The sequence below is a fragment of the Polyodon spathula genome, chromosome 15 (assembly GCF_017654505.1).
Source record: "Polyodon spathula isolate WHYD16114869_AA chromosome 15, ASM1765450v1, whole genome shotgun sequence".
Taxonomy (NCBI): domain Eukaryota; kingdom Metazoa; phylum Chordata; class Actinopteri; order Acipenseriformes; family Polyodontidae; genus Polyodon; species Polyodon spathula.
This window is the reverse complement of record NC_054548.1, coordinates 21,577,948-21,650,036: the sequence shown is the minus strand read 5'-3', so window position 1 is coordinate 21,650,036 and position 72,089 is coordinate 21,577,948. Positions and strand designations below refer to the sequence as shown.

At 35.2% G+C, this 72,089-nt stretch overlaps 1 protein-coding gene across 2 annotated transcripts; it reads left to right on the top strand.

Moving 5' to 3' along the window:
• The first annotated feature begins 33,189 nt into the window (after positions 1–33,189).
• LOC121327634 (cell surface glycoprotein CD200 receptor 1-like) lies at positions 33,190–49,190 on the top strand. 2 transcript variants are annotated; one of them, XM_041271764.1, is made up of 7 exons: positions 33,190–33,407; positions 42,216–42,293; positions 42,903–43,211; positions 43,431–43,706; positions 45,847–45,955; positions 46,287–46,338; positions 47,652–49,190. In XM_041271764.1, the coding sequence occupies exons 1-7, from the start codon at positions 33,338–33,340 to the stop codon at positions 47,739–47,741; spliced, it is 984 nt and encodes a 327-aa protein (XP_041127698.1). In that variant the 5' UTR covers positions 33,190–33,337; the 3' UTR covers positions 47,742–49,190. The 2 variants fall into 2 exon arrangements, with proteins under 2 accessions (XP_041127698.1, XP_041127699.1); XM_041271765.1 differs by lacking the exon at positions 42,216–42,293.
• Positions 49,191–72,089: the final 22,899 nt, after the last annotated feature.

Genomic DNA, 72,089 nt, shown 5'->3' with positions numbered 1-72,089 from the left:
CATAAGCCAGAGGTTTAGAATATAAATAGTTGTCTATAAATATCTTAATTGTGCACAATATTGCAATAATTTTGCACTATGTATACTATATGCTTTCCCTTTTATCTTGTGGGCTTGAAATTTCCATAATTTATTATGCTACTGTTAGCCCTGTCTGCAAGACTGTATTATTTAAAAATAAAACAATCAACTTAGATCCATTAACTCGGGATGTTGCACAAGGTAACTCATGCCAACCCAATCTTATGAAGTGCCCTTCCCAAGTAGCAATATCATTTTCTATCTACAGGTATGGCCAAAAGTTTGACATCGCCCAATAGAATTAACTGATTTTGCATCAAATAGTCGAGTGAAACCTGGTGAATAATGTTACGTTAATTACATACCGCTTTGTACTTTAGCTTTCAATATACTTAACTAAAAACTGAAAAAAAATGAAAAATCTAACATGAAATACTGTACTACTGTACTATTATGGCTTCTTATAGACGTTTGCAATATTGTTTACAAGATTTAAATTTCATATATATATATATATATATATATATATATATATATATATATATATATATATATATATATATATTATATATTATTATTATTATATTATTATTATTATTATTATTATTATTATTATTATTATTATTATGTCTCAATCCTAAAAATCGAGTTCACACTAAATCTTCGGCCATAGCTGTTGGAGGTATTTTCAAGGAGTGTACAAGGGTAAGATTGTGTGAATGGAACTCCCCAAACAAATGTTGCACCTTTAGTCATCATGTCATCATACTGCCTTATACAGAAACATAAATATTTAGGATGACATTGAATAAGAAATTACCCCTTTTAAATTTCCTAGACTATATATCCATGGCAAGCTATGGATCTCTTGTGGAACAGACATATATTTTTGAATAATGCACAATAAAATCAATGTTAACACCCCACCCTTCAAACCCTTAATATTTTGGGAAACACATGTCAGGGGAGATCAGAAGCGAACACACTTAGCTGGAAATAATGATAAAGTCATAAACACTCTGCTGGTTTTGTGAGAAATGTGAGAAATTCAGAATGAAAATTCAAAAGTTGCTTATTCACTTATACACATTCTACTGATAGCCACAGAAACTCAAAGAAAATATATTTACACATGCTAGAGACTCTGGTTGAATAATAGTACATTTAATGAGAAAGCCATTGACCACAAACGGTATTAGCTTCCAGAAACGACATATTCACTTTATGTTTGGTTCTTTGTAATTGCTTCAGATTAGATTAAATTATTAACAACAAATATACAACAAAAACTCCCCAACACTACCACACTAAACATGACTATACACCTAATGCCCAACCACAGGCCTCTTTTGAAATAGGGATTTAACATTTTTGTCTAAAAAGAATACATTCTGAGACCCACTTGCTGATAGACACCACGCATGCTGAGTTTCTCTTTTGTGCTGGTATTTATCTTTTTCAAATTTCAAATACTATATACATTACTCTCACACTTCCCTCCTCTCTGTTTTGCTTATCAGATGTATGTATGTATTTATTTATTATACTATGAGATGCTATTATTTAGTATGATTGTTAATTGCATTAGACTGTTTCTACTGCTTGCTTGTTCTGCATATACAGAACTAGGCCTTCTGTATGTCTGGAAGACGTGTTCAACAAAATCTCCTTTTCCTACCACAGATTTACACCATACCTGGTAAACATGTAACAGAGTAGTGTATTGGATAAGAGTGGTTTATAGATCATTGTATTTGTTTGAAATGAATGCTAAATGCGTTTTAATTCTGTTACATACTGTGACTGGGCAAAAGCCCTGCAATGTAAATAGAGTTATTTTTATGATTTATTGTGTTGGCCTATTTTGTAATGGTACTTATTTTCATTCCTCCCCATATTCTGCGTTGTAAATGTGTGTGTTGACTGGACCCAGTAAAGCGTCACTTTTGGGCCATGATGTGTAACACAATGTGGTTGGAACTGAAGAAACTGTGGACCTTGATTGGTTGTCTAATTAAATAATAATTACGTTTTACTAAATATTTGTTTAATGATGCTGGGGCTTAAGAAAGAGTGGCAGAGGGTTGCTGCCAAAAGCATCTAAAAACAATGATTGTATATTGTGATAATTTGTTTTTATGTATTTTAGTAAATAAATCTTGGTTGCCTACATGGAGTGTCGACCATAACCTCCAGCCTCTCTCTTATATATCAACGCATACTCGTGCCCCTATTACCCATATATTTTAATAGGGTTGTACCTAAGGTTTTTGAAACCCCAGTTAGCACTAATCTTGGACTACCTAATGTTACCTTGGGAAAGGTAATCTGGCATTAGGGCTAACCAGGCTCTGTGAAACAACCTCTTATAGTTTTGTTTTGCAGCAGTGTCACAAGTTAATGTTAAATTGCTTGTTGGTTATGCACAGAATGCAATTTCCTAATCAGTTACGAATCAGAATAATGAAGCACAGTCACCTCCAACAATCTCTGTTTTGTGAATTGATTTTGTATTGTAAGAAAAAAGCCCTTTCATTAGTGCGCAAGCAATCAAAGTGGCAATAGTCTATTATAGTAGTAATAAACATGATAGAGTATTATGCTACTCCTCGACTCTCCATAATCAAAGATTTCTGATTTATTTCCCAGCTACAATATGAAGTTTGTTGTGGTCGTCATCTATGCACTAATTGCAGGTGAGATCTTTTTTTACCAATTTTATGAACCAAATGTTTAAGAAGGAAACAGAAATTGTATGCAACAGATTTGAAATTTGAGATTTTCATATTCTATTATTGTTTGAAAATGCCAAAACAAATACTGTTCTAGCAAGTATAAAATCATTTTTTTGTTTCTGAGTAATAGATTAAATGGATATAATTTACAGCATATTTACTGTCTCTTAATTATACTAATTACCATGTAATAATCCAGTAATTACTGTATAAATAGTGGGTAATCTATATATATATATATATATATATATATATATATATATATATATATATATATTATATATATATAATATCTCTCTACTCTCTCTCTCTCCCTCTCTCTCTAGGCTCTCTCTCTCTCTCTCTCGCTATCGTCAATGTTACTATGATTTACAAATTTTACAAAATAAAAATAAAGATTAGGTACAGATAGTTGCTAAAGACTTGATGAAGATTACAATTTAATGTTTTTTTTTATTCTCAGGTGTTTCAGAAAGTATATTTTTATTTATTTATTTATTTAAACAATTTAAAACAGGGATTTCATCTGGATCATAAATAAATAGAGATTATACATCAAAATATATGTTGGTAGTAATACATAACTCACCAGTTCATGGGAAAACAACTGATAGTATGTTTTAAGATAGATTTCATACATGTTTAATGAAGATGAAAAGATGGTACCTAAGATGTTTCTATCAATAGGCTTAAAGCTTCGCTCCAAAACTTTAAGACTTTTACATCATATTTCTGTAATTTATAATAATAGTTTCTCTCATATTCTAAATATTCTCTTGAAGTCTGTCTCCAGAAGGCAAATGAAGGTGGACTGATATCCTTCCAGTTTATTAGGATACAGAGTTTAGCAGTGGTCAGTAAAAATAAAAGGATTCTTTTCTGAGATTTGGTTAAGTAAAGATGATAATTCCCCCAGAATAATTTGTTGAGGATCATTTCTTAAATGTAATCCCAGGATATTTGATATAGATTGTATTACTTTTGGCTAGAAACTTTGCAATGTTCTGCATTCCCAAAGCATATGTATTAATGTTCCATCTTCACATCTCCAACAGTTTGAGTTCTGTTTTAGGTTTGATCTGTATAGTTTATATGGTGTATAATGGCAGCGATTTACAATTTTGAATTGAATGGAGCGAAGCTTAGCATTGATGGAACAAATTTTAACATTAGAATTGATATGGTTCCAAGCTTCTTGAGAGATTTCAACCTGCATATCCTTCTCCCATTTATTTTTAATAGAGTCATTTTTTATGTTAGTATGAAGACATATAAATTCATAAAAACCTGAAACAAATTTCTGAGATGACTTAATATTAAGAAGGTAAGTTTCAGTTTGTGTTAATTTTGGTTCAATGAAACTTGGATCCATACACTGCAATTGCTTTAGAGCAAGTTTAAGTTTACTAAAAAAATTAATATTTTCTTGTGTTAACCCCAAATTATTTTTAAACATTCTATAACTTATAAATTTATTAAAAATAAATCACCGTAAGAATTAATTCCTGCTTTAGCCCATGACTCTTCATACAGCATTTTCTTATTATACTTTACTTTGTGGTTATACCATAAATCTGAATGGTTGTAGAATGGTTTTGAATCATTTAGCACACATGTTAAGATTGAGAACACATGATGCTCAATTTTGAATATATACATATGCTTAAGAAAAGGTGGAGGGCCATAAAATAAAATTGTCCTGAGAGAAACAGGAGTAGCCAATTGTTGCAAGATAGAAAGCCATAAAGGAGGGTTAGGAATGAAAGAAAACAGAAAGCATATTTATAAAGTATTCAATCAGAGGTTAATGACATGTTTTAGTTTAATTGAATTATTTGGACTTCACTTAAGAGTAGTTATTGTAATGTCGTCACATATCAACTTTCATTCATCTACTGTTCTATGGATATGAAACAATCAACCTCCAATGCCTTCATTGTGTCCTATTTCTGGAACTACTTGTAATGATTTCAGTGAATTTCAGTGTATGAAAATGTATTTAAGGCTTGGCTTGAATACAGCAGTCATTAACATGGTTAATGTTATATCACCACCTAGTGGCCATACATGTATTGATGCAAAGGTAATTCTCCCCCATTTAAACCTTACTTGCTGTTGAATATTCTCCTAACATGGGACCAATTTTAAAAGAAGTGTAAGTGCAAAGGAGAGGATAAAACAGCATATATAAAACAAGCAAAAAACATCTTGGTAGGAACAGTTCAATTATTGTTCGGGGTTGTTTCTTGCTAGCTTACTACTCTTAATAATTGTATTCCTATATGAAAAACGACCTTTACTCTTGTTTAAAATACGGCCCTTGAGGTTTCTTAAATAATAACCCCACATTAACTGGCTGGCTATTTCAGCCTTGGTATGTTTCTTCTGTCTTTGTAGTTTGCCATGGCATAGGCCTTTTGTGTTGAATCTAAAACCCTGATGCTGTGCTGTTGACTTAGAGAGACAGGACAGAAGGTTGTATCCTGCTGGCGCTAGTCTGTCAGGAAGAAAATCAGCAAGTCACATTACAGTGATAATTATATGCTTAGCTTCTGTGACACATAGCTCACACAATTCTGGCCTGTAATTTGCAGTAGTGATCAGAACTGCAAATTACAATGGATTGTCACTACTTATTGTATTGGTCTAACTATAATAATATGAAAAGTACAATTGGTACGTTCGGACAACCAGACAACATTATCTCATGGTCTGTAACGTCATTGGAACCTGTGTCGATGTGATCATGGACACGCAATTCACAGTCTGCTGTTACTTATTCAAAATACTGCAAGTGGGTGTATTTCAATGATTGGTTCAAACATAACAGAACTTCAGGAAGTTAATGACGCTTCTTATTAACATATGGCTGCCTGTATGTCATTGATGATTGAGATTGGGCAGTTTTGGTTACTCTTTTCTCAGCAGTCAGTCATGTTGCTGTTTATGTACCTGGGTAGTCACGTCTTTTGTTGGCGATTTTAATACACACATAAATATTCTATATTCGAATTTAAGACACAGGCCATAATGTTTTAAAAAGTGTGTCTTAAATTTGAAGGAATATGGAATATGGTTACAAACGTTTCCTGAGTACTTGTGAAATAACCAAACTCCAACACCAGTTTTATTTTTTCCTCTACTTCTGGATTACTAAGGAGCCATTACAATTAAACACAATTAATAAAACATACATAATAATAACAATATCTTGAACAAAATATATAGTGCTACTTTCTTTGGGAAGTAAAGAGGAAGTCTTTTGGAATGTTTAAACTGTGAAAAATGGTTGGTCCAAAAAACATCACAAAAAGGCAGCTCTTGTCTCTGACCAAATATATATTAAACAAAACATGTTAATTGTTCATTTGAATTCTAATAGGAGGTTGTGCTGCATACTAATCTCACTGTTCTCCTTGTCAAGGTGCTATAGAACATATACCTTGGACTTACAGCCAATCTCATATTTTCCGAGGTGTTGCAGCGATCACGTGATTGTTATTGTGGTGGTACTGTTGCTAAAGACGAAATGCCCATAGAAAGGTAATTTTATTAAACTTGATTAACATGCATATACAAATGACAAGGGTTTTCATGGCAAACCAACAGCAACTTAGATATACCAAACCAAACCACCAGATGCAACCAGTGTAAAGAACACTCTAAAGGGGTAGTTTCTGGTGATCTTTAATAAATCTGGCATAAAAAATACACCACAGGTATTAGCATCAGCCAAAATGAGCAGTATTATGAATTATTAACTTTGTGTCCATTACACAGATTGTGATAGTTCAGATTAAATTGTGTTCAGTTGTGATGCAGCAGTAGTGTTTATTTTATGAAGAATAATGGCAAGTTTTTAATATATCAGATTTTTTTTTTTTGAAGATGCTGTTCTTTCAAGAAACACTATCCTAAATATAATTAAAACGAGAAAGCTCTTACAGTAATGTGAACACTCATTGTGTCTTTTAGGAGTGAAAAGAAATGAAGGATGTGACTGTTTGCCTTATTACAGGGTGTCAAGTCCCTGAACAACAAGAGGATTAAATGCATCAGGACTCGATGGCATGCTGTGTTGACGGATGTATACACAGATATTGTGTCAGTCTTGAATAGAACACAGGATCATTCAGACAGTTCAAGGGGACTATAGATAGATGTTTGTAAGGATTAGGCATCAGGAAAGCTCTGGTTATAAGAATTTAAAAACGGGGGACATTTCAAAAATCTACTTTAAGCTAAGCAACATTGTGAGCTTAGTGTAAGAAAAATGAATACAGACTACAGTGTTTTCCTCTTTGTGTTTCCAAATGTAACTGACCATAGGGAGAACATGCAATGTTTACTTTACAATAGCTGCTTTGAATTGTCAGCAATGCTGCACTTTAATAGAAGAGACTTCAACTAACCAGGAGACAAGGGATACCTGGAAAACAAATAATTCTTAATATATGTAATGCAACAGCACCTCACTGAAAAGAATAAGCTGAAGTGTACTACTGAAATACTCTGGTACTTAAGATCAATTTAACTGTCAAAGTACTGTTCTGTAAATCTTGTAAAGTATTTTTAGTACTAACAGTATTTTTTTTTTTTACTTGCATGTGTACAGTACAATACATCAAATAGTTTTATTTAAAACAATATATTATATATCAAATATATATATATATATATATATATATATATATATATATATATATATATATATATATATTATATATTGGTACCTTTATTGAAAAACATTATGTCTACGAAGTAGATAGCTTTAAATAATATATTGTTTTGCTTTTTATTTATTTAAAACCCAAAGTGAGATTTTTAAGATTTTAATATATCTTGTGTGAAACGTTGTCCACTGTTAAGTAGCAATTAACCCTGAGACTAATATTTAACAGCAACGCTGACGAAGGGCACAGGCCGTAGCATAGTATACTATTGCTGGCCGTAAGTTTAATTCTCTATGATGCATATCTGTGAAGTGATCAAAGGTTTCATTATAATTTAGCTTTCATATGTCTCTTTTAACCTGTTTTTTGTGTCATTGTCTTCTAAGTTTTTGTAATGTTTTTATTATTATTATTATTATTATTATTTATTATTATTATTATTATTATTTTCAAGTGATTTTGAAACTGTGTATAGCCAAACTAACACTTTAAAGCCCTTTTGTGTTTTGATGTGAAAAATCATATTTTGCCACCTACAAAATATCAGTATTAGTAAACACAAGCCATCCCAGTTTAATTTATTGCCAAGGTTACCAGGTGATGTTGTACGGAATGTGGTATTAATTATAGTTATACCAAATATCCTAAGACTTATTGTGGTAGAGTGGCTGGGTGTCTATAGTGGTCAGGAGGCAGAAAGGAGACTAATGACTGAATAACTGCAAGTTTATTTTCTTAAGTCAAATTACAAATGAAAACACAGCTTGCAGAACCAAAATAAAAAGGTTAAACAAAACAAGTCATGAACACAAAATGAAACAGAAAATCTCTCACCCAAGTCTTGCACTATCAGGGCGAGTTTTTAAATAAAATATAGGCAAGTTTGTCTCTTTCCATAAGGCAGCAAACCTCCCTGTTCAATCACTAATGGAGCTTTGGACTCTCTTTTTAAAGGATATGGCTGTTCCTAATTAACACCAATTATTCCATTAGGAACAGCCACATGTTTTTGGCAAGGACGGGAATTAACTTCATCACTGCCAGCAACCACCAAACCACAAACAAACACCCACACTATTTACAGGCAGGGCTCTTGCTCTGCCACACTTGTATCAATTAATAGTTAGTTCATATGAATTTATTCATATTCATGACAAGTCTTGAACAATGATAAATGTTAATAATCAAATTACATTTTATTAAATGTTAATATCCATTAGTTATTGATAACATAAATAAATAAGCAATTATTGCAACATATATTTCTAGGTGAAATATGAGTCAACTAGATTTAAACAGCATACAGAGTATTTGGCTATATTTACCAGAAGCTGAGAGCACTCTTACAGGCAGGACAGGAGGATGTAGATGGTCTGAGGAACTAAAATACTTTGTACAAACTTCTTTATTTATATATGTATCTCAACAGTCAATGTTATGTCCTTATATGATATACAGCAGGGGTTCTCAAACTTGCTCCTGGGGACCCCCTGTGGCTGCTGGTTTTCATTCCAACTGAGCTCTCAGTTACTTAACTAGACCCTTAATTGAACTAATAATTTACTTAATTAGACCTTTTTACTTGTTTTCAGCTCGAACAGTTTTAGTTCAAGTTACTTCTCAAATGTTACAGCTAACTCGAAATATGCAACTGTTCAAGAGCTGAAAACAAGTAAAAAGGTCTAATTAAGCAAATTATCAGTTCAATTAACGGTCTAGTTAAGTAATTGAGAGCTCAGTTGGAATGAAAACCAGCAGCCACAGGGGGTCTCCAGGAGTGAGTTTGAGAAGCCCTGGTATACAGCAACTGAGTTACGCTACATCAGAGATTATTTGCTCTACCTTTTGTGGCCATGCCCTTAAACACAAAGTTTTATAACAGTCTAGTTCCTTATACAGTCACACCCAGTTCCTCTTATGTTCCACAATGTGATTAGATAAATAACACTTTATGAAATGTTCCAAAGAACAGACAGTTTTCATTTTATCTTAAACCACAGCTGTGCACCAGAGAACAGGAAGTTCTTATCCATATTCCCACAATCGTTCCATGACAACAGGACAGAGGACTCGTTGCCTTTTACACACACTATGATCTACTTGTTCTTTGTTGAGTTAACAGCAGTTGAATATAAGTTACAGTTCATAGTATAAAAACAATCTCATATACAGTCCAGTTGGTGTGCACAGTAACATTCATATGTTCTTACATTTTTTTTTCCCTTTCATTCTTTACATAAACCCTACTATACTTCCAACCTCACATGCAGCCTGAATGATTTAACATTAAAAAAAATGGATCGCTCGTGTGAGAAAAGGAAATAGACATAACCACCATCATATGGTTATTTATTCATGTATTGCTGGTGTTATTACTTAAGTCTGCCACTAAGTGTCACACTAGCACTTAAACATTAATGCTGTAACATTATTTCCACCAGCATATTATTTAAGATTGTCCACAGTAATTTAACAATGTAGTAATTTGATTGGATAACGCAGAGCCCCAAAAGCCTATGCATAATGCACAAGCCATACTGTCACCTTTAATGGACTAACCAAGGCTTTCAAATCAAATTCCATTGATAAGGTTACGAATTCTACAAAGATGAATCGTATTACAATTGGCAAGCTTATCGCTGGTCCCCTAATAAGTGTAATCGCCATAACTGTGAAATGCTATAAGTGGGTGTGATACATTGTAATTTCACCTCCAAAGCAAAAGGGGGCGCAAAAGATTCACTTGACTACGGAACTTCTGATTTGAAGGCAGAATTCCTCACACAAGTTATTTAATTGGATATAATGAGGATTGGATATTTTTTTTTTTTTGTAAATGTACTTAAACTTGGCATTCACATAGGCGCACAGACAGGTCCACCCGTGGCCACGCCTCTGCTTTTTAGAAATATATATTTTATTTAAAAAATAGATTTTGTACAATAAAACTTTGCAGAGAAAATGTTTGTTTTTTCCTCGGAAACATAAAGTTGCCTGCATATCTCCACAGACTTCTCTGGTGGGTTCCACACAAAGTGTTCAAAACTTAGCTTCCAAAGTTACTTTGTCTGCATATCTTTGTATTCTTCATTGTAGGTTTCTGCAAGTATCCTCTGGGTATATCCCCTCTGATAGATAAATGCACACATCTTCCAGAAAACAGGATCTTTAATTGACTTTAACATCATTAAATTTCAATGCAAAACTATTGAAAGTAGACACTTTGGCATACAAGATTCAAAGATGGTGAAAAAAAGAAACTAGACATGCACAAATGAATTTGCATGCACGCTGACTACAATTTATTTCCTCCATTTTTTTGACTTTGGCTTTTCTTCCAAACACACAGAAAAAGTACAGATTGCGCTCCCTTGTGATGTACTGCAAGATCATCTCTATGAGGTACTCGTGTCTGAAACAGGAAAACACGAGGAGCAGGTGCAATTCATCGAGATTTCCAGTGCTCATTTGAAAAGCACAGGATGCTATTTAGTTATAATTAACAAACTCAATGTGCAATAAATCCATACGTGACCAATCAATTCACAAAATAAAATCTAACAGGTGCACAAATACATAATTAAGTGACATTTAGAACAAAATAATAAATAAAAAGTGCACTCCTAAGTTTTTTATTTAAAATAAAAAATGAAAAAAGGTGTACTTGTTACATCCATTTTTTCTTTACTTTTGATTCGATTTTTTACTTTAACTGAGATTATCAAGAACCACTCTAGGTCTTTTAGGCTTGGACTCTTTCTGGCTCACTTCATCTTCCTTTGATCAAACCATGGACATCAGGACAGGCTCCTCTGTGCAGGCAGGGGAAGCAAGGGAGGTCGTGGCTCCCCCCAAAAATCTGAAATTAAAATTCTGTTTTATATAAATATATCATTGTTATTATAATTGTCTTCTATCCATATGTAAAATATAATTAAAACACACAATAATTTTATAAATGTTCATAATATACAGAGAGCGACACACACAAAAAACCTACGTTTTTGACAGTATTCAGATAGCTTGAGGCACTGGCTCTATTGGTTTTCCCTAACTGCAATAGACTTCAATACAAACTGCAAAAAATCACATGTGCAATAAACAATTTTTCATTGGATGAATCGCAACTTTCTGGACATGCTTCCAGCCTTGTTCATTTCAATATAATTATTACATTACCCAATGTTCTATTACGCATGCGCTGTTGAAGTTAGCGGAGAGACTATATTTAAAGTTGATAGACATCTTTGCCCATATTAAAGCAGTTTAATTTAATAAAATTACGTATGTGTGGTGATTATTATTAAATTTAATTCTGGGTGAAGGTATGAAACACAATTACATTTTCGTATATTAATTATAACGAGTTCTGTGGTACCAGTGCCATCGTTTTAAATGGCTGGTAGACCGGTTGTTAAAGTCTGTTTGGTACTTCAGATTAGAATATAGTGAGAACGTTTGTATGAAATCCAAGGCTAACCCTAAGCCTCAAATAAAAATAAATGCAGAAGAAAATACTAGGAAGAAAAGTACAGAATAGAAAATCTTCTTTCTACAGAGGAGAAAAGGACTGAAGAAGCATTTAATGCATTCTACGAAAAAGCAGCCAATCTGACAGAAGACCCAGCTAACTAACACACACACACACACACACACACACTGGAGAAAGAGTCGCCGATGTAAGCAGCACACCATTTTTCCATTTTGGACAATTTAATACTCCAGATTTGTCATCGATATGGAAGCCGGGATAAGCTGCAATTCCTTGAGCTATTGAATTGCGAGAAATTTGCAGCAATCAAGAATGTGTTCCCAGATTAAGCATTTAACTACTATGACCAGGATTGTTTGCAGTGGTGACGTCAGACCAGAACAGAAACCAAAACATGAAATGGCGGTGAAACTGAGGCGCCGCGGTGCTCAATACTTTATTCAATAATAAAACAAAAGACTTCAAAAAAAAAAAAAAAAAAAATACACAAAACAAAAGGCGCGTTGGCCAACAATTAATAAACAGCAACAAAACAAGTATTGTACTGGCGTATAAACCAGCACGCTAGGAATTGTTAGTCCTTCTACTTAAACTCACGTCTCTCCTCTAACACTCTCACTTGAGCGCAGACAGTTACAGGCTTTTATATTCTGGCTAAGGGGTTAATGAGCTATTAATTAAATTACTTTATTACCCGTCAACCATAGTCTGAACGAGATTCAATAAGGATGCCTGACTGTCATATAGTTAAATAATCAGTAGCTGATCAGTCATGCATCCTCACAAGATTTTTTAAAATAAAAACAATAAAAACGTCTCTCTCGTCCGGCCAAACAATAATAATAATAATAATAAATAATAATAATAATAATAATAATAATAATAATAATAATAATAATAATAATAATAATAATATCGGATTAACACATAAATCAAAACAATAAAAAACAAAGGGGTGGGACACTCCGCCACACTGCTTAACTGAGGGATATGGCCGATTTTTTTTGACGCGGAACGTTTGAAAACAGATCCGCAAGTTTTCTATTCAGACACTGAGTTGCAAAGTGACAGGCAACAATTCTGATTTGCTGCAGTACTTCAAGGGCAGTGGTCTTGACAAAGCTATGCACCAGCTGTATAAGATGATGGATTTAATAGCAACAATCGGAGCAATGTCTGCCAGTGTGTAAAGAAGCTTCTCCTCTCTCAAAAGGCTAAAGAGCTATACAAGAAACACAATGGCACAAGAACAATGTAAAAACATGGTAATTCTATCCATTGAAAAGGGAATTGTGAAGGCTCTGGAAAAGAACCCTTGCTCATACAGCCAGGTCCTGCAGCTTTGACTGAACGGAGTTAGCGTGTTCAGAGGCAGACTCGAGAAACGTGAGTCGTGAGATAAAGAGAATATATAGAAAACAATTGCTACCAAAGCTTGTCTGTTTTGGCCACCGTACCGTTCACTTTTGAAAAGTGTTTTTGTTTTCTTTTTTAACCTTTTATTTATAATAAATGCACGGATCAGCTCTTCATAGTCCGCAGTACTCCCTGTTGTGTATCCATCTGTGGCAAAGTGCCCAAACCCTGTGTAGTTTTTGTGTTATATGTTGTATGTTAATGTTGGTGTTTAGTCATTGGTACACGGGATATAAACAGGTGTTTAAAATGTATATTTGTATTTAGGCACAAGGATTGCACAGCACTTCACATGCAAGTAAAAAGTAATAATATGTGAGCACGGGGAATTGCACTTTATTAATTCACGTGCAGTAGTACCGCGACTCCAATTGAATGATTGATTAGCAATCGAGTCTATGTACAGCTGCATAAAAGCAGCATGTTTTCACTCACTCGGGGTTGTGTGTTTGGTGAGTGGAGAATGGGATTGGAGACGGAGGTAATAATAATAATAATAATAATAATAATAATAATAATAAATATCAACTCACCGTGTTTGTCTGTATAGTCCGTTTTGTTTGTTTGTTTGTTTTGGCTACCAGTGCCATGTCCTGTGTTTTGTTTGTCTTGCAACCTTTTATTTTCTGCCTGTCTGTGCACTATTAAATGCTGAGAGAAACTATTCGTTCAGCTTCACCAAACTCCATGTTTATTTCCTGGTTTCTTGTGTTTATTTCCTGTTTCCGGTCTGACGTCACTCACTACAGCCGTCTTTGTGACACGATCATTTCCTGGTCTGATGTCAACCACAAGCCACCAGGGTCACACCATTATATTATTCTGTAGAGGAAGGTTACACCACAAATTTGTGCTGCAAATTACAATATTTTACAAAGTGGAGTGTTTCATTTTTGTTATAATGTGTTTAATGATGTCAGTAAATTCACAAATTGATATTTAAGTAATTCATGTTACAGTCTCCTACACCTGCAATTACACATGGTTGATACTAAAACATACATTAAATCTTGCAAGACAATGAATGGTAATGTTGCAAATCCACATTCCAATTATGGTAATTTTTGCTTTTTTTTTTTGTGTATTGTGTTTGTAAAAAAGGGAATTTAGTAAACACTACTGGAATCAGGCCCTTTTATAAATTTATTATCACATTAATATCACTGATTATTATAGATATAGTGTAATTAGTGATTATTAATTATAATACTATTATTATATATAATAAATAATATATAATAATAATAATAATACATAATAGTTATAATTATGACAAAACTGTTTTTATGTAAAAATTTTAAAATATTAAAAGTGTTTGTAATATATTGGTAACACTTTATGTTAAGGTGCTGCTTATTAATGTTTTATAAATATATAATAGATACTTAAGAACTATGTTATAGAGTGTTAATAAAGCATTATAGATGTTTTATAACCATGCAATAGCCATAGACAGAATTACGTTTAAACATCCCTAAGTACAATAGGTGGCTAAAACTGTCCCTTTTATAAAAATGTAATTCCATCTATCACTATTGCATGGTTATAAACCATCTACAGTGTTTTATTAACAATCTATAACATGGTAAAATTTATTATATATTTATAAAACATTTATAAAACATTAATAAGCAGCACCTTAACATAAAGTGTTACCAATATTTGTGTATATTAATCACCAGCTTGAATATTTCCACAGAGGTTACATTGGGGCTATCCCAGAGTATTGCCCTTGCTTAACTGGTGCATTTTGCAATTAAATGGAGGCGTAGATGACTTTGGAAATCAACCAATATATAAACCAGAGGCGTTACTTTTAGCCAAAATAGGCACTTCCTGTCTTTGACTAGCATTGCTTTCATGTTTGTTGTATTATTTGTGTGCAATCGTCTACAGATGTAAGCAGAACATGATTTTGACGACAACAATAAACGAAAAGGCCTTTTATGAAGGAATTGCTTGATATTTCGTTTAAAAATACAAAGTCTTTTTAATGCATATATTTTCCTTTTTCATTACTTCCGATGTCCGGTTCTCTCTTTTTATCAATTTTAGATGTCATGCAAACATCTTCATCAGTTCATATGTACAGTACAGTACAAGTGACATTAGCAGTAATACAATTGTGTGTTAAGACAATTCTTATTGAGCACCCTGGTAGTGTATTGAGAGCTATAGAAATAAAGATATTAATCTGGGCCGCGAAAGTAAGTGGCTGATGATGTCATAGCCATTCATGACCATGTAACTGCATTTCTCTTAGCAATGAGAATTCTGTTGTTTATTTTAAGTATGTTTTTAAATATAAAGCTGTTTAAATTGGCTTTGCAATGAGCTTGGCATTCAACTTGCAGTCTCTTCCGTAATTCGACAGCAGTAAGATTTAACCACATCAAGGAACAGCAACTTTTTATCTACAGCTTTGTCTTTGAGATATCTGCATATTTCAAAATGCAAACAAAGAACAGAAATATCTCCAAAAGTAGAAAAGAAGGGCTAGAAACAATAATAATCAAGTTGCTAGATTTAGTAATGAGAAAAACATTGATTGGTTTGTACTAATTTAAGTTAACTAATTGCCAGAGATTTAAATATTGAAAAAAGATACCCTGCTAAATCCAGAATGCAAACCTTGTAAATATAAAGTGTTACCAAACAAACTTTTCTAGAGACTGTTGCTCATTTCTTTTCAGAAGGCTAGAAGAGTTGATTTTGAATATTAAACATTGACTTGGTTAATACTCACCTTCATACTAGGCTGAAGTCTCAGAATGGAATATTTTGCTGTAAAGATAAAGGGCCGGGTTTTCCAAAGTGGGCAACTTGCCCACATAATATATTTATAATTAGACCACAGTGAAATATATCAGCATAATATACTTATGTGTAGGTATAATGGAGCTTTGACCTCAACCCATGGTGTGTTTAAAATAAAAATCTCTCCCTCTCTCTCTCTCTCTCTCTCTCTGGGGGTTTCCAATATCTATGAAGAAGTGTGCTAACATACACTGCCAGAAAGGAACATGAAAACATGGGGATTCTTCCTGTGCCTTGGGCATCAATACTCACCAAGGGAGTTATTTTCAAAGCATGGTGGCTTTTATGAATATAATCAATTAAGTTTTAATATGATTTTTTTGTTGAAATATATAAAAAAAAAAAAAAAATTAAATGTGATAAATGATAAAAGTAGACATTTCCTCTGTCTCTAGGTACCAGGTTTTGAAAATATCTCAAAATATAGCATATTACCCCTATCTTAGCTTCTTACAATTTGATCATTTTAGATCACATGATGTGAGGCTGTTGGTTGTTCTAATTGTGAGTAAAGACGATGCGGGAGGGAGGGCCTTCTCTTGTAAAGCCCCAATGTTGTGGAATGCTATACGTTCTATTAAAATGCATATAAAACTACTGCAGCGTCGCACGCTACGAAACTGTCCTGTGTTAAATATAGTCAAAACAGCGTGTTTATTTTAACATACCAAGCATAGTGCTTACCTTTAATTCTGATTTCCTCACTTGTATTTTCCCAGAATTTCTTTGTAAATCAGACATTTTGATGTTATTGTTTGTTTTCCTTCAGGATATTGTCTGTGACACAGTTTTTGCAGCCTGCTTGTTACACATGAGGGAAACCTGTTACAACATGAGCATTCACGCGAGACTTGGAGGTGGTGTTGGAAGGGGACTTATGATTGCAAATGCTGGGCTATAAAACAGAGTGGTCTTAGCAGCTCAGAGATGACTTTTAAAAATGGCAGCTGCGGTAGTTCTAGGTATAACCTATTATATATCCAAAAGTTTTTGCAACCCTGGGTCTACTGATGGTTTGAGATGTTATATATATATATATATATATATATATATATATATATATATATATATATATATATATACACATATATAATGCATTTAAAAAATGCATTTAAAAACCGTGATGCGCCAAAAAGACCGCTCCAGTAGTTCTAGTGTTAAAACAGCATTGAAAACCCATTTTTATAAAATGGCTTTTTTTTTACCATAATTTTATCACTGACTATATATTGTTTTAGACTGTCTTTTTAACTGTTTTATAGGAATTATCTTTGCCTTTTAAATTTTGTATCATATTGTAAAATGTTGTAAAGCACCTTGAGGTCCTATATAAATGTCAATAATTCATTAAATAAATAAATAAATACAATTTTATATAATTGAGACAGTTGTAAACATTCATAAGCTGAAAGCATTTTCCAAGATGTCCCATCAGATTAATTTAAAAATAGACTTTTTATTGTTTACAAACAAATACAAAAAGGAACAGGACAGACTGCTGCGCTTGCTATTATTGGTAATCACAAGTTCAAATACCTTTCATCAGTCTTCGGAAGTGGTTTCCTTCTTTTCATCTGCTGTATGGGAAAACCCTTTTGAGATTAAAAAAAAAAAAAAAAAAAACACCCCCCCCCCCAAAAAAAAAAAACAACGTAAAAACATCATCAGTTAGGATTTACTACTGTAGAACTTGCAACATCCCCTGTTTTTCTGTTTCAAATGTTTATTTCACTTTAGGGGTTATCTCAAAACTATGCAAATCCTGCCCAGATGAGACAGAGTAACATAAATTAAAACAAACTACTGTACCGTAAAACTGTTTTCTGAGACAGTAACATTGGTATGGATGTCAATGAACAATGCTGTGAGTATATAAACAGGTGGATTCTTTCTATTTGTTGTAGATAAATAAATTAGTAAGTTTAATCAACTGCTCTCTCACTGCTGGGGGTGGGGGGTCTAACTGGGGACTTTGTCCTTGCCTGGTCAAGATTTCCAAAGATCAAATTGTACATATCCCATACATATATCAACTTAAATACAAACATGTTTGTCATCAACATCACTGCAAATCGTCAACTTTTATTTGACAGATGAAGAATATAATTGATAAATGCTGTATAGTTGTTTTCAAAACAGACTGAACATTTCAGAATTAGTTAAATGAACTTTCCTAAATTTTACTTTATTTAGTTGTATTTATCAGGATTTAAAAAAAAAAAAATGTTATGAGCTACACTAACAGAAGGAAGGGAGGAAGGAATGAACAAAGGAAGTAATAATTTGACTGCAGAAAATGGTTTGCTGTATATTTGCAGATGTTTGGCTTGCAATAAAACAAATGAGGCCTTCATGGGAGGGCATTTCTGCAATGGGGTTCAGCTGCAGTACATCTATGGAAATGGCTTCAGAACATTCAAGAATCTATTGTCTGGTACATAATGACGGTAAATTAAAGATGTAGTGGTAGATATGACTCTATTACCCTGCTTCTGTGTTAGGTGGAGGAACTAAGTTCTTTCTGCTGGTTTTCCTGTTCCCTAAAAGACGACCTATTTTGTTTCATATGTTTCAACATGCATCTTTGTCATCTGCAAAACATCATAAAAATGTGCCAGATGTTATTTTTTTTTAAATACAGCAATTACCATTCTTCTTGAAATTGTTTGATGGGACACTGTGGCAAAGTGCCCACCGCTGTGTATTTTTTGTGTTATATGTTGTATGTTAATGTTGGTGTATAGTCATTGGTACATGGGATATAAACAGGTCTGTGTAACACAAGTTTTTAAAATGTATATTTGTATTTAGGCATGAGGATTGCACAACACTTCACGTGCAATTAAAAAGGAGGTCTCAGCTTCCCATTAGGGAGAGGAGGGAGCTGAGGAAGCAAGCTGATGGTTGTGGTTGCTGTTTTTTTGGTTTGCTGTTTTGTGTTTTGGTATTTTCTGGTCCAGTGAAGGCATCACCCAGCTTGGAAACCTTTATTTTGTAAGTTTTGCTTTGTGTTTTTTTTTTTGTGTTTAAATACCTTTGTTTTAGCTCTTGTGCCCTTTTATTTTGTGTTTATTTGATAATAAAAGTATTATTTTTGAACTGCAGTCTATCTCTGGGCCTCTATCCACTCGTCAGCCTGTCACAGGGAGTTCTGTACCGAACTGACACAACATGTTCCCTAAAACCAATGTATTTGTTTTTGTTATTTTATTTATTTCTATAAATGGCCTAAACTCTTTCTTGATGCAAAAAAAAAAAAAAACTAAATGTGCATTTATTTATGGTTTCAATTCTGATTTGAGTCGCTTCAAATAATCGCAGTAAGAGTCAGATATCAGTTGTGTTATACAGACATTCTAAATACTGTGTTGTTTCTGGGAATACAGTAACCATTTGTTAGCTAGCAATGTGGAACCTACTACGCATGTCCCTCGAGGTGTTTAAGTTGCTTGTAAACAAAATCGGGAAACTGCTCAAAGGCTGCCTCCACAAACTGTGGTCAGGTGATATACTCCCTCCAGACCGACCACTGACTTAGACTGATCACCAAATGCAGATAGGGATGCCCCAATTTCTGAGCTGCTAGATACTTACAACTGAGACAGCAGTTACCTCCGTTGTAATTCTGTTGATTTTAATATTGGGGTCACAAATCACCATTGAAGTGAAAACACCACCAGATTTTTTGAAACGGTGGCAGTATTAAGATCTTACACTGCTTTTATCATGAAAATAAACCCTAGGGTCAAATCCAAGGTATTGTCCAGATTTATAAGTTCAGAAGTATTGAATAACCCGAGTAATACATTTGTAGCTTGCATGAATTGATTAGTCAGATATTTAAGGGCACATTAGGCAAAATAATCGAAAGATCATTTAGGTATTTGTATTGTAAAATATACTCCATTTATCAAAAATAAAATGTCAAACTATCTAAATAGTAGGCCAAATGCATCAGCATTAAGCATTATGTGCTTATTAGCACAATTATCTAACCACTCTCAGAAATCCAATGTGACAATTTATACACAAAAAACAAAAAAGTAGCATACAGTATGGAACTGGCCTCTTTCACATGTGGTGGTTCAAAATAAGATTACACTAGCTAAATAAACAAGAGAGTCCCAATATGGTCTGCAAATACAGTGTACTTTAGCTAGCACAGCCACAAGACATTGCAAACTGGCTTTATATATATATATATATATATATATATATATATATATATATATATATATATATATATATATATATTACGGTATATGACAAATAGTAACTTTAACTTGTCAGTCGTTTTAGTCCTGGGACAATTGATCGGTGTCGAAGGAATATGTCCTACGAGTTATATAATATATATATATATATATATATATATATATATTAATATATATATATATATATATATATATATATATATATATATATATATATATATATATATATATATATATTATATATATTATATATATATATATATATATATATATATATATATATATATATATATATATATATATATATATATATATATATATATATATATATTTAATATTATATATTGTAAATAAACATATATATATATATGATAATATATATACATTTATTTGTATATATCTATTATATATATGTAGAGTCTAGAGATATGCACAATTGTATTTACTGTAACAGTAAAATGTGTTTAAATTTTTAAGCCATTACTTTTCTCAGGTTTCTGTCATGTTCTGTGCTCCATGTACATGTGTTTCCTTGAATACCTACAGCTTTCAGTTTGAGAATTAATCTTTTATGCAAGACTTTGTCAAAAGCTTTCCGGAAATCTAAATAAACCATGTCATATGCTTTGTAATTATCCATTATCAATGTTGCATCCTTAAAAAAATCAAGCAGGTTAGTTAGACACAGTCTCCCTTTCCTATAAACATATTGACTGTCTCCTAGGATACTGTTACCATATAGGTAATTTTCCATTTTGGATCTTATTATAGTTTCCATAAGTTTGCATATAACCGAAGTCAGGCTTATTGGTCTGTAGTTACCTGGTTCAGTTTAGTTTCCCTTTTTGTGGATTTGTATTACGTTTGCAATTTTCCAGTCTGTCAGTACAACCCTTGTGTCAAGAGGCTGTTGCATGATCTTGGTTTGCGGTTTGTAAATAACTTCTTTGATTTCTTTAAGTACTATTGGGAGGAACTTATGCCTCTGTTATGCTAAAGTTATTTAAAACTGGATAGGAACTGGTTGACATGTGGGGCATGTTGTCCGTATCCTCCTTTGTAAAAACTTGTGAAAAGTAATCATTTAATATATTTGCTGTTTTTTTTCTTCATCTATGATTTTGCCATTTGTATCTCTAGACATTTAACCTCCTCTTTAAATGTTCTCTTGCTGTTTTAATATTGGAAAAACATTTTGGAATTGGTTTTAGAGCAGAGAGTGATTACACCTGACTCTAATGTAATGAGGGACACTTGCTATCAAGCAGGCAGGTACAAAAGCAGGGTTAAAATGCTTGTAGGCTGTCTGCTGCCTCTATGTCAAGGCTAAGGCCTGAGAAGAGACCGGTGTGTACCTTGTTTAGTGACCAAGGGGTTTGGGCGACAGTGTATAGTTTACGAATTATAAAAGTGGAGGAGAGGCTTTTGTTTTGTTTCTGTGTTTAGTTGTTTTTTTTTGTTTGTTTCATAAATAATACTAGTGTGCAAAAGAGCTAAAACTTTGTTCCTGTATCTGGGTCTACTATATAAAGTGTGCAGACCAGCCTTGCCTGGGATGCTTTACCACTTATATATATATATATATATATATATATATATATATATATATATATATATATATATATATATATATATATATATATATATGTGACCCTTTATATATATATATATATATATATATATATATATATATATATATATATATATATATATATATATATATATATGATATATGACCTTTTCATTTTAACATACTAGTAATTATTTGTCACCATAAACCCACAAAGCAAATGTGTGCCCTGCTTTTTTTTTTTTTAAAACTGCTTTTGTATTTGCTCAGCAGCTTTTATGCTACCGATGCAGACAGTGTACTCCTGAGGTTGATGAGCTTTAATCAATCATTTGAAACAAGAACATGCATTTTAGTGATTATTATTTGTTATTTGAAGGCAGGCAGCAGAATTCAAATCTAATATTAAAACAAGGATACATGGTCATTTTAAAACAATAACAGCATCAATAACGGTGGCAATTATACCGAGAGCTGATACGTGAGATGGTGTTCAAAAAAGGTGCTGCCCAAAGCTTTATTGAAAAAGAGCTCACTGTTGCAGTTTGCAGTGCTGTATGGCCAGGAAGACAACAACCTAGTTCTAAGTTGAAGTCCCCGAGAACAAGAAAAAGGTCATGATGATGGGTGTTGGATATAGACTGTGCTGGTGTTGTAATCTTGCAGGCAGAGATCACAGGGACCCTGCTGCGTGGGAAGACAAAAGCGTACAGAGACTAGGCAAGGGCTGATGCAAATGTCTGCAGTTTTCTTTTTGTATGACATTGTCACAAGGACAGCCGAAGTGGGTGACTACAGACAGAAACAGGAACTGACTCTGCACACAGCTGTTGAAATGGTGAAGGCGCTGATGCACAGTTTAATAATGAACAGGCAGAAAATAAAAGGTTTGTAACAATACAAAAACAGGACATGGCACATGAGGCCAAAATAAATAGACAAACAAAACGAATACACTGACAAAACACAGAGTGGACTAACGCTACACCAAAACAATTGAGACTTAGAATTATGCTTATCTCTTTCTCTCTTTCTCTCTCTCTCTCTCTCGTTCTCCACTCCTGAACACACAACCACTAGTATGTGACAACGTGCATCTATATATACTTTTGTGCTGGGATTCAATTACCAATTAATTATTCACTTGAATCCCAGCACGTGAATTAATAAAGTGCAATTCCCTGTGCTCACATATTACTACATTTCACTTGCACGTGAAGTGCTGTGCAATCCTCGTGCCTAAATACACATATACATTTTTAAACACTCGTGTTACACAGACCCGTTTATATCCCATGTACCAATGTCTATACACCAACATTTAAACACACCACACGCAACACATAACAGATAATATACACAGGGGCGGGCACTTTGTCACAGTCATATAATAAATTAGTATACTTTTTTTACATCCACAAAATGGTCACCTCTTTAGAAAACTATTTAAATACCATACTTTGATCTGTACAGTACTCTGCTGTTCAACAGGCCACAATTTCATCACTACTTGATTTCAGTATCAGTATTGATCATACAATTGGTTTGGCATTTCATTAGAAATCTGTTTAGATGGCTCGTTGTTAACGTTTCTTTTCAACATCCACTATGGTCGATGCAGTATGTCATTATCTAAGGCTGCATCAGAAGAACATTGCTGTGGTTGCTGAAGTAAATGTGTGTGATTCTCAAGTCAAGAAAAGTCTGCTAATGTGCAGTACATTTTGACAAGATATAAAGGAATGATAACTAAGGCACTGCACTCTATTTTCTATATACTCATAAAGTTATAAAGCAAACTGACCAAGACGATAACAGATATTCTAGCCTAAAAATCTAAGGTTAACCAATATACTATAGTAGCATCATGTCAGATTTTTAAAATATGTTTTAAAATGTAAACAATAGGAAGAAATTAGCATGGATTGTTCCTCGTTCTAGGCTGTTTTATCTGTGTATCTAGTTGTTTAATTGTGTATTTGGATTTGTTTTTATTACAATGTTAACAGCAGTATTAAAGATGTTGTGGAATTGGTCAGTTATGGCTAAATATATTGCATGCAACACCAATAATGCCAGTTAAGAAAGCAGGGCTGCTAGTCATTATATTCGTTCTGTGGTTTACATTCTTTAAAATGTACTTTGCTCTTCTAAACTCACACAATTAACATTTATTAAATGATTGGAGAGAACAGTAAAAGACCAACAGTTAATGTGCAACGTTGCAAAGGGCAACTTTATGAAAGAAACACTACGAATGATAAAATCAATGACATCCGGCCCAATATAAGTCATAATAACGACTGTTTGTGCTCTATAAAGGTCGGTTGTGACATTCTGAGAGTCCAACAAAGGTGTGGTTCTATACTATGATTGTCTTTTGAATTAAAAGTGTACTTTTTGTGCTGTACTTTTATTTCTGGAGTATTACTGGGTCATGGTCACAATGGAAACTTACAAGATGGTCAAGATTTCACAACTGTACCCTGTCTTATTTCCATTATTTGAACAACCGTTTCTTTTATGACTGAGGTTTGCATTTTATAATAGTCCTATGACTGACCAAGCTATGCATGTTGTGCTTACTTGCTAATTAGCTGTCAGGTCTTACTGTTGGTTTCACAGACCCAGAATAGCACGAGACTTGGACTACTTTTCCTAAGGTAACATTAGCTTGTGTTAATTGGGTCTGTAAAGCCAGTGATTAAAGCGTTCTAGAACTGAAATAATATAAAACAAGCTGATTTAAGAAAACATATGTATGAATTCATTGTAGGTCAGTGGTGTTATTTTGTCTATTTCAAAATGGATATCAGTCATTGTGATAGAGATCGAATGACGCATGGTGCTAGATCTCCTTCCCAACCTGTGAGGGCACTAGAAAGAAGGAACAGAGTAACCTTAAGCAAATGGCAAGACAATTTATTCCGTAGGGTAGGTGGAAGTCGGCCATTTAGGAAAGGGGCGGAGCTACGGCACCCAAGCTCACTGACCCGGACGGTAGACGACGTGTTATCTGAGGATTGGAGGAGCGGATGCACTCGTTAACCTAGGGGTCATGGGCGAGGGTATAAATAGGGGGGCGTAGCTTCAGTGATCTGTTCCTTTGCATATGATTATACCAAATGACCTAGAAGGAGCCTGTATAAAGTGAGACCGAAAGCTGTGAGTGTTTTGTCAGTCTGTGTACTAACACTGCGTGTCTTGTGTTGTCTTCTCATGAGAAGAATACTAAAACACGATCCGGAGCTGCAGCCGCAGGCCAGCGCAAACCCGGATATCACAAATTACCTTCTCCACTACAGGAACTGTCTTTGCACCACTAGCACTAAAATCACGCATTGTCGGAACTCTGTCTTTGTATGTGTTTTGTGTGGGTGAGAAAAGACAGGACTTTTTGGTCAAACCCGTGGGATTACTAACAGGAGTGATACTCTCCGCTGTAGCACTTCCATCATTATTATTGTTTGCAGGTTTGGCCATAAGGCTCTGGACATTATAATCATTAATAAACACCCTTGCACCTGTGAATCATTTGTCTGTGTGATTAATCCGCTCTTCACTAAACTCATCTGCACGTATTCACCACTTTGCCACAGTCATAGACTCGGCAGCTTTTGTAACCAGCTTCCCTTACAAGAACATAAACAGATTTAAATGAAGAATTAATGACAGAGATGGAGGCCTTCTGGTTTTGTGGTCAACCACTCCTGCAAGTCAGTATCAACTACTAAAGGTCACATAATTCAATGAGGTTAGCCTATGCATTGTATTAATGAGCACTTATTTAATGGATTACTACTTTTTAGACAGTGTCCGGCATTCACTAGGAATATGTAATGCTGTATTCTGGTTTTACAGTTGCCTATTTGTTTTTGTAATGCATAACTTGCATGTCCAGGTTACCACAGATTTTCCTTTGTCTAACCAGATGGTTTAATGACAATGGGTTCCATGTATTATTCATTCTTCTTTGTTTAGGTTGAATCTATTTCTAGTAGTATGTACAGTTTTTACACTGTTTTTTTTTTTTTTTTTTTTTTTATGATGAGGCAGCTTAGCTTGTATAATTAACAAGCTTGCTAGTTAAGTAGTGATTGGTTACTGAAGACTTTAGAGGGAAATTAATTTAAGTACACCAAAGCATTCTTTTAATTTACTTTCTCGATCAATTAACCAATTGTCGCTAATCTGTATAATACATGTGCATGCAAAGGATAAACATACAGACTGAGCTGAAAAGAATAAAACAAATACAAAATAACCCAACAATTGGACTGCAGAAAAGGGTCACAAGTGTAGATTTTAACCTTTATTGGAAAGCAAGATACTGACTCACCCCTTTTACCTGACTTTTTATAAGTTGTCTTGACTATCTTATATTATCACATGTGGTATTAATTTGCTTTGTCCATTTAAACCATAACTTAAATAGCTGCTTCTGGTCTCTGCTCTGTTCAATGCAACCATTTCATCTGTTTGTCCTTCGTCATTAAAATGTATACCGTTTCATTTTTCAGGAAACGAAGGGCTGTGCGTTACATGCATCCACAAGACTGATTTTTATCTACCTCTGCTATGAATAGGGCAAGTGAAAACAGTTAAGCTAACTGACAGCATCTTCACGTGCAAGATTATCTATAAAATGTTAGCTTTGGCTAGTAAATGGTGTTGGTTTAGGACAGAGAAAAACATAGTTGTTAGCCTTTTAACATTAGCTTTCAGTACATCTTGAAAGGATTATAGACGCAAACAATGCTTTAGAAAATGTACTTGTACTGGGAATGTACTGTAATTATTAAAGAAGAAAGTGCCATCGAGTGCACAGAAAGATATGTGATCCTTAATATCTGTTCCAGTATAAGGCTACCTTACTGGTTTAACATCTTTTGTTGTTTTACAAAAAGCATTAAAAACAGTTAATGAACCAAAAGCAGCATTCTGCCACCTCAAATTAAGAATACAGTACATTTGCATTGTAAAGAAGTTCATTGGTAGAATCAAGGAAAAAAAGCTGAAGACCTAAAATTCTTAGTAATTAAATGCAAACCTGAGAAATGAGTGTGTGAGATGACTACTGCTCATGCTGGGTTTTTGACCTACAGTATTGCACCAATGTTCTACTAGACCCAGAAATGTAAACTGGTTGCGTCTTTTAGAAGATTTTGGCTGACAATGCACAATTGGAAATGTCAAACGAAATGCCTGATTTATGTATGAATGATGACACTAAGCTACTGTCAGCTGCATTATTGAATTGTAATTAGATCTTTGTGATTCTTCTCTTTATTGTCTGTCCTTCATACAATTTGAAAATGGCAGGGCACTTTTTCAATGTCCTCAATATGCTACAAAATTAAATTAACTTATTTACTTAAAACTTGTAATTGTTACTTCAATTAGAAAACTACACTTTTCAATCTCTTCATGGTCTGTTCTTGGTACTAGTTGAAAATGTTACAGCACTTTTTTTTTTTAATTTAAGTGAATGTGTTGAACTTGCTTCAAAGCTAAAATTATGTTTAAATTATACTTTTTCTTTTATAAAAATGATGCTACAGCATTCATAACGGTATCAACTTCATAAACTAACAATTGCGATGTTTACCTGGAAAGCATTATGTCTTGAATTTATTCTTTATGGTAATTTCAGAATACTGTGCTGCATTTCCTTGGCAACACTGCTAGCTTGCATTACGCCTAACAGAAGTACATTGTGAGGGATGTTTCTTTGCACCAATTTCAGTTGAGTGGGCATTAATAATTAACACAGACGTAGTGCTAATTAAAATACACACGTCATTAAGTGTTTTTAATATAATAGATGTTGTTGTTTTTTATTTGATTTATTGCTGAAATGTAAATGTGTATTTTGTTTTAACTATTTAAGCATTCAACATGGAGCTTAAAATACATTTTCCAAACAAAGCTGAAGATCAGCAAAATATTGCATGTAAATTACAGTATGTATTTACTAACAGAGAAATAAGAAAGAAAACACATACATTGAAACTAAACTTTTTCATTATAACCATACATTATTATTATTATGAAGAACTGCAAAACTATCAATAATGAACCAAATTAAAGACAAGCAAAACCAACAGTCCTTCCCTGAAAATGAGTAGAAGCAAATTAAACAATTATTGTCTATGTCCGATTGTAACTGGCAAATCCAGGCACCGTAAAACAGGAAGTCTATTTATATATCTATTTATTTATATCTTGTCTTTGGTGCTGACAACCGGTTTCCAGGAAAGTTCAACCAAGAGAGTTATTTTTGTACCCTCCATTTCTGGAATGTTTTAAGCCAGGGGTGCCCAACCTTTTTGCATGGGTGAGACACATAGACCTTGCATGGGCCAAACAAATAAGACTTTAAAAGAACCATAAATATAGGTTCCAGTTTTCAATGTCTGTCAATTTAAAGTCATTTGTATTTATTTATTTTGCATTTAGCTGGTTATTAGATTGCAAATGCTTGTTTCTGTGCACAGGAATATCTCTTTTAAAATAAAATAAAATAAATAAATAAATAGCCCAGAGTTAAAATGTCACTCAAAACAATGTACCTGTCAAAAACAAGCATCAGATTGCCAGACAGAAGAAAAAAATTTAAAAAAAAAAAACGGTAAAAAAACATGTAACTCTCTCTAATAACAAATCAAGAAAAATATACACTAACTGACTTAGTGAGAACTTTGAGGTTGTTTCTCAGCCACCAGTTTCTCAAAGTTTGGGTCAAAGGCTCATCCATAGTACATCATGCAGGTGATTGTCTGTCAAATGCGACCTCAGCAGATTTTTCGCAGATTTTGGAATTGATCGTTGGGAAGCAGGGAGTTAAACTTGACCAATTTCTTCTCGTGAAACATATCCTTTAAATCTGAGTTACACTGCAGGTCAATAAATTCCATTTGAAGAGAAGCAGGGATCCATCTCGGCAACAAACGGATTGTCAAACAGAAGGATGTCATTTGCGTGTGATTTGAAGTCGGAAAATCTGCAGAAGTGTGAATACTCAGTTTTTAAGTTTATTTTAGCTAGTCATGTTTTTTTCAGCTTTATTTCACACAAAACATATAGAAGAAAAAAAAATGTCAACCCTTTTTTATTATTATTTTGATCTTTATTTCCTGTAATCAACTTTTTTTTTTCCTCGGTACTGGACGACATTTCTTTTGACTTCACCCCAAGTTTTTTTTTTATTTTAAATCTTCTTGTGTAGTCATAGTACAGATGTTACAGTGCAGTTACAGAAGCCTACGTAGATATTAAGAAGTCGAAAGATGCTGTCCAGTTGATTACAGGAAATATAAAGGTCGGCCTTATATTTTTTGTATTTTTCTGTAGAGTTTTGTGTAAAGTTGAAACCCATAGCTAAAATAAACTTAAACTCCACCTTGACGATTCTGCGATGAGAGTTATTACCATGGTTACCATAGGTAGTCTGCCTCATTCTGTTTCTACTCGTGGGGACAGCATGGTGTGCTTTCATTACTGCTTATGTGGAACACTAAAAAACATTGCAAATACTGTATGTGAAATGTGAAAATGTATAATACTAGACCTGTGAATCGCTGTAAGTTATGCTGTGCCAGCAAGCAGGTTGCGGGCCGTATGAAATGCTGTGGTGGGCCATATCAGGCCCGCAGGCCGTAGGTTGGGCACCCCTGAGTTAAGCAATTTATGACCTCCCACTCAGCATACTGTAGTAACAACAGTCGGGATCAGACACAATATTGTTTATCATTGTAAAGTAGGTATTACATAATTCACAAGGACTTTAAAATAATTCCATCAACAAACATGGTTCATGTTAATTCATTTTTTATTGTGCTGTGTCTGTCATTCTTCCAAACAAAGCTAAATAAAGAAATAAAAGAATCTCAATGGACAAGTTCTATTTTTGTAGTTTGCATTTTGAAGAGGATAAAGCTTCCACTATATTTCTAATGTTTAGCAAGTCAGGCAGAGTAGTGTGTGGTCAGAGTTCCTTCTCTCTTCTGTAGTCAGTTTCTTTTGCCACGGGCACATGTGTATTTGTCATAAGATCGAGGGGATAGACATACTTCTTTAAGCTATTATTCACACAGAGAAACTAATTCTAGTTCATTATTTTGTACTGCAGCCTAAAATTGTTTCCGCATGATATATATAAGACCTATAGTTGTGTGTAACTGTTCAACAACAGCAGTGGAAAAGAAGAAGGCTCTCTGTTACTTAACAAGGGAGATGATTGCAGGTGCTTTTGCATATGGCGTGCCATCCAGCATGCCCATCATCATCACTACTGGAAGCCACAATGCAGGCTGCAAGCAGGACAGATGGAACCTGAAAAGTCTGAAACATAATGCAACAAGCAACACATGTGCTATAGTGGCCCACATCTCAGAAACCTCAAAATGGACAAGGTGTTTTTTTTTTTTTTTGGTTAAGTTTCCTTGTATTGTACATAAATAGTAGATATCTGAATCTTTGTACTTGTACATTTTTTTTTTGAATGATATAACCTCAATACTGAACCTAACCCATAACCCAATCCTTAAGTCTAAACCGAATAATAAACATAGCCCTAAGCCCCTGTGGCAAAATGTATTTTGTTGTATTTTGTGTTGTATGTTGTGTGTTAATGTTGGTGTATAGTCATTGGTACACAGGATATAAACGGGTCTCTGTAACACAGTGTGTGAGTGTTTAAAATGTAGATTTGTATTTAGGCACGAGGATTGCACAGCACTTCACGTGCAAGTAAAAAGTAATAATATGTGAGCACGGGGAATTGCACTTCATTAATTCACATGCAGTACCACAACTCCAATTGAATGATTGATTAGCAATCGAGTCTCGGTACAGCTGCATAAAAGCCGCATGTTTTCACTCACTCGGGTTGTGTGTTCGGTGAGTGGAGAACTAGATTGGAGACGGAGGTAATAATAATAATAATAATAATAATAGTAGTAGTAGTAGTAGTAGTAGTAGTAGTTAAAAATATCAGCTCACCGTGTTTGTTTAGTGTTAGTCCATTTTGGTTGTCTCTTTAATTTGGCGAATGTGCCGTGTCCTGTGTTTTGTTTGTCTTGCAACCTTTTATTTTTTGTCTATGCACTTTTAAATGCTGAGCGAGACCATTCGCTCCGCTCCACCAAACTTCACCTCTCTCTTTGTTTATTTCCTGGTTCCTGTTTCTGGTCTGACGTCCCCCACTCCAGCCACCTTTGTGACACGTGGTGTGAGAAGTGGGATTACCAGCACCTCCTAGACACAGACCAGAGAGGGAACTGCAGTGTTTTTTTAAAAAACAAAACAAAAACAGCAAAAATGGAAGGCTGGAGAGATGGCTGCACTGAGCTGGAGGAGCTCCTCAGTGATCTGGAGGACCAAGGCTGGTGCATTGCCTGCTGGGTGTACGGGTACATGGTGGCTGTCTGCCCCTACCAAGAGGGAGAGGAGGAACTGGCCCAGGAGAGGAAGGTGAGGAGAAGGAGGCAGAGAAGGGGAAAGGTGAGGAGGAAGCAAAGGAAGCCAAGGTGGTGCACTATGTGCATTGCTTATGGGCATGAGGACGAGAACTGCCGAGAACAGGAGCCAGAGGATGAGGATCCTAGTTACCCTATACCTGAGGGGGAGGAGCCCGAACATCCTAGGCCTGAGTGGTAGGATTCTGAGTATCCAGCACCCAGAAGGGGGGAACACAGGCGTCTACAGCCCACAAAGGGGGAGTCGGTGCGTCCACAGCCCCAGAAGAGGAAGGCAGAGCGTCCACAGCCCAAGTTTCCACCAGCAGAGGCAGAATGCCTGCTGTTTTTACCTCCACAGACTGTGTGGAAGGAGGCCGAGCGTCCACAGCTTGCAAAGGTGGAGTCAGAGTGTCCACATCCCAAGTCTCCATCAGCAGAGGGAGAGTGCCTGCTGGTTCCATCTCCAGCGTCGGTGGGAGAAGCCCTGCTTGCTCAAGGGCCACCATCGAGGGAGATCTGGGACTGGCTGACAGACCCTGACGGTGACCTGGAAAGAGACCTCCCAAAGGTGATCAACCTGCTGTGGGCCTGAGATGGGGAGCACTGGGAAACTTGGGAACAGCAACACAACCCAGTCTCCCTCCGAGACATCGTAACCATGGTGTTCAACTACCTGGCTGCCGATATGGGAGGGGTCCCACCTCTAGTCTCATCAGGAGAAGCCCTGACACTGTCTCCAGGACCAGAGGGAGAGGAGCCAACGCACTAGTCCCCTGCAAGTGAGGGAGAGCCGCACCAGTCCATAGCAAGTGAGAGAAAGCCTCCGTCGCCAGGAGACTACTCGCCGCTCCCACCTCCGTCGCCAGGAGACTACACACTGCTCCCACCTCCATCGCCAGGAGACTACACGCCTCCGCCACCAGAAGCTGCCTCTGCCAGGAGCACTTCCACCTGAGGGTGAATGCCTGCTGGGTCCCTGTCCACCAGCAGAGGGTGAATGCCTGCTGGGTCCCTGTCCACCAGCAGAGGGTGAATGCCTGCTGGGTCCCTGTCCACCAGCAGAGGGTGAATGCCTGCTGGGTCCCTGTCCACCAGCAGAGGGTGAATGCCTGCTGGGTCCCTGTCCACCAGCAGAGGGTGAATGCCTGCTGGGTCCCTGTCCACCAGCAGAGGGTGAATGCCTGCTGGGTTCCCGTCCACCAGCAGATGGTGAATGCCTGCTGGGTCCCTTTCCACCAGCAGAGGATGAATGCCTGCTGGGTCACTTCCCCCACCAGCAGAGGATGAATACCTGCTGGTATCACTTCTCCCACCAGCAGAGGATGAATGCCTGCTGGTATCACTTCTCTCGCCATCACAAGGAGAGGAGCTGGAGCTGAAACCTACTAACACAATATACAAATACAGATTTAATATACACACAAATGATTAATATATTGCCTGTATTGCCAAGCTCCCCTTTCTACTCACAAGTAGTTGCAGCAGTAGTCCAGAAGAAGATGTGAATAAAGGGGTTCATGGTATATTTCAAACTGATGTAGAAAATGTCATGAATTCAGTGACACATTTTTCAAGTAGAAGTAATTCTCTGTCTTCAATCATCAATCCATGTATAAAGTTTCTTTCAACATTTCTATATTTAGCGCTGTTGAGAGTTTTAAAGTTATTGGTGATGTATTTCAAACAGCCATCAATGTTTCCACACAGATTAGACCATCACTTGCAATCATGCACACCACATGTGTAGAATGGTAACAGTTACACAAAGCAGGAAGTAAGTGAGTGTCGAGTGCATGCTATCAGAGGGGAAACATGACAGACGCCAGTACACAAGCAGCTTTTGCCTAAATATAGAACTGCCTGGAAAAGCAGAACAACAAAAAAAAATGTAAATAATTATTTTTCTGCATAAACTGAAGTAACGGAACTACAGAAGAGATGGGATGGATTGTGAATTTATGGACGATCAGTCTTCTGACTTTTTCTAACAGCTTCATTTGGACGTATGGTAAGGTAGTTTGTTTTTAAACATGAGACTTGTGATGAAGAGTCCACCTGGCTGACGAGACACTGAGCAGCCGATTGTCATAGAAAAGTAAGAATTTGTATAGAATACACAATGACTTCTCTGCTGAATGGTATCATACAAAGCATGGTATGGTGATGGTAAAGGAATAGCATGTCTTCTTTAATCTTAACTTTTCAAATATAATGCAAATTTGTACTCAAATATACTTTAGAACATTGTACATTTTTATATTACAACTTTTTTTAAAACACATTTTTGATATTTGTATCTACAAAAATTGGTAAATCCTTGACAAAATGTTTTGGTGAATTTTAATTTTGTCAATTACAGTAAAATAAAATAAAACTGTACATATTCATTACCTAGCAAAAAGTACAGCATAAGGAATGAAGGTGAATTTTTTTCATATCACAAAAGATTACAGCAAAGTTTTTTTTTTTGAAGGCTTGGAAGTACTGAGTGTATACCATTAATCTTTGTACAGTATTTACTGCATCTAGGTGTTACATTATACCTTTTACTCTAATATGTGTAGACACTGTATTAATTAGCCCTTGGAATAATAATGAAATATTGACAAATGGTTAACTTTATTATTCTAAGTGGAACATTTGAGTCCCTAAGATTCCACTCTACTTCTCGCCCTTTTGCTAAGAAATCGGTCTTGTCACTCGGGCAGCCACATAATGTAATCTTCAACATGACTCACTGATATTTCACAAACTAGAATTGCTCATGGAAGTTGACAGAAGTGGTCTAATCCATGTAAATGTCAAGAAAATTATTTATCCATATTGATGGGTTTCAGCAAACTATACGGTTCTCATAGCATTGTTTTTGTTGCTGAATTTATTTTATTTTATTTTACTATAAATGAATGCCAAGTATGGTATGGCATTCAACTTGGTACCAGTGTTAGCAATCATCTTTGCAAACCTTTTCAGGTGTAAATTGGAGGAGATTGTGCATGGATAGTAAATGCCACATAATGTCTTTAGTCTTTTTTGAACATATACAGTAGTGGCTATTTTCAGTGTAATACATTGCCCATTTTATTTTTATTTTTTTACCTTGGTGTGTTTTGTGAATGACCCCATGATCAAACAAGTGAACACCTTTACTGTATATGTTGACTAAAATTGAGACGCTGTACCTATAATTGAAATCTCAAAGGATAAGATAAAGACACACATAACAATGGAGCATGCATGTGAATAATGTGTCTCCATTACTATTTAGAGTTCAGAGTTGAAACGAAAAGCAATGCTTGTCTTAATTTCTTTCACCTTGAATGAGTTTTTAGATCCCCTCTCCACTAAATAAACTGTATTCACATGAATACTACTGTAAATATTTGCATTAGAAAATGGTGTCATTTTTTAGGGACTATACCTTTAAGTTGGGGTAGCTATCAACATAGATGCGTAACGTAACCTTCAAATCAATGCAATAGCTCTCACTGTTTAGATAATTAAAACAGAATTCAGCACTAGTGTTCTAGTAAACCATGTATTTCAAATTTCAAGTTTAATAAAATAATAGGCTTCAAGGTGGCATGGCTGTTGTTTGGATAGGAACAATTAATCAGTGATGAATCGCTGGTGATGAATTCTTGGAGATAAATCGTTGGTGATGAATTGTTGTACAATCCATGATGAATTGTCCATGGTGATGAATTGTACCTGGTGATGAACTGCTGGTGATAAATTGTTGGTGATAAATTGTTTGTGATGAATTGTTGGTGATAAATTGTCATAGTCCCCAAAAAAATGCACTCCAGGCTTAGGGAAGGAGAGTATCCTCGGTGGTCTGGAGGACCAAGGCTGGTGCCTTGCTTGTGGGATATACGGGCACACGGTGGTTGTCTGTCCCTTCTAAGAAGAGGAGGAGGAACCAGCCCAAGAGAGGAAGGTAAGGGGAGAAGGAGCAGGAAGAGAAGGGGAGAGGAAAGCTGCAGCAGCCACAACATCAACCGCAGGCTGGGAGGCCTTTTTGAAGAACCATGTGGTGGAGTCGTGCCCTGGCTGTGGTTCATATGGGCATACGTTAGCTATATGCCCCATGCAATATAAAGAGGAGGTAGTAATTCCCAAGTGTGGGGGAGGCCAGAGCATCCATCACCCAGAAGGGGGGTGGGGGGTGGGCTGAGCCCAGAAGGAGGGAAGCACGAGCATCCAGAGCCCAGAATGAGGGAGCCAGTGCATGCAGTGCCCAGATTGGAGGAACTGATGTGGCCACAGCCCAGGAAGGGGAGGCCCACAGGTCCAGAACCCAGGTCTCCAGCAGTGGAGGAAGGGTGCCTGCTGTTCCCGCTCAGCCATCAGAGGGAGAATGCCTGCTGGTTAGGCCTCGACCACCAGAAGCAGAGCAGCAGGAGTTGCCTCTGCCTCCACCACCTCCAGGAGCAGAGCAGCAGGAGCTGCCTCCACCACCTCCACCTCCAGGAGCAGAAAAGTCCACCACGAACGCCACCCCTTGCCCACTATTGTCCCTGTTCCTGGGCCAGAACTAAAAACTGGGACTTTGGGGACTAAGGTGGGCGGTGGTCTTTTGAGGCCATGTATGCTGCGCACAAAGGGGATATGTGGCAAAGTGCCCACCCCTTGGTATTTATTATTATTATTATTATTATTATTATTATTATTATTATTATTATTATTATTATTATTATTATGCAGACGGACAAAGCCATCCATCTTATTTGCCGTTTGAGACCGGCGAAAAAGCCAGTCTTATAATGTGTAATTGGAGGGGATGGGGTTAAAACCTCTTCCCTAGAACCCTTGTGGGAATGTGACTGGAGCCTTAAGGTATTTATTGTATTAAATTATCTATTTAAGGCTCCAGCCACAGAATATAAAAAAGACGCACTCCAGGCTTAAGGAAGGAGAGTATCAGAGGCGAGACGTGAGTTTAAACACAGAAAATACAATTGCTAAATGTGCTGGTTTATTAACCAGCACGATACTTGTTATTGTTTATTGTTTGTTTTGTTTGTTTGGCCAACTTGCCCTTTTGTTTTCGGTTTGTTTAAATCTTTTGTTTTATTATTTAATAAAGATTCGGCTACGGTCATTTCAGCCATACCATCTTTGGTGTGACCAAACACAGTTATAAGAAGACCAGGCACTGTAATGGTGGTGCCACAGGTGACGTTAACGGGTGAGGACGGTGTAAGGGATTTTTTACCGAGAAGTTTTATTACACGATATAATACATCTATTAATACATACAAACATCACATGAAAATGGTTTACTTTACCTTTATCATGCCCACATGTCTAAATTAACATTTTGGGGTTACCAAACTGTGTGACACATCTTATATATATATATATATATATATATATTATATATATATGCATATATATATATGATACATATATAGATAGAAGATATATACGTACGTACACCTAAGTCCGTTCCGTGTTTCGGCACAAAGCAATGGAAAAACCATTCAACGATTTTCACTTGCTAAAACCAGGATTCTGGTGTGGACGTTGCAACATCATCCTGCAATATAGTGGAAATCTATAATATATATATATATATATATATATATAATATATATATATATATATATATATATATATATATATATATATATATATACTGCTTTTTTTTTTTGGTTTGTTTGGGGTTTTTTTTGGTTTTGTTTTGTTTTAGCACACAGGTTGTAGCTTAAAATGTTCCTAATTTGGTTTGAAGCAACGAGCCACAATAGGGTTTTTTTCTCTTGTTTCTGGCTTTCAGCTGTCACCCTATATAAATGCTGATTGCAAACAAATGTGGTTTTGCAGCACACATCTGTTACTTACCATTTCAAGAGAGAGTTAGTCACAACTTTTTAGAGAGAAAGCAAAAAAACTCTGAAGTGACGGCTTTGCCCACTTCTTTCCTGGAGATTTTACAAGAGCAGACCCATACAGTTGCTGTAGATGACCAGGAACATCCAAAAGTAATGATCTGGTAATGTTTCAAAGTATTTCCTCCAGTCTTAAATTGACTCCTGCTTTTTTAAAGAGAAAAGTCTTTGTTAGTGTCCAAAAGGAAGGAAGAGTTTGTAAGGGCCATCTGTCAATAGCGATCATGTCATGATTCATAGTTAATGATCAACAATTTGAAGATATAAGCACAAATGTGTGGAATTTATAATAACTGCAAAATCATGTGGCACTCATTGCAATAATTACATAACTCTTACAATAAAATGACACCTACTCAGTAATCATCAGAATACAGTATGTGCCCTGTTTTTTTCATTTCTCTCTAATGCAGCAATTTAAATGGAAAATCTCTCAAATATTTCATGCAAGACAGAAAACCTGTGTTTAAATTTGAAAACCTACACAATTTACAAATGCAAAACAAATGGCAATTAAAAATGTTTTGTGTAAGACTTTGCTTTAGATTGCATGCAGGTACATGTTTAATGATGATAGTTGCTAATACTGTACATACAAATAATTTACTGCACATAAAATATACAGCAAATGCCGTACTTACCTGTGATTAGCAATATGGTAAAGTATTCTACGCGCAAATTATTCCAGATTATTTATTTAAGTGTATTACATTGCATACATGCAAATTCTAATGCACTTCATGGGATGTCTAATGTGTGTTTTTAGTTCCTCCCAATACAATAATCCAGATTAAAAAAAAAAAAAAAAAAAAACACATTCTAGTTTTGCAATGATCATCTGAACTGTTATTTATATTTTTTGCTTCTTAAAAATATTTGCATGGCTTACTTGAGGGATAAGTGAAATTAAAACTAATTACAGTGAGCCTTGTAAATCTTGCACTGTGGTTTTACACCTAAATTTTGGAAACAGCAAACTTGCTTACATTTGCTTTATTTAAATGACATGAGATAAATCGCTCTGAGTGTGCAAATCTCAACATGTTATGAAACCTGTCTTACCATGTACAAATTGCTTTGCATGCTTTTCACTTCTATTCATGACTGCAAATCAGATGTTACTTTTAATAATTAAATATAGAAAGCTGTTACAGAAGATTTTTTTTATATATTTACAAATAGCAGTCTACAGTATCTAAAACATGTTGCATACTCTCCATGTGACTTTCATTTTATTTCATGTAGTTACTGTTAATCTGATTCAAGCTGCCCACACATTTAAATAAACATAGGTTTTTCACAGCACTAAACTCTCAGAATGAAAGACAAATAACAAGTAGCAGGTTCTTGAAAGAGGCAACTAGCAATGCACCTAACATTTTTGAAAAAACAAATGTCTGGTTTCACAAACTTTATTTAATTTTGCAGTGCCATGCTGTAACAGAAATACAATGAGTTCTGGTTATAAATCTCCCTCTCGAATTGTGAGGGTGCTAAATAGCGAAAGGAAAGGGATCTGGACCGGCTGGCCTGACAGTTCGTTTCCAAGGTTGGGAAGTCAATCAGCCTCAGGGTTGCCAGATTTCTGCAGTGTTTATACCCCAAACTCACTTCAAAACTAGCTCTTTTTACTGAAACCAAGCTTATTGCTATTAACATATAACCCTATGCATAAAAAATCAAAAGTTTTCATAAGAAAAGATATCTAGTGTAGATGTGATAAAAATGACAAGCCCCAGCACAGCTCATCCACACGTCATTAAAAAATAAAAAAATCATACGAAACTCTGAAGGCACAATCGGCATTCATACCAGCAACCGGATTACAGTGTGTCTCCTTTAATGCTGCTACTGTTTTCCAAAGAAGAAAACAGTTCAGTCTTTTAAAGTTACACCACCAATCTAACTAGATGATCACATCAATTACATCAATTAAACATCCACATTAAATACACCTTAACAAATTGCAAAAAATAGAGACATCAGCTTGCCTTTTTTTAAAAATGTACAAAATAAAACATTTTAACTTTTTTTCTTTTCTTATATTTGTTTGTTTCAAAAAAGCTCCTCTGAGTCGACACCATCTTCTGCGTTATTTGCTTCATAGATGTCGCCTGTAAACAGTGACAGCATTGCTTTGGATGGCTGAAATTGGTTGCAGCACATCTTATTACACTGCATATGTGCTCTGACCCTAAGAATGTTTTCCAACAATTAATCTTGTGTTCTGTTTTGTAGTTTGGTTTTGATTAGGCCATTGGTGAAAAAGCTTGTTCCACTGATGCATTGCTAAATGGTAGGGCTAAAAGAGATAAGGCAAAAAGACCAAGTTCAGTGAAATCTTTATCACCAGCTGCATCGGTGTGTTTCGCCACTTCATTCCAGAACTCTTCAATTTGGCTGTCTTCTTCAGTGTGCACCCACTGTACATTGTTTAAAGCTCGCCATTGCTGTTCAAGTTTGCCAAGCTCTCCATTGTATAGTGGCAAAAATGATACATTTGCCAGCTGTGGCTTTTTGGAACTGAGTACAACAGTTGGGCTGAGAATGGTAAGTGACTCAAGTTGCTGGATATTGGGAAGCAATCTTTGTTTTATCTCTTTCAGAAGCTCGAACATGTAATCTCTGCATCTGCGTTTGACATCCTCTGCTTTCTGAGGTTCGATCTTTGATTCTGACAGTTCTAACTGGAACTTGATCCCGAGTCCACTGCTGAAAGTGGCAAGCTGTTTCTGTCGGACGTTATGTCAAAATCCATTACAGATGACCATGTTGGAAAATCGTGAGGTTTCATGATTCGTTGGATCAAACTGCGATAAAATGTCATTAAATCAGCAAAAAGTTTTGCTGGATTGGCGCTTTCAAGCTGAAACAGCTTGTTTATTCTGTTGACCTCGCTGACAACGGACTGAAGAAAAAAACAGATACATTCTGTTTACGCGGTCTGAATACATCTGGTACAGTAGGTCAGCATTGTAGTTCCTTTCGGTGTCCATTGTAAGCTGAAAGTGCAACTTCAGCTCTTCGTACTGAGAAAGCACTCGATCAACACACTGACTAATTGTGAGCCATCTTGTGACAAAAAGCTGCAAAATCTGCAGTGGGGCTTCTCCAAGTCAATGGTGGCATAGAGATTGTGGTACTTATTTTGACGCTGAGTGGTGTGGGAAAACCACAAGTACTTTTGTGATACCATGTACGCAATGTTTCGAGGAAGTAAGTCCATTGTTTTAGACGCACAGAGCTGCAGTGAATGACAAACATACTTAATGTACACAATTTTTGGATTCACCTCCCTTAGCTTTGTTAGTACCGAAGTATTTTTCCCACACATTGTACTGTTGCCAGACCAATGCATCTTTTCACTTCCAGTTGGTTTTCCTTTAAGAATTTGAATAAGGCTGTTTCAACGCTATGAGAATCACCGGCTGGCAAGCTAACAATCCTGCAAACGATGTCACGATACATTCAAGTTTTCTGCTGAAGTATCTTAACACCACACAGAGTTGCTTGTTTGCACTGATGTCTGTGCTTTCGTCTTCAATTAGAGAGTATGGCTCTTTGCCAATGTCTTCAAGCATCTCCTGATGAACAAACAGGCCCAATGACAGATTTTGTAAGTGCTGAGCATTTTGTTCTATGAAAACTAATATCCTTCTGTGCAACTTCCCTGACTGCATCCCAAATGATCTAGGGTGTTTTTCTTTTGTTGGTCACCAGACCCGGATTCCAATTCAAACAACTTTCCTACCGGATTACAATTGTTTGCGATTCCTTTTGCACCGTATCACCTCTACCCCTGTTCACAATCACCAGTCAAATTCCCACACATGCATACGTAAAATTAGGCAGTTTTAAACATTGAGAACATTCAAGAAACAATTGCTTCCTACAGACTAATATTGGTAACTAACAAATTGTTTTGTGGTGGACAGTTCCTTTTGAGAGTTCACTGGTCCTTTCATGCTTTCATGGTTGTACTTTTAATGATTGAATAATTATATTTATACTATCATGTTTATTTAAGTATATGTCAGGACCAATTATCCTGAATTGAGATACTTTACTAACGAGTTTATTACTTGTTGTTCTATTTAATTGGCTCCATTTACTGATTTATATATTGGATTCACCTGATGTTTTTTTTTTTTTTTTTAAATCAACACCTGATGAATACGCGTACTGTCAAAACGAATGTGTTTTGTGTGTTTCGTGTTTTTTAATAATCAAGAAGTTTTTTTTTTTTTTTTTTTTTTTTTTTTTAGAAGTAAAAAGCATTGCTGCTTGCTTTTTACTTTCTTGAACATCAAGTCTAAAATGAATTAAGGATACAGTTGAGCCATCTAAGTGTGTGACCCAACCATCCTCTACAAACAACAGACAAGTGGAGTTTGGTTTGTCTTTTACTCAACATGCTTGATGACTAGCTGCCTAAACAGATACTACTTTTTTAAAAAAAATATCTATCTATTTATCTATCATGGGAACCGCACGGCCTGTAGTGGTTTATACCTTTATATATATATATATATATATATATATATATATATATATATATATATATATATATATAAAATTTAATTTTGCTTCACATTAAACATTTGCCACTTATCACATTATGAATGTTTTCATGAAATCAGCCCTGCAGACTAAGATGATAAGGCTACTGTACCTTTAAAAGGTTTTTATTCCAGAAAGATACCACTCACCCGGTCATATTATATGTATACCTAACATTTATTGAGACTCCTAATGCAGCTAATGTTAATGTAATGACCACTAATCAAAGCTAACCTTTTTTTATATAACTAGTTGAACTGACTCATTTTGTCTGTGTATTTGCTTCCAAAAATGTAATTTATAACATTGTACTAATATTTCTTGTTAGAAATTAACCCATATAACCTTGATTTCTTCTTTAGAAACCCAATCAAATCCTTCACTTGCCTTCAGGGTGACACCAAGCTCTTCAGCTTCAACAAAACCACTGGATATGTTTGGTAATTGGTTAAAAAAAAAAAAAAAAAAGATTTGTTATAATTCAAACATAGTTACTGAATAAAACGTCGGTACTGAGTGTTGTACTTGTCATTCAGTACTAATGCTTTATTAAATATTAAGGGGAACAGTGTTTTAAGTTGAAAAAAAAAATCGCTAATATTACTAATGACAGAATCACTTTGTTTCTTACATCCTTGCTTCTGTTCATTAATCATTCCTGAGAGTTTTAAAGTAGTCTTTAATGTTGTAAAAGTATGGTGTACTGGTTAACTCCCACTAACCACCAATGTAATATCTATCCTAGTCTTTATATGTAAACGTTTTTGTATTTAATACTAAAACAGAAAGTTTATGATTTGGATCTTGCATTATATTAAACATGACCTTCACTTTGTGTTATTATCATATGCCCCATGTATTTCACTCCCATTTGGGTCTTTGACACAAAAGCACTTTTTTTTTTAACTAAGAATTTGAATTCTTGTTATTATCAATTCCCCCAAATCTCTGTAAATATACAGTATCACACTTGTGATAATTGATAAAGCACTTAAATACACGACAATGGTTTTATAATGTTATTAGTAATTTCCTTTTAATTTCCCTAGATGAAGAGTTCATCAGCATTAAGCTGGGTGAGAAGATTAATCTGAGCTGCACAAATCGAACATGGAGCACAATGCTGTTTGATACCTGGGAGTTAAAGCACACGGATGAAATGAAGTGCAGGATTGCAAACAGCAATAGCGATCCTGCTGTCAATACTTGTAATGATGGAAGAATACTTATCAATACAACGGAAGGAAGATCACAGCTGCACATACCCTCATTTAAATATACATATGAAGGGATTTACACATGTCAGACAGCTTTCCAACATGGGAGCCACAAAATATTGTTTAATGTATCTGCCATAGGTAAGAATAACATTCCAAAGAGGACACCTGGATAGATAAAGCAAATAACAATTGAACGAAGGCCATTCAATACACTGGGAATGTGGTGGATTTAGACATTGGGGAGGCCAATTTCCCAAAAACAAATGTACTTCTTAAAGTAGAAATAAGGAAACACAAGTTGTTTTTATAAATACCATGATAATCATGTTTTAATGGTTAAATGTATTATTTTTCAAGTTCAACCAGAGATAAGTGGAAGAATTGAATATTCTCCCAATGACAATCATGACGTGGCTGTGTGTGAAGCTTCCAATGGGAGACCAAATGCAAGCATATCATGGTCATCAGATGGAAATGTAACTGACAAGATCACTTACAACCAGAATCGTACCTTTACAGTGGAAAGCAGGCTTATCATACCTTACAATACATCTATGGGAAATGTCACCTGCATAGTCAGTCATCCATATTGGAATGAATCACAAACTTACACTATTCCATTAATCCACACAGGTATGTTTACAACTGTATATTAAATATGTTTTACAAATTAAAAGAAAGCGTATTACCTAGTTACATTTACATCTGCACTATACTTGAAAAATACTGTATACACTGTCTGAATCTGAACAGTATATTTATTATTAGTCATGAATTGCTGTTTATGGATTCATGGATATCTGGCATGATTGTAAAGTCACCTGCCAATTATTATTTATTTTTTTAATAAACCTGAGAAGAGCCAATATCCAGTACATCATTTGTATAGTAGAGATACTCAGATCTCACTTTCAATTAAAACAATCGCAGGCGCAATTTATATAGTCCGTTACCTTTGGTTTAAAAGCTAGATGCTTGAAAACCACAATACCTTTTTGCTACTCAATCATATTCAGTACTAAAAGGCACAGATAAAGTCAGCCAATCAGAAACATACAGACTAGACCTGGCATTCTTGTCACAAAAATGAAAACTTAAATTGCTATTGATTTGCATCCCTGTTACGGGAGCTGGCATGAATATGTAAATCTGCTGCCACTACGTCTTAAACTGCTAATCTCAGAAAATTTCAGCTTGCAATTTCATGGTTTCAGTGTTATGGATTCTGCTCAAGCAAAATCTATCAATATCCTTCACTTTCACCAGTAACCTAAGATGTCTGCCATATTAGGGTCATGTGCTTTGAGATATTGGCTTCATACTTGGTGTACAACTGTATTCTGTGATTCTCTCTGTCAAGTTCAATTACAGGTGGTGTCCACTGAACCTTAACCGTTTCAGTGCCGCATTTTTTTAACTGTACTAACGTGATGTAGACTACTCACTTTTAGACAGTATCTTTACAGATAGTACACTGCTATATTCTATTACAGGTGGCATCTAGGAGAACTTAACTATTTAATTGGCATTCTTTAAAAAAAAAAAGTTCTATCATTCCCCTTCGCTGATACCCAGGGATACTTTGTTTTGTTCACAAAACCTCCCGTTTGAAGAATTTCTAATCAAGTTTTGCTGATAGTATATAGTGGAAGATTTCCAGTAATGTTTGAAGCAGATTGGCATGTTTATTAATGTATTGGTTGTATATGCAAATGTAAATACAGGGTGCATCTTTATTGATTAATTATAATTCAATCTCGATTTCGTTTTGTTTGAGGTTTAAATGACAAACTATTGTAACACATAATGTTTTTTAAAAGTTACTTCATTGAATTAAAAAATTTGTGAGATAAAATACTGTTCCTTTACAATTCCTATTCCAACCAGGGGCAGTCAAATTGACTGGTATATATAAAACATATTATAACAATTATAACAATTAAATGTTGCAGTATTATTTGTATTTATTAGTTGGGACTTGCCGCCATGTATTGAAGATTGATTATATCAGTCTGCCTTCCTCAAGTGGGCGGTCTTTGGGCATTTCTGTTGTTTCAATGAGCCTCCTGATAGCCCATCAATCAGCCTTGACAGCTCACCATGCCTTGCTGTCTGTCTGCACTTTGGTTACTATACAAGTCACTCATTTTTCTAAGAAATTCTAGTGCCAAGTCTTTCAGAATCACAATAAATGTTTTAGTTGGAGGTCCAACAAATCATATACTTTTCAAACATATAAATTGACACAACGATGCTTGTCCATTCCTGTCACATGCATAACACGACCATCAGTGGGCAGCTCCAAACAAAACTGTGATACTCTGAACTGTAGGATTTTAACAGGACATGGCTTAAAAACAGTGTTTATGTAATTCATTAAGGGAGTCCTTGTGCATGGTTACAAAGTTGCATTTTGTGTGTAAATGTCACTTCCATAACACTGGAATTGACTATAAATATGCATTGGTAGATGATTTCAATCAGCTTTTTGTTCACACAGTATTATGGTTTTAAAAAAGCAGCTATTCTAGCACTAAATAACTTTACATAAAGACTTCCATAGGATAACAAATTTACAAAATAGTTTCTGTGTCTTGTACTGTGCAAGAGGGACCTCAATATGAAGGTTAGATTGGTTTACTGGTCTACTACTGAACTGGTCTGCAGTTTTGTAAGACTTAATGAAAAGAATACTATTAAGGCACACATTTGTACATGTTTGTTAAATTCAATAATGTCTAATAATGCTTTATTTTGTTTATTTTCTTTCTAGCTCGACATTCAATGTATTGGGTTGTCATTCCCTCCTGTTTATTTTGTGTTCTGTTGATTATATTTGTAACATCTTTTGCTTGCATAAAAAAGTACCTAGCTGACCTCAGGTAAGACAAGTTTATTCTTCACATTGGGAATTCCACAATGAGCCAGATTCACTCAATATTAGAACAATAGTTTTTGTCAGGCCTTACCAGATAGGTAATATAACAGTGCTAGAAAGAATTAACTGAAGTATTAATTAACATGCTAAGTGATTTGTTTCATTTTTTGTAAGCTTAAGATGTGTTTCCTGTTTTGTTTTTGTTTAGCTTTTATATTTGTTTTGTTTAATGGACTAAAGGCTTAGTGAATCCAGTTTAATATGTATTATTAATAGACAATTGTATCTTCTTAACAAGGCTAAACAAATCCTATTTTATATTTGATGTCCAACAGAAATTGTTGCAAGTCAACCATCCCTGTAGCAACTGCACCAACCAAAACTCAGGTAATACAATATGAAATGTTTCAAATATTTGACATTGAAAAACTCTTAACTGAACTTGTGCTTGAACAAGAAAACAAACCCCATTTCCAGCTCAGAATAGCTAGCATGTATCTTCCCTGTGTCAATACCTGGTCTGACTACAACACTGTAAAATATCAATCCTCTGCCATGATGAAAACTAAGAATTAAGTACCCTCTATAGGATATTGCCTTTTATAACCAACAAAGATCCCGAGAGCCCAGCTGCATTTCTTGGCACATCCCACTACATTGCTTTCTCTAGTCCCACTATGGATTTCCCATCCACCTCATTTCTTTTCTCGCTCTTTTTCCAGTGTCTACAGAAACAGAAAATACAATAGGAGGCAGATCTGGCCCTTAGTCTTATATTTCTTATTGAGAACATATTATATATTGTATGTATTTATATATTCATTTATGTATTCTGTACACTACTGGCCTACATTTATATGACACTACAGCCCAAATATACTATATTATACCATTATACCAACCTTTCTGCTGTTTGAGGGGGCTGCAAATACTCTAGCTCATTGCAGCTGTCCTCACTGGCTCACTGTTAAGCTGAGGGAACACAAAGCCACTTCGGGGCTTGGAACTCGGTTTCAGGAGATCAGGTTTCTGGTGATTGCATGGCACACCAGAGGAGACTTGGGGTTTGATACAGTAAAGTTGCCTCAAACTAGGTCTCCCATTCTCCTGGAACCAGGTTTCAATCCACTGCTCCTGAAAAAGTGGCTTTGTGTTCCCTTGGCTTTACTGTCCTCATCTGCACAGGAGTGGTAGGTAGGGCAGCAACATCACTACAACAATGTATCACTACTCTATCAAGAACAGTAAAGTAAACACCATTATCATACCAGTAACTGTAAGGTAATGTTAACAAAAGACTCAACTCACCCACCATATTTTAGCTAGGGGATAGTTCTGTTCTACCCCAAATTGTGCATAAACAAAAATATCAATATTTAAAAATACTTAGAACCATTCCTATCTCTTTGTTTTATTCTTTGAGAGTATATATTGTTTATCCTGTTTATCTGCTAACATGTTTTCGTCTCCTCCTGAAATGGTGGAGATCACATGTGTTTAAATGTGCAGTGGGGCAATTTATGGGCGCCTTACTGGACCAAAATGAAGATAGGTATGGCAATTTTGAAACCAGAACATGGTCACATTTGTAGCTGTGATTTTAAGGTGCTATATCTGGCTCTCAAAGGTTAACATATTTGAAAGTATTTATGTAAATTCTTGTATGAAATCTATGTAAATCTTTTCTTGTTTTTTAATAGCAGGATGTGGAAGAAGTTGAACCCTATGCAAGCTATGTAGAAAGGGTGAACTCCATCTACAATCAGTCAGCAGAGAGGTGTAACGTGTAAAGATATTGACATCATGTGGCTGAATAACCAATTCCATGTACTGTAAGAAGAAATGAGTTTGATTGGAAGTCAAAGTGAGGAAATGGATTGTGAAAAATGAATCAAGGAACTAATTTTAATCTTCACTTGCAACAAGATTTTATATTCTTGTTACACTATAAAGCTGGTTCAGCAGAAGCCCATTCCAAAGTGATTTTGATGACTTGAAGTGGCTTGCTTTTTATTTTTATTTTTTTACTTGTGCAAGATCAATATGCCAGGACCCTATGAACAGGAATATATACTTCCCTATGACTAGGTCAGGAGTGAGAACATGTTCAATGTTTCTGTACCAGGAATTCATGTTAAACTTAGAGTGTGTGCAATTGAGCCTTTACTTGTAGAGTTCATGACTTTACAGTTTTAAGAGCTTTCACCTTTGTGTGTAAACGTATATGTCAGGTACTAATATATACGTAAACATATTGTGTGTATTTAAATATACCAGTTAATAATCAGTATAAAATGCAATTTTTGATTAGCTTGCCTGTGAAATAATGTGCCTTATTGTAAGCATTGAATGATTATTATTTACATGCATTAATGTGTGCTAGAATTTACTAATTGATTGGATGGCAGCAATTCTTGCATTTTTGCATCCAACAAATGTATTGTCATTCTGTAATGACTTTGTTGTGTTACAAATGCCGATTGGATAAAGCATTTTATCCACCCGGGTGTTAGTTCTTTACACTCAATTATTTTGTATGCACAGCAACCAGCAATAATACAGTTGTCATTTTAGACGGATTATTACAATCATTCCCCAACGCCTTACTCAAGGACAATCAATTGTAGAAGTACTGCTCCACCTAGTGGTGAAAAAAAAACAACTTCCCTGAATTTATTAATGGAAAAAGAAAGTGTTTATATAAAAAATACTTATTTATTGTACACCTTCCTGCACAAATTTAACAAGCTTGTATTTCTTTAGGTATTTTTTTAAAACTATTTTGAGATATAATTTAGCCTTGACAATAATGATCAACAAGGAAGAGTGGAGAGTAGGAAAATCAGGATGCCTTTCATTAAAATGTCTACCAAGCTGACCACTTTTGTATCTTTTGTGCTATTAAATAACAGTGAGCAAATGTATGTAATTAAATATCAATCTTATTTATATATGTGGTGTACTAAAAAATACAAGGCATTAAAGCACATGTAAAGCTGCTCATTAGCTTTCTGTAATTTTCAAAAGATGACTTTTTAAATTTTGTTTCATTGAGTCGTTTGCTACAGCAGTAAATTATTTACATTGATTGCATGCTCTTTACATGTGTATTAAGTGTAGCCTGCATTAGGCCTACTGTTGGAAACATATTACAATACAAGCACTATTGAAATCTGATGCATTTGAATGATAAAATGTAAATGTAAATATTGTTTATGTAAGCATAAGAAAGATATTGCTTTTTTAAAAAATAAAAAATCTCTGATATAACAGGATCATGGTTAAAGCCAGTTAAAGAAAGTTGAAATACACTTGTGAGGGAATGAAACAACTGAGACACGGTTGTGGATTTGGGAGTTAAGGCAACCCCACTCATATTTAGGAAAAAAAAAATCATACAGAAAATGTGCTTATAAATGGATGGATCAAGTGCATTGTTGGGTCCATGTTGTACAAAATACACCAAGGCATTTGTTTTCTTTACACCTCAACCCCCCTAGTCCTATCCTTGACAAGAGATTACACATTTTCAGACACAGAAAGATGTCCTGCATTACGATTCTGCACTCTTGAAAAAATCACTGTCTTTCACACACAAACATTTTCTATTATTTAAAATGTTACATACCTATATGCATGCAAGAAGGCCTGACAGGGTGTCTGTATATGTCCAATATACAGATGCCTCGGGGCTTTGTGCAGCACGAGACGAAGGCGAGACATCTAGCCCCTAGAAGTCTGGACATATACAGACAGCCTGAAGGTCCTTATTGAATTTATAATCAAGGTCAAGCAGTGGATTTGAAAAAAAAGGGGCAAAAAATTATTTGTTTTTTTCTTAAATATCCTTACGCCAATAAAGTAGTCCCATTGAACTACACACTAAGTTAATCTAAGTAAATTAATTTAATTGAAACATGCAAAAGTAAGTAAATCTTTATATGTGTTGAATTGTACATTGCCATTGAAAAGATCCACCAGGTGACGGATTTGAGACAGCATTGAATCATTTTTTTCAGGTCAGGGTGAATGTGTATATTGACAGATTCCCCAGTTTTGTTTTCATTTGGATAGCAGTATATTCCAGCTCATAGACTAATGTAGCTTGAAATGTTATATTCTTCTCTAAGGGCATTTCAGTATAAATCCCTTAGTATTTTATAAAGATTTTCTTACTATATGCATTTTCAACAGTTGAGACAATTTATTTTTTGTTTCAGCCAGTCCTGAAAGACAGCGTTTTTTCTTTTTTTTTTTTTTTTTTTTTTTTTTTAGTTTTTAGTTTTTTGGTGGGTTTTTTTTTTTTCCTGTTTTGCTATCTTCCAGTTCATTACATTGTTCTTCATCCAAATCGGCATGTCTCCTTTATACTTCTGGGATTTTTTTTGCTGGTAATTGGTGACTCAGTCCTATAGTTACTGTACATCTGTAACTGTAAACAAGATGGCTACCTGTACTTTAAATTCTGTGAGGCAGTGCAGTGATTGTAAACAAGATCCAACTGTGCATATCCATCCAATATATGGACAGCTGGAACCTTGCTCGACCAATCACGTTGTTTGTTTCACGTTCCATTGCCAGACCTGGATTCTAAGACGGCAGATAGTACAAGACACAGAAAACAATACAATACAAAACCCACACAAGGCTATACAGTACAACATTATAGATTTTACTAGCCTCCCACTCTCAATATTAATACTCAAACAGTTTGGAATGATAGTAACATAACATGCTGAGGGGCAATAGAAATAGAAATCTCTTAAGTGCAGTTTATTTTATTTTCACCAGAGGGCAGTAGTGGTCCATAGTAAAAAAAAATATTCTGAGAAAATGGAATAGAGCATTGTATTACCTGAAATCAATTGTTACCTGCAATACGTTCATGTTTGTTTAATTTAAAAGTATATTAGAAATGTTTTTAATTTTGTCTAATTAGGGGATGATTTTTAAAATGTTGAACTTACCAAGTGTCAAGCGTCGCGCTTACCAAATTTCTCCAGTTCTGTAACTATGAACTGAAGAGTTTATCTCACAATGAAATTACCCACAACAAGAACATTATGTTTGGAAGAAGACATTAGAATATGCTATGTCACAAACAGTCCTCTGTTAACCTGTATGTCTCGCCAATAACTTACAAAGAGGATGCTACACATCCAATTTACCCATATGTTGTCAATTAGTAATGATTGCAAAGGGTTAGTGCGCCACAAGAGCTGACATATATAGGGACAGATATGGGCAAAGCAAACAAGCATGCAAATGTGGCACCCAAAACCTGATGGGTGTGTGGACAAAGGCTTGTTTTTGCAGTAGAATATTGTATTAGTCCAATTAATAGCAGATGATCCTCCTAAAGCATCACCTTCCATGTGTAACATTCTTTTCTGACTTTAAGATCATTTGCAGGGGGAATATACAATAGTGTCTACAGCTTTATTGTTATATCTAAAAAATGAATGCCATTCTCACTGCTGCAAAAGGAGCACGTTACTTATGAAGTGATTCAGACTGGGCTTACACAGCTGCTGCAAACCCTGTGGTCCTGGTGGTACAATATCAGCATGATCATGTTTACTCAGTTCTCCTTTAACTACCTCTTTGAGCTTGTTAATGACTAATATTGCATTGGTATCATGCTTTGAGATCATGTAGTGTGAGCAGTCACCGGCAAGTCTAAAATTAAAAGCTGATCAAATTCTTAGTGCTAAAGCAGTAGTACAAATGTAATGTATAAATTGCATTATATATTTGACCACGTTACAATATATAATATTAAAAACAGAAATTACAGTGATCTTGTCCTATTGGACCACAGCAGTACAGTGATGATTTCATCAGTGGCCAAATCTTTTGAGTCCACTGATATAAGAAACATAACAGTAAGCATGCAACCTAATTACCCAAATTAAGGCAGTCTAATGTGTAAACTAAATACACCAATGAGCTCGTTAAAGATTTTAACATTTGATTTATAATCAAATATTATAGAATTTCAGAATGTAAAGAGATATTATGGATTTTGTGAGGCACTTGTTCATGCAAAAATGCCATTAGACCGGAAGTGAAATAGGGGCCAGCATTGCTCTGCACAGTCATGGTGAGGAATCATGAGAGTGCAGATTTTGACAGACAGTCTGATGAGTTGTTACTTTTTGGCAATTATTTTGGGCCACAGGAGTCTCAGCCATACAGCCTGGAACCCCCTGCGAGACAGGGACCCTGTCGAGGTCAAGAGAAGAGTAAGGCTAAATGGCGATAGGCAGGGCCGGTTTTTCAAAACTTTGATAATCAGAGTTCCGCTTTTGATCTGGATTATATTGTGACATTGGGTTTTTCAAAACATCAAAATGCAATCGAGATTACTGTGATACAGATTTTGTTTTGATAATCGGTTCGCACTTTTAATCACGATTTAAATGTTGCAATCAGGTTTTTCAGAATTTAAAGAGGAGAGCAGGATTACTTTAAATACCAGCATTATTATGATCCTACTGTGGAGGCGGATTTAGCTTTTAAATGAACATAGAACATCAATATTGTGTTTGAATTGTCATAGCAAACACACTCAATACGTCCAAATAGAGTGTTAGAATGTAATATTTACATATTTAATTTTTGTATCCATGCAAGCAAAAAGCAAAACACGCATTTAGTGGTAATCCTAATGATCTCGTTCAGGCACAAATGGAGCATTTGCATTAGGCATGGCTTAGGATGCGTTTTTATCACAAAATACTCAAAAAATCACAAAACTTTTTTTTTTTTTTGCATTTTATTTTTGCTAATTAATACAGCTGATTAAAAAAAAAACAAAATAAAAAAAAAAAAACCCTTGACAGATGCACTTTAAGCTAATTTTAGGTTCTTTTTTTGGGAGATGTTTTTTGAAACTTTATCCACACTAAAGTTTGCTTGGTTTTACATTTTTCAAGAGGTTCAGAATGTTGGTTACAGTAAACTGCTGTTTTGAATGTCAGTGGATATAGGGAACACATTACATTCAGTGTTTCACCTTTTGTCTAGCATAAAGAGCTATAACTGTCATCTTTTGAGCTGGTGCTTTACTTCATTGCAATTCAAGCTCACTGGCTTTCAAATTGGATTATTTTGAGGATAGTTAGACTAGAATCCCATCTCAATCGAGGCAAGAGCACAATAAATGCTGTGCAAATGTCTATCCCAATTACTGAGACTAATATACATATATATATAAAAAACTGTATTGGGATTATTTTGGTAGCAGTGTAATTTCTGTACAGCCAGTTCTCACAAATGAGGGGCAATATGGACAAAATAGGTTTAGGGTGGGTTTTAGTATGAGATCATTTCCTTTTTAAAATCTGATTTCCTGTTAGCTCATGTAATAATGGTCTTCTAAAGAGATACATTTGCAGATTGTTTTTTTTTTTTTTAAACTGAACATTAAGTGTGTTAAGTCAATCCCACAAGATACGCACCTTTAAGAAGCAGTACAACTGCTGGTTTGCAAATGATTCAATTGGGAACCACAAATAAAGAAGTGTAAACAGTTAAAGAACCAAAAGAACTGGGAATATATTTGAAGTGATTAGTAAGCACCACGTTTTATTTATTACAGTCTGCAAATATCATTCCTGTAAAGTTGTACCTTTCTGTTGCAGGTGTACAAATCTAAGGTTCAAGGGTCCCAGTGCATTGGAATTTGAGAGTTATGTTAATCTACCCTACTCTTCCTACTTATTATTAGTTTTTAGCCTTGACTATAAAGCTGCTCCTGTCATAAGTGACCAAAATTGAGCACTGCACTTTTTCACTTTCATTGATTGATTGATTTGCACTTTTTGTTTTGCCTATTTGGTTGTTTTATTTTATATTACTGACTTTGTTCAGTTTTTGTTTTGTGTTTTACTATTTTATTGTATTTATTATTAGTACACTGGTGACCAAATGGTAGAACCGATTGACATTCTGAGGAACCTATTTGCATCACCTGTTACCCATTACCTCATTTAATTACTAACTGCCTGTAAAAGGTGTGTTGTCAGCACAGGGCAGGGCGGGAAGGAACAGACAGCAGGAAGAAATTGGAAAAGTTGGACAAAGAGATAAAGGGAAGTTACAACCAAGTAGTCATACTTTTTTCTAGAACCCTGTCTAGCTTGCAGATAAGTGCACAGGGCTAGAATAATGTTGTTCAGTGTGTGATTGGAAACCATTTTATTTGACAGTACAATACATATATTGACTTTACTACTATATAGGAGTTATGAAGTGTGTCAGATATGTGGGCTGTATATAAGACAACCTCCTGGAGTATTGTTAGAAACTTAAAATTGCTATACAATATATTGCAACACAACTGTGCTGATGGTGGCTTTGTTTTGTTCTTTTTGCTTGTCACAGCAGGTACCTGGGCCTGGGGGTTTGGGCTGACCCCCTGTTGGATGGTGACCAGTGGGACAGCATTCAGGACGGGGAGAAGCCGGCCCCGGGTAAAGAGGGGGCCTGTCTATGTGGGGATAATTTATAGCGAAGAGGACAAGGGCCATTTTTGGCCTGGAGTGATACTACAAGCTGAGACACAAGGAATACAAGGTTGTATCTTTCTGTGCTGCGACCTCTCTTATGATCAAGAAGCACCGGGATCCTCTCTGCTATTTGCACACTTGAACTTGTTTCTAGACAGTGTTAACCTAATCCAATTGTTTTAGAAAGAATTGCTATTTTAGAAAGATGTTATTTATAGTTTTAGTTGGGATTGTATTTTATTGTGTAAATTGTTATTGTGGCCATAAAAATTGAAGCTTACTTACCTGTGTTGTGGTCCTTGGACGTTCATCTGTGGGGTTAGGGTTGGTGTCACAGAATCCCAAAAGAACCTGGAGAGAATGTAACGGGAGGGTTAACTTTTGTACACATAGTTAAGTGTTTGATTTATTATCATCTGGTCAGTGTAGTTTTGTGCATTAAAGCATGTGACATTACCACAGTTTCCTTCGGGTGGACATTTTGTGTTTACTTCAATGGTTATTAAAATAACCGTCTCACACTTTGAAATGAAAGGCTTTGTAGTAGCACAGTCTTCAGAATATAATCAAGTATCATGCAAATCTTGAATGATGAACAATTAATCAGTCAAATTGATCACTAGGTAATTCTAGTCGAAAAGAATGTGTGTGAATACAGCTCTCTGCATTGGCACTGCTGTTGTGGATGACACAACCTGAAGGTAAGAATTAGTTCTCTGATAGCAATGCAATTAAAAAAAAAAAAAAGTTTACTGTATTATCCTGTATCAGAACACATCTTTTTTAAAGTGTTGCTTTATTTCTAAGGAAGATTCACATTGTGTGTTGAATGATATTAGTACATAACATATGCATGAACACGACAAACAAGCATCGACACAGAAATTTAATAGTCTGTCTTTATAAACTCTGCATGGATCCCAAGGTTGTCTTAAACTGAAAAGTTACTGTTAATGATTGAAATAAATAACTGTGTAGGTCAACTTTACCTGCACCTTAGTTGTTTCAGTTCAAATGGTTTAACCTTGGTGTAAACTCTGAGTTCTCTTTTCCATTAGTTTGATATTATGATGCATGAAAAGATGGGAACATTAAACTAATTTCAAGCCTGCTGAATGCATTATTTATTTATTTATTTATTTTTTAATAACAAAAGCTGAAAATGAAAAATTAGATGTGGGCGGGAGGCTGGCAGTGAAAGCCTTTAAATCACAAGGAGGTGTACAATACTACAGAGCCCTTTGTTAAACTGTAAAAACCTTTGCTAAAGTCTAGTTTCTAGGTAATTTTAGGGGTCCTAAAAAGGGTGGAGCGACTTATACACTGGTGTAACCTATAGGCTTTTTTCGTGAAATTGTTGTCTCAAAGGGGGGGCGACTTGTACACTGTTTTTTTTACTGTATATGAAGACTATTCTGTTTCCTCTTCCTAGCACGCTATACAAGTTTGTATTTGAAGCAGTTAGTCTACACTGGTGTAAACCACAACTTGTTTTAGTGGCTGCAAGGAACATAGAGAAGACCTACACCCCACAATTCACAGCATATTAAATTGTTATCTGTGAAAATGTTAGTGAACAGCATATGGATATTAACTGTACTTTTGGTGGTGACCATTTCTGCTCAAGGTAAGGAAAAACATCCCATTTGTGTGGCATGTTTGTTTCAACTTAAAGTGAATCTTAAAGATTCTTTGATTTATACAGTGTGTGTGTATACATCATGTAAGCTAAAAAAACTACAAAATTATATATCTTTTCAATTTTTCAGTTTTCTGTTCAGTATATGGAAACCTAGAAAGTTGTATGTATTGCAATATGTTAGCATAACGTTACTTGGTAGGTTTCATTCGACTTTATGAAGATAAATTTGTTAATTCTATAGGGTGATGCAAAAACAATTTAACGAAGGGGGGGGGGGGGGGGGGGGGGGGGGGGGGTGGGGGGGGGGGGGGGGGGGGGGGGGGGGGGGGGTGGGGGGGGGGGGTGGGGGGGGGGGGGGGGGGTGGGGGGGGGGGGGGGGGGGGGGGGGGGGGGGGGGGGGGGGTCTGTACCCCTCTGCATCTGGCCATGTTTATATTGCATAACCATAGTGAAATATAACCTGCTTATTAGGAAATGTACTCTGGTTAGTACAAAAAACACTATTCTACACAACAGGTGATTAACAGGTTAAGACAATATTAAATAGAATTTGTTAGTTTACATAACACTACAAATAACTAGTAATGCTTTACTGTTTTATTTTTTTGTATTTTACTGTGTCACACTAAAAATGCATGTGATACAGCTGCTGAATAGCAATTATAGTCTGATTTTGGTTTTCTTTTACAGACATTCAACTGGTAACCGTTGAGTTGGGGAAGAGTGTTTTTCTGCACTGCAATAATCAAACATGGGGTGAAATCATATTTGAAACATGGAAGATAAGGAACACAAATGGTGCCGATTGTCAGATTGCTTTTAGATTTGATCAGACTGGTGCAAACAGCACTTGTGAAGACAGAATAACAATGAAGAAAACAAGTGAAAACAGATCATTTCTTCATGTATCACGTTTTAATAATGTTGATGAAGGGAATTATACATGTGAGTCGACTTACAAAGGAGGAATGGACAAAGTGCAGTTTAATGTATCCATTACCAATAATGGAACTGAGCATCATGCAAAATCAGGTAAGTGATAAAACACCCGTTAAAAATATATTGACCCACCAGAGTCCCCCAGTGCTGGTGCTTTGTCTTGCCTCTGCAAGTTCTGTTTAAATTGATTAGAAACACCAAAGTAAAAAATAATAATAATAAATGTAGACCAACATGTCAGTTTATAAAATATAAAAAATATTCTTATATAGTATTTATTGAAGCAAGTCCTTTATGTACAATCATACCATGTTCCAGAATAACTTATTTTAGCTGAGTACAGTATCTGTTAAACATTATGAATCAAGCAGGTAGCATTAGAAAATCCCCTGAGCAAAGGGATTTTGTCTCATGCAAACTTACCCAAAATATAGCTGTGTGCTTTAAATAGTGTACCACTCGAGTAGTTCAATATATAGGTGTGTATTCATAAAAGGCATGGTGTTTAACTTCAGACGTGGTTAAGAGTTACACTCGTGTAAATTAGAATTCAGTTAATCTGGCTAAAATGGCTTGCATCGAAAGTTCAAACCAGTATTTAAAAAATGATTTATGCACTCTTAGCTAAATGCGTTTTAAATGTAAGATAACCAGTGTTTAGCTATGTTCTTGTCTATACAAGTGCATTCAAATCTAATCAATTGCAGCTGCACACTGGCTAATTAGCCAGTGGTGTAAAGGGTAACGTTCAGTTTGATTAAGCAAAATTACAGCCATATAGCTTTAAGGTTTCTGCTTTTTTTGCACACTTTTCTTCCCAGTTTTGTTTTATTAGTGTGTGTTTAAGCCAAGAGCATTTAGATGCAAGTCGACCGTTTCTCTTTGTAAAACAACGTGGAGTCAAGTTGTTTAGTTTTCCCATATGTTTTGTGTGCAATTATACCTGCAAATCCACTACAAAATAAAACTTGATTGGAACAGAGAAATGCCTCAATATAGTGTGAGAGAGAGATTGTCAAAGGTTTGCATACCCCAATGTGTGGAAATATACAGATTACAACTTTTTAAAAAGCATTCACCCAAATTTGGAAAAAAAAAACAATTTACCTGAAAATCAGACACCCTAAAGAAAAGCTACTAAATAAATATAGTACATTTATCAAAGTCTGGCAAATGGAGGCACATTTACTCCAGATTGACTTGATTCTTGATATTAATCCACTCCCTGCTGTGTTACTGTAAGGAAAGTAAAACAAAATAAGAAAGACGGTATATTTGCATATATGTTACTGAAAGAGCTTAAAACAAGACTTAAACAAGCCCTACCCTTGTCTAACAAATTCTATTGTATTTTGGTTAGCCACGTCTAAAATTTATAGCACACGTATACAAATATAGACATGCTTTGTGAATAGGGCCCATATTTTTTGCTATAATTTAAACTTACTTAAATTAAGTTCAAATGCAAAATATCAGCCTTGCTTGCAAAGCTTCTTAGGAAGTTAATTTTTCCTTTAGCATTGAAGTAGGTTTCTTAAAGGTATATTTATCTATCTATTCATAATGGGAATTGCTAACCAGGTTCAGGGAAAGTACGTATTAACCTGGTAAAGGGAAATGTCAACTACGCTAAGGGTGCATGTTACCTAAGTAAATGGAAAGACTGCAATACAGTGACAAAAATAAACACATGTGTAACATTTGCCTATAACACTGTTAACTAAAGTGATTGAGTTTATTTATCTTTTTCTTGTAGGTTTAGAATGGGTTACCATTCTTTTTCCAGTATTGGTTTTTCTAATAATTATACTTATTACTTCTTTCGTTTTCAAGAGAATACTTTTAGCTGTACTCAGGTAAGCATGTGTTTTTCTCAGTTTTCTTCACGCAGGCTTTTTATCAAAAGTGCAATTTCTTTCTGAAATATGATTGATGACATGGTAGCCGTATTTGTCCAGAGATGACAGACAAAGAGAAGGAGATGTGATACTTTTTATTGGACTTACTAAATAAATAATCGCAAGCTTTCGGGACCTCAAGGTCTCTTCAGGTGAAAGAGAGATTGATGTCTACATTCAAAGGTGGCATCAGAACTTGAACAAAAAGAACACATTTCGAATCATTACAATTCTAATGTAAGGAAAAAAGCAGTAAAATAAACAATGAACTTGTATATCTACACACCATTCTCCACACTGTTAATGGGGGGAAAAAAGTTTTCATGGAGAAAAAAATTACATGTTAAAAATATAAAACCAAAAGATCATAATTAGATAATTTGCCCCTTTCAATGCAGACCCAGACACACAGACTTGAAGTTTTAAAGCGCTTACAAATGTTTTTTAATAACAAAAACAAAATACACACCTAGCTCTAATGAGCACTAACTAAACACAACACAGAAACCTAACTATCAAACAGGACAGCTAAGCTGTTTACCTGTAACATAAAACAAAATAAACACAGGCTTAACACAAAAACACATTCCACAAAAAAGGCTTCACACAATATCTTATTTTCATACGCTTGAGCACACTATCAAGCGTGCTAGCCACACAGCAGCCCAGCACAGACTGGCAGCTTTCTTTAATTTGCAATGATAGCCAGGTGCAGAGGATAATTACTAAAAACAATCAAAAGCAATTACATACATGTTTTATGCAGGAAGGATATTAACCCCCTTCCTGCTGTGTGTGTGTGTGTATATATATATATATATATATATATATATATATATATATATATATATATATATATATATATATATATTTAGTGTGGAAAAACAAATGGAAACACCAATGTAAAGTCATTTAATAGGACATTGGGCCACCACGTACAGACAGTATGGCCTGTATACACCGTGGCATAGAGTCCACCAGCCTCGAATTCTGCAGCATGGAGTTCTCAGTGAACTATTTTTGATGAAACTGGCTGCTTGTGCTCCAGGTTGAAATTTGCATTAATTTGCTCTGCAGTTGCTCGCCTGTTTTGCCTTGCACTTCGAATTAATGCACGGATATCACAATCCTGGAGTATGCGCTTCCGCCCACTGTTGCCCTTTGCTGATGTCTTTCCCTCTGAGTTCCATGCCAACATCCCCTTAGACACCGTTGCTCGTGAAACATCAGCAAGTTGAGCTGTCTTGGTCACTGAAGCTCCTGCCAAACTTGTATTGCGTTGGTTTAGTTCAGTTGTTTGCATTGTTTAGATCAGTTGGTAGTCTGCTCCAGAAGATAAGCTGGGACAGGTTAGGTGGTTGTTTGTAAGGATAAGAGAAGTGTTTCCAAGAAAATATTGGAGAGGGTGAAATCTTCAGTTAAAATTGGGTGCATATGTATTTGTATTTATATTCATTCTCATTGTTTATTAAACATCTTTTTTTCCTTACATTAGAATTGTAGTGATTCAAAATGGTTTCTTTTTGTTGAAGTTCTGATGCTACCTTTGAATGTAAACATCAATCTCTCTTTCACCTGAAGAAGAGACCTTGGGGCCTCAAAAGCTTGTGGTTAATTATTATTTAGTTAGTCCAATAAAAGGTATCACATTTCCTTCTCTTTTTCTGAAATAAACGATTGAAGTGTAAGAGCTCTTGAATGTATTCCTCAGATGTGTGTTTCATTGATTGTTGTTTTTCTCCTCTTAGAAAAACAGTGCTAATGACATTCATGGTGTTCATTTATGGCAATTTGACTCTGATTTGAATCCTGGTTCTGTTCCTCAGTTTTTTAAGTCTGTTGCATGATAGCGTCTACACACTGTTTACAGGATGTATTTGTATTGTCCCACAGAAGCTGCTGTAAGTCAGCCATTCCTACAACAATGTCTTCCAGCAAACAAGTAAGAAACCTAATGGATTTACATTACTGTTTTTTTTTTTTTTTTTTTTTTTTTTTTTTTTTTTTTTTTTTTATGTACACCTTGTCCAAGTATACAAGCCACAACAGTAGGCCTATTTATATGGTGCCTTCTATGGACAGCAAATAATTTCCTTCAAGTGTTTGTTCCCTATTCCTAATAAAACATGCTCTGATAGGTTGTTTTTGGACAGTATGACAAATCAAAAGTAGTGTTCAACTGAATCAATGAGTTTGCAAAAAATAGATTTCAACACAGTTTCAGGTAAAATAAGTTTTCATTTTTTGTCATTCTGGAATCATTTTCAGTGATTTATAAAACCAATCCAAAGCACTACAGGAGATCAGTAGAATTGTTTAAATTCAATTAAATCCCAATTATTTTTATTGAAAACATTTAACATTCACCAGCTTACTATATATGCTACTTACTATGCTTGTCAGAGGTGGTATTATTTTTTTAAAGAAATGCTTTGTGACAAATTTGTTAGATTACAGTGGCCAGTATGTTGAGCTGGTGAGAGAGTGTTCAGAGGTTTTGTTTCTTTTCATGGCATTGGTGTGCTTTCATTATTTTAGCAGAGAGAAGGAATACAGAAATAGACGTCTAGTCCTTGAAAAAAGCAAAATGCTGGCTCTCCTGAAGCCCTATCTTTGATAAAAGAGGCTTCCTGTCTCTGTGTGCCTATCTAAAAAAAAATGACAGCAAAGACTGTGCTTACGAAATACAATACTATGCTATAGACTATAGATTTCCTTGCTGGTACCTGTGCTGTAGGTCGCATTGTTTGATTTTAGCTCGATCGTTTGAAGTTATTAGGTACCAGAAAGTAGCATCAACTTATCATCTATAGCATTCTACATGTATAAAACACAATCAAAGAAGCAAATGGGGAAAAGTTATGATATTACCAGATAAATATTTGCCCATGTACTACAATTCTGGGAAGGTAAGATCATGCTGTCTGCAGTATACCAGGAGAGGGGCACTGAACATTTTTCCCCCACTGTGTAACCCCGTATTAATATAATAGGGTGGTTCATTACAGCTATGAGTTTATAGAAGGAATATTTAGTTCAATATATTACCCATACTCACTATGTTCTTATGGGTTCATCCTTATAAATGTCTAGATGAATTCATTAGCCAAAACATTTGTCTACTTAAAGGATTATCTTCAGTTTTTGCTTCGGTATATCATGTGGTTAAAGCATATGCAAGCATAGTTAAGCATTGAAAAGGAAAATGACGTCAAGCATGATCAATGCCAGATAATTAAGGTAAGACGCAGTGGGCTAGAAACAAATTACTGTGCAGCAATTGGGTGCCAAAAACATTTGGATTATTGATTTGGGTGGTAATAGTTTCAGTTTTCTACTTTTTTACTCTTGTATTGTTCTTTTAGGCATAATTGGCCAAGTAAGCTTTTTAAGGCTATTCAGCTGAATGTGGGTAGGAAAAAATTGCTAGTTATAGTAAGCAGATATTTTCAAGTTGCATAATGAAACAAGATTTTTGTCAACGTAGCTATGTGTCAACAGTTTTTTAAAAATACATTTTTTTTACTGTATGTCTTTTGATGGTGTATGATCTGTTACAATTATTTATGCATATCATAAATATGGGACATACTCTAAATAAATGTATTTATGTTTTAGGAGTGTGAAGAATTTCAACCGTATGAAGTCTATGTGGAAAAGATGAACAACATCTACAGCCGATCAGAAGATGTGTGTCAAATGGAATGACCTAAACCGCAGCAATTAAACAAAAACTTTACCTTGGATTTTTATTCACAAGTAACAAATTATATTCTCCTTGAAGTAACAAAAAGTCATATTATAAATTCCCCACTGAGTTTCTCCCAATTTTAAATGCCCAATCAACGCAGCAATTCCCCACATGCCTCAGGAAAACCAAAGGTTCAGGTCCTCCCATCCCACGACTAGGCAAACTTTCTTTTTCATGCAAGAGTGGATGTCAGTGAGCTACCGACCTCTGGAGGTCAAAGGTCAACCTTACAGGTGTCTGCCTTTAGAGCTCACTGGGTGCCTGGCAAGCAGGGTTTGCTGTAGCGCAATGAGGAGAAACAGTCCCAGCTGGTTTGCCTGCCTAACCAATGGTAATGCCAGAGCCAATGTAACGCTCCCTTTGGAGCCAGGACGAGAACCTGCGCTGTATGACTTACCCTGTATACCACACGGCTGCACTTCTACCAGGTGAGCCACTCGGGGACCCATAACAAAAAGATGTGATCTTACTGTATACAGTGTGAAAGAAATGAGAAATATGGAATAATGCCATCTCAACTATTCAAGCTCATCGACTGCAAAACGAGTGGGGATCTGTTCAATGCAGCTCCATTGTTCCCAAATTTTTGCTAATAGATGGGACTGTATTATAGACAGGAGTGTGTGTATATATATATATATATATAGATATATATATATATATATATATATATATATATATATATATATAATATTTATGGTTTATGGGTGTAGTTTCATTATTATTGTGAATGTGTATGTATCCACGGTATCTAAACATTAGCAAATGTTGTTTTTTAATGTAGTGTTTTGAATGGTATATTGGCATGTAATACATCAATGTTGATAACACAGCAAATTGGAACTTGTGGCAATGTTGCCCTGCCCCTGTGTGTATTTCTGTGTTGTATGTTGCATGTAGTGTGTTTAATGTTGGTGTATTATAATTGGTACACGGGATATAATATGGGTTATGCGCACGAGTGTTTAAAATGTATATTTGTATTTAGGTACGAGGATTGCACAGCACTTCACATGCAGGTAAAGTGTAATAATATGTGAGCACGGGAAATTGCACGAGATTAATTCACGTGCAGTTTTACCGAGACTCCAATTGAATGATTGATTAGCAATCGAGTCTCGGTACAGCTACATAAAAGCAGCATGTTTTCACTCACTCTGGGTTGTGTGTTCAGGACGAAGGAACGGGTGTGGAGAAGGAGGAAAGTAAAGTAAATCAACTGCTACGTAGTGCTGGAGGACCAGCACAGTATTTGTTTTGTTTAGTATTCGTCCCTGTGTGTTAGTGTCTGTTCATTTTGTTTGTCTGTTTATTTTGGCGTCAAGTGCCGTGTGCTGTTTTGTTCAAGTTTTTATTTTCTGTTTGTTCATTTATTAAATGCTGAGCGCAAGCAAGCACTCGGCTTCTCCAAACTCCATGTCTCTGTCTGTTCTGTGTTGGTCCCTGTTTCTGATCTGATGTCACCCACTACAGCAGTCCTTGTGACAGAACTACACACACCGCAAGTGAGCAGGGTGCAAGAAAGACAGGCTTGTTTGCATGAGCACATCCTCAACAACCTTTCAATCTGACCTCCTCTACTTTACTTCTGCTTCCTCTCCCTCCTGACCTCTCCATCTCAGTATCCTTTGACTATCACTCTCTCCATCCCCTTCTGCTAAAAACCTAGGTGTTATTCTTGACCCCTCCCTCTCCTTCTCTCAACACATCTCTTCCCTGACACACACTTGCCACTTCTTTCTTAGCAACATCTACTGAATCCGTCCTTTACTCACTACTTATTCCACCCAACTCCTGATCCAAGCTTTTGTACTCTCCAGACTGGGCTACTGCAACTCTCTCCTTGCTGGTCTCCCTGCATCCACTATGTACCCCCTTCAGCTCATTCAAAATTCTGCTGCTCGTCTTGTATTCTCCCAACCTCGCTGCTCTCATGCTACCCCTCTGCTTCACACCCTCCAGTGGATTACCTATCTCTGCTTGCATTCAATGCAAGACCCTTGTTCTTGTCTACCATTCTCTTCACCTCACTGACCCATCCTACCTTTACTTCCTCATGTAACCCTACACCCCCTCTCATCTCTTCCTCTACTGGTTGACTGGTCATGCCTTCCCTCCACTATCCATCCTTCCATGCCCGCTCCTTCTCTTCCCTAGCCCCTCTGTGGTAGAACCAGCTACTGGAGAACTTCAGGACTGCTCCATCTCTCACTGTCTTCCGCCACCTCCTGTTTAGACTGCACTTGTAGATCTCTTGATCTGCCCCTTCTACTATGCGCTTGACTGGTCTGACCTCAGCACCACGTTACTGGATTTCAGCTAATGCATATTGCATTACTAATATGTAATTGGAGATATAACTGGTTGTAATCCTAACGTGTTGCAGCCTAGTTCATATTGTATTTTAGTAGTATTATTTGCACTTCAAACTATACTGTATTTAAATATTAATCTTGCATTGTAGCCCTGTACTGCCTTGTAACAACTGTAAGTCGACTTGGATAAAGGCATCTGCCAAATTAATAATAATAATAATAATAATAACAATGTGTTGTAGCATTAAACATCAATGAGTCTAATGTGTAACAGCAGAGGCCTGGTCACGCTTTATATTAGGAGTGAGTTTTGGCATGAGACTGTTGCTTTTTTTTTTTTTAGTTTGGTTTCCTTTTAGCTCGTGCAAACGTGGCCCTCTAAAGAGAAATTATTTTTAGAGACATGCAAGAGATTTGCCCAAGTCTCAAGAAACACTAGCTCATTATTGTAGTAATGATAAGGTCACATGAAATAAAAATAAGCTCCCTATAAAACAGATTTGTGAGTGGATTTGGAGTTGCACTTAACATATAACGGTATGGGGAAGTGAGAATTCTACTTTGTGGAAGAACTAAGACCCAAATTTCCATATAAATGCTTTAAAAGCCTTTCAGTGACCTGGTTTCTCAAAAATATTTTGGCCACACTGGAATCTGTTTTTCTTGTCCAAACTATATATAAAATAATACAATTATTGATCGGTTAATGCAATAACTTACAGGTTTAAACGTTAGCTACAAGACTAGTGATGACTGGGTTCCCCATCTATAAGACACATACATTGAAGGAAAGTTTTTTTTGTTTTGTTTTAATGGTGCTTCTCTGCTCTCTATATCTATCATAATTCAAAATATAATTTGAGAATTAATGAAAGTACATTTCAAACTATGAAAATGAAGAAGATATGAAAATAGAAAAAAAATATAGACAGTTGTTTTTTCAAAGAGAGAAGTTGTGGAAGTCATTTGAAAACTTAATTTTTTTTTTTTTTTTTATATTATTATTATACTGCTAACTTTATTGAAAAGCTGTTTAATGTGTTAAAAAATCAATCATATAGGCTATTACCCCTTTAAGAAGCAATACTAATAGTGATAACAACTATTGGATTCACAATGATTAAATTAGGAACCATGAATAAAAATGTGCAAACAACTAAGGATCCAAAATGAGAACTAGGAACATATTTGAAGTGATTAGTAAACACCACATTTTATTTGTTCCAGTAGTGTAAATGTCATTCCTGAAATGTACTTTGCATCTCCCTCTTGCAAGTCATTGTATCTATGGTGGGTAAGACAGCAGATATAATTTTGATGGAAGCCTGATAGTGGGCTCATTGCTGGTGGGTCTTTTGTACTTTACATACAAGTTACAAAGTTGACAGATCAGAATTTATAATGATGCAATTTATACCACAAGGTAGAGCTTTCATCAACGGGCCCTATCTCTTAAATGCTATTCTTAGGTTTCCTCTTCCTGCCACATTGCACAATGCAACGTTGTATGTACCACTTTTGTATATTTTACTTGTTATATTGTATTACAATAGAAAAGACAAGCAGTTTTTTTTTTCGTTTTTTTTGTTCAGCATTTTTCAGTCTGCTTCTTTATGTAATAGCTATTATCTATTAGAGTGTTCATGGAAGCTCATTGTGAACTGTATTTCCCAATACATTTTAACAAGTGATTCATAATGTACAGCATATACTGCAGATTTGTTCTAAATAATGTTTGTTCTATATATTTGTATTGCATTATATATATATATATATATATATATATATATATATATATATATATATATATATATATATATATATATAATATATATATATATTGACCTAGGCATCAATTTCAACATTATAAGGTCAAACTAAGCTAACTAGTTCTAAAACATAAACAGTTTTATAGGTCTGTTTATATAAATGTAGTGATAAAGTAAATATGGTCTGTATTTTGTGTTAAACAACAAAAAAACAATGTGTTTTATTCAAACATAACCATTCAATAATTCTGAAGACACATAAAAACCCTTTGCACAAACATAATAAAAACAACAAACATATATTCATTATTTAAATATGTTACATACTGTAAAAAAAGTGTCTTATAAATAGCCTACTATAACATACTGCATTAGTTATCCCCCAAGTACATACTTGTTCCTCAGTATCTTTCGTGAAACATATTAGTAGTACACAGGTAGATCTAAACCTAAGGTGCTGTGTGTGTTTTGAGAATCTGAGAATTGTGCAGCTTTGCAGTTTGAAGCTTCTTTTACACAGCATCAAATCAAACAATTCCTGCAATTTAAGCATTTACAAAATAGGTGATATTTAAGCAGATATATTTTGCCTTTGGGGAGAGAACTGAAGTGGGTCCACTTCGATTGTAATAAAAGAAGGGTCTGGAGCTGCACAGACACCTGCTCCAAGAGCAGCAACAACAGAAAGGAAGAAAACATGTATTTTCTAATTTCTTATTAATGCAGATTAATGCTTCTTTTTTTTTCAGGGCATGCAAACTTCAATTGGATTGATCTTCTTCTCCACTCATCATGTTTCCTAGTTGTTGTTGTCTTGCTTATTTGGAAACAAAAACAAATATTTGATCTTGCTATGTTTCAAATATAATCATTTTTGTTTTTGTAAAGCATTTAATTATCTCCAATGCGAAATACGCTTCCAAACACTTCCTGTTCATCTATTGTGATATCTGACCAAAACATTGAAATACAGTAACATTTAGCAAAGCAGTTATTATATACAAATTGCCATGCCATGCATCTAACTTGGCTCTCATATCTCACACTCCATTTTGAAACACAATTGTCCATCAGATTGCCTTTCCTGGAGTGTGATTAACTGAGTGTAATGAACTAAGTTGTGTGTAGAGCTATCACGAGTGAATACTAAATTGCTGCTCTAGCAGAAGTATCGTTACTGTATTGAATGCTGAAGTGCTATTGATGAATTAATAATGCAGTGTGGAGAGGGTCTTAGTGACTGCAGGGCACAACTAGATCTGAAGGAGTTAAACAGAGTTTCAGCTGTGCTGTTCTATCTTGCTTTTCTAAATTGATGAATCAGTGCTTATGTAATCTCTTTAGGTGATTATTTAATGAATATTCTTTTTAAAACTTTAATGAATGACATATTGTTTCCAGGCTTCTGTCCTTAATTGAAAGCTGTATACATGGTCACATATTCAACACGTATTTTTATTACGTTGATTATTAGCTGATTTTATATATTTGAATATATTGCTGATAATGATTTAACTACTGTCTCTACTTATCCAGTCTTAATAAAACTTGCATGTTGAAAAGATTTATGTGTGGTCCTTTTAAGGTGATCCAGTTCTGATCTACAACTTGGAAGGACCGAGATCTAAACATTCTCTTACTATTGCCACACACAATTGAATGTTCCACAGTGCCAATTTTCAGATTTTACTGTGAATTGTAAATCTGTCTCCTTTTAAGTTAAATTGTTTAATTTCACTGTTTAAAATGATGTAACATATCATTGGATTTTTGGGTTGCTGGACAGTTCTAATCTTGTAAGGCTCAGCTCCTAACCCTGTCTTTCTACTATTTAAATCTGCTGTTGCACCGATTGCGTGAAGGAGCTTCACTCTTGTGTAGAGTGGTAAAGAGGATCACTTGAGGACTGTGGTGCAGTCTTTGGTTCACATCCTGCCTCTGCTTGTTAAATAGGTGTTGTGACCCAAATTCCAGTTTTTAAATTGACTTGAAAATCTAAAATAAAGAAATAAATACAACACACACAGAAAGAAATACTCATAAATAATTTAGGAATACTTTGATACCTAAAATCGGTAGCTAAAGATATCTGCAAAGTGGTTGTGTTCTGTAAATGTGTGATGCTGCCATCTAATGGACACTAGTGATAACATAATGCCTAAAGAAGGCTGGAAACTGAAGATATTGAATCACTTAGAGTTTAAATGTTTTACTATTAGTGTTGTGAAAATCATGTACAGAACAGCAATTAGAAACACATTCAGTAAAATGTACATCTTTGTTTAGGCACAAGAATAGATGAGCAATTTAAAGACCTTCCCTTGTATTTTTGAAGTTGTACCATACTTTCCCCATCCTTATAATATACCTCCCTATTCTATACAATGCTTACCTATGCTTTACCATGCCCTCGTTGTATTTTATTACACTCTGCTATGCTTTTACTCTGGTAAACTTTTAGAAGGGCTGTGTAATTGCTGATGCCTTGAAAAGCCTCACTTCAGAAGCATTGTGTGTTGTTCAAAAATACTTTTCTGAAACTTGTTATTGCAGCTGCACAGGGCAGCACTGCAGTGTTTAATGCGTTATTGAATTTGTGAATTTCTATTGAGTATTGCATTGTAAGATTACCTGCCGCGTTCAGTATGCAGTACCTTCTTATCATAATCATAGTAGAATTTTAAGGAACTGATACATGTTCCATTCATTCAAATGTAACTAGATAGTGAGTCAAATTTGATTCAGAGTTAATGTAAGCTAATTATAAAATGAACATGTTTGCATTTTACTGTTTAACCTAACATGAAAGAATGTTATTATAAACAAAGGGTTGGTAATATGAGTAAGCGTTGACTATGTTTAATTGATTGTATCACATAAATTCAATATGTATTCAAATGGAAATTGTGTTACTGTAGTTCAGTAATTACATTCAAATAAAGCATTTCAATTTGTAACACACAGATGTCTCAAAAGTCTTGTAAGTAATGGATATTGTATGACACTAAACAAATAAAAACAGGTGTAATGAACCATGTTCTATGAAGGCTTAATATCATGGCTATTTTTTTTTTTTTTTTTTTTTTTTCCAATTCAATGTCAATATTCAACTTCAGCCTCTTTACTTCATATGGAAAGCCTAAGACAGAGTTCTTAGAATTCACATTCAGTACCCTGATTATTGTCTTTGTTTCAGTTTAAAATCTATACCAGGAAAAGGCAGTAGGTTCTTTGCTTCCTACGCTTAATAAAAAGGGTATAATGTAAACTAGTTGTGCAGAGGGTGATGAAATTAAAAACCACAGCCTTACAGCGGATGTTAGAACGCTTCACAATAGATTCCTACCTTCACTGTCTATAGTACAGTTTAAAATGCATTAAGCAGGGCTACTGTTATAAAATGTATGGGAATAAAACTGTCCGTACAACATTTGTGTTGCTGTGGATAACGCAGGCTCAAGGTAAGAGAAAAACTTAATAAATAATATTGAGTGAAAAATCATACTTTAATTAGTCAATAAATACAATTATTATACCAAGTTGAATGTATTAAATTCTTGCACTGTTCATTTCAATTTAGGAACTAGTCAGACTTTTTTTTTTTTTTCTAGTGTTTGTGAGGTAGATTTTTTTACACTTGCTCCACAGGTAGACCCTACTGTATTTGAAAAAAATACATAATTTAGTTTACTAAAAACTAAAATTGGTCAAATCAAATATACAGTGAAACATCACAACTGACTAACATCGGTGACAGGCACAAGGAGTAAAAGTGTGTTTCTTATAAATACTAGCCTAAAATAAATAAAGAAAATAAAAGTGAATAAAGCACCCAAGGGGAGACTATATTGCCACTGGTGTTAATGTCATGACCATTAACCAAACTAACCTTATTTATATCAAACTGAACCAACTCATTTTTTCTGAGTATTTGCTTCCAAAAATGTCATTTTGTAACATTGTGCTACTATTTCATGTCAGAAATGATCCCCTGTAACCCATTTCTTCTTTAGAAACTAGACTGAATTCTTCACTCGCCTTTGGTGTCACACCAAGCTCTTCAACTTCAACAAAGCCACTGGATTTCTTTGGTAATTGTTCATTAAAGTAAAAAAGGGATTTGTATATAATTTTAAAAAGTCATAAAATAATTACTGAATAAAACGTCAATCCTGAGCAGACTGATATAATAATTGTACTTGCCATTATTAATGCTACTAAGGGAAACAGTGTCTTAAGTTCAAACTGAAAAAATAAACCATAATACTATGCTAATGTTACTAATGACAGAATCACTTTGTTTCTTACATCCTTGCTTCTGTTTATAAAATTCTTAAAGTCTTTAATGTTGTGAATGTACAATATGGCATACTGGTTAACTCATGTCATTTCTCCTCTAGTATTTGTATGTAATTTTTAGTATACTAAAACAACAAGTTTGTGATTTGGATCCTGCATTACATTAAGCATGATCTTCACTCTGTGTTGGTTATCATATGCCCCATGTACTTCAGTCCCATTAGGATCTGTGGCACAAAAGCACTTGAGGGTTTTTTTTTTTTTTTTTTTTACTAAAAATTTGAATTCTTGTTATTATTCATTCCATATTCTCTGTAAATAGGCAGTATCACACTTGCGATAATTGATAAAGCACAGGTTCTAACTGAGACAGCACTGCAATGTTTAATGCATACTTAAATACACTACTCTCCAGCAGAGTGTGCCACAATACATGTTACCCTATCAGTGTGGTTCAGTGGGTGTACTAGGACTGTGCGCCCTATCATCTTCTTCCACCAATGAAATCTATTCAATTTAAACCTTAGTCTCCTCCTCCTAGTTGTCTTGTGTTTTCCGTTCAGGTGTAAACCAAAGCGGACTGCAAGACCCATAGTTTTTTTTTGTTAAACCAGCAAAGAGCAGTTAAAATGGATTACTTACAGGAACTCTCTTCAGATTCAGAGGACTCCCAGGATTTTTTTGTCTGGAGCAGATCATTCCCCTGCAGCTTCAAATCAGGGTCAAATCACTCCTCCATTCCAGTCTCCGTTCAGTGGCTCTGTGAGATCCGAACAGCTGCCTCCCAACCAAGATTGTGTCAGTAATCCAGCTTCCCAAGGATCTAATCTTTGTCGTTCTAAACGACTCTGGGCTCAGGATGCTCCTCCAGAGCGATTATACTGGAAGGATTGGACTTGAAATAAACTTAAAAAGTCCCTTCTTAAAAACAGAAATACGATTCGTGCAGGTAGCGATCGAGAATCTCTATTTATTCTCTATTGCAAATCCATCTCAGCAGAACCTGTTTTTC

Excerpts from the sequence above, each read along its gene's own strand:
- LOC121327634 (XM_041271764.1), top strand. The coding sequence starts at position 33,338 with ATGGGATGGATTGTGAATTTATGGACGATCAGTCTTCTGACTTTTTCT. Across the intron at positions 43,212-43,430 it reads GTTTAATGTATCTGCCATAG|TTCAACCAGAGATAAGTGGA; the intron begins GTAAGAATAACA and ends TTATTTTTCAAG. Across the intron at positions 45,956-46,286 it reads AAGTACCTAGCTGACCTCAG|AAATTGTTGCAAGTCAACCA; the intron begins GTAAGACAAGTT and ends GATGTCCAACAG.